Source organism: Vigna umbellata, chromosome 6 (assembly GCF_029865625.1).
Source record: "Vigna umbellata cultivar VRB3 chromosome 6, Vumbellata_1.0, whole genome shotgun sequence".
Classification (NCBI taxonomy): Eukaryota; Viridiplantae; Streptophyta; class Magnoliopsida; order Fabales; family Fabaceae; genus Vigna; species Vigna umbellata.
This window is the reverse complement of record NC_142170.1, coordinates 19,690,899-19,762,987: the sequence shown is the minus strand read 5'-3', so window position 1 is coordinate 19,762,987 and position 72,089 is coordinate 19,690,899. Positions and strand designations below refer to the sequence as shown.

Here is a 72,089-nt window from a genome sequence, read left to right as displayed (position 1 = left end):
TGAGCTTGGGGATGCAATCTTTTCAGTTGGCTAAACGGGAAGTTAGATGAGAAGTTTGAAGTGTAGGTTGTGCTTTTGGTCCTTTAGGTGAATAATTTTATTCTTCGCAAATCTATAATTTGTTGTATCATTATCTATGTAATGTTCATTTTAGTAGTTTCATATTACTAAATTGGGATGTTATATTAATGGTATCAGAGCAGATCGTCCTTAAGATGACTTGTGAGTTATGGGTTGTCGTGTCTTTCTTGTGGAAAGTTGAGTCTGAATGGTATGTTTTACCATTTCTTCCAAGTCTAGTTGGTGAAATTGTGTATCTAACTTGAAGTTTTGGGAACAGAAAATGTCTCTATAGAAGGAATGAGGATGCACACTCATGACTTTTACCAGAGATGATTTTCCTTTCTTAATTCTGAAGGTTTGGAGTAAGAAAGAGTTGGGGTTCCAGTGTTGTTTCCTGTAGTAATTTTTGTCTTGTTCTTGCCTTTGTGGTGGTGTACTGTGCTCTATAGTAGTAGAAGAATGCAGATTCAAGAACAACTTGACCTATATACCTTCTTTAGAATTGGTTTAAGCCTTTGAGTCAAATTCTTGCCTCGAAGACAAGGAGTTAGAAGACCAGAATTTAGGTTACAAGGGACGAGTGAATATATATTGGAGTTTAGAAGTAATGTTTTTGGGTGAAGAAGTTTTCAAGAACAGAGTCAGAAGATCAAATACCGTACAGTCCACAAGAAGAGTCGGGTTCGAAGGCTAGATTAAGAGGAGCTTTGGATAAGCATGGGTGTAGCAAGGTTTGAGAAATCAGTTTGGTTCAGTATATGAGTAACGTCAAAGGTCAGAAGAAAGGAAAGTGTGGGCGAGCAACGGAGTAGCACTGGGTGAGATTGGTAACATGGGTCGGTGTGTCATCGATGGTTGAGATCTGAATAAGAAAAGTGGTGGATGATTTGAAGCTTAAGTTAAGAAAGGAATAAGAATTCTGAAGTGGAATAAAGGGAATCAATGTTTAGAAAGGAATTAGAAGAAGAAGAGTTTGAGAAGTAGTTGTGCAAGACCTAGAGCATATTTAAGGGTGTGTAATAAAAGGTGGAATTTCCAAATTGAGAGAACGTGAAGTATTTGCGGAGAATTGAAGTATTGTAAGAGTTTTGAGTTAAGTGATAATTAAAAAGAGATGGATAGGTCTTATCAACAAGAAGATTTGGTATATTCAAGTCTAGAATGATTTTCAAAATTTGTGTTTCGTATAGAAGAAAGGTTCGTTCATTGGGTGTATGAGAGATTTCAAGTGTTGAAGGAAGGAGTACATCATAATGTCAGTTGGTAGGAAAGTACAAGGTTAGAATATTAAGAGCACAGTGGATGAAGAAAGGAGAAGAAAGGTTTTAGAATAGATGGCAAAGGGTGGTTACAGTATAAGTTGTGAAAGAGGGTATCGCAAATGATGAGAGAGTCTGGGTTGGTTGAGACGTTCAGAGTTATGAAGTTGCATGTTGTGGTAAAGTCAGTTTTCATCGGGTGTGATTTTATGGTGATGTCCAGTGATCGGCTGAGTATGATCAAGATAGAAGTGGATGCTGAATGATGGGTTGCAAAAGGCAATGAGTTGGTAAGTTCAGATAAGGTCAGAGGATAGATGTTGTTGGTTAAAGGTATCTTGAGATTTAGAGGATTCAAGATAGGGTTTGTATTTCTGAAGATTCTGAGTTGAAGAGAGCAATTCTTGAAGAAGAAGAAGATTTTAAGATAATTTGGTCGAAATGAGTGCCTAAAGAATTCTAAGTGATGTGGCGTTTGTGGAGTTAATCTAAGGGGCTCGGGTTTCAAGTTTATGTGGAGTGGTTTCTTGGTAGGGAAGGAAAGCGAGGGTGGTGCATCAAGTATAGTTGAACGAAAGATGGAAGCAAGTGTTATGGGAATTCAAGATGTTTGATAATTATAAGGGAAGAAGAGATGATGTTGTTCTTTCATAAATTTGAGGTGTGATCACAAGGGATGTTTGATTGTTTACAAATCGTTTCTGGGGTTGTGGCCTTCGAAAGAAGTATTGTTCTTTAAGAAGGGAACAAATGGTTGTGCATCAGAAATGGATCAAGTTATAATGTGAAGTCAAAGGGGTTATGAAAGTCAAAAGAGTTTAACGAGGATAAGCAAAGAAGAGAAGATGAGTCTTTGTGGTGTAAGGGTTTTGGTTGGTGTTTTACAACAAGTATGGGATTTGTTTATCTTGAAGAAGTGGTGTTCACTTTGGAGTGGTGTCTAAACAGAGTTGGTGTCAGTAATCTCTTTACGGGTGGTTCTTATTGAAGTTGTGCAGTGCAAGAGGAAGATGGAAGTTGGGTTAAAGCAGTAGTGTTTGGACTCAGTGTAATCATAGGGAAAACTACAAGGTTGAAGAATCTTAGAAGAGAAATAGAGGACAGGTTGGAACATTCAGGTATAAGTCTTAAGAATCAAGAGTGATTTCGGGCATGGTCGTTTTGTGGAGTAGAAAACAGTGTTTAAGAAATGGAATGACAAGGTTATTATGCAAGAGAAGAGTTATCAGGGTTTTTGCAGGGTCGTGGATGTTTTGAAGAAGGTTCTTCAAGGGTGATCATCTTCGGATTTCAATTGTCATGAAGGAAGTGTTCTTTCAATAAACTAGTGAGCAAGGGAGTTTGAGGATCAGAGTAGCGCAGCAGATGATGGTGAGCATGTTGTTCTCAGTAATCGGTATGTATGGAGAGCTTTTCATAATCATGGATTGGTGGTTTGTGAGGGATGAGTTTCTTTGAAACAATATTGGTGCTGTTATATGAGAATGAGTCGGGAGCCTTTGGTAATCCTCAAGAGTTAGAAGTGAGTTGGGTATGCAAGGAATAGGTATCAGGCAAAGAAGATAAATGAGCCTACGGTTTCAAGCTACAGGATCAACTTTAAAGTAAGGAAGTGTTAATGGATTTGGAACAGGAAGAGTGGGTCAGGGAACGAAGGAGATGATTTGGGCTATGGTTTTGAGTTATAGTGGCAATCTACAGGTAAGGAAATGTCAACTGATAGTTTGAACCGAGAGAAGATTCAGGTTCTTGGTTTGATAAGGATTAAGTAAGAGTTGGTTGAAGAATATGAAGATTGGGGTCTCTAGTGAAGTTGTAAAGTGATTTCATTAGTATGATTGAATGCTATAACTAGTGGGTTTCTCAAAATGGTTGAGAAAGCGCAGTCTGGACAATCCTAGTTTGAGATGTATCATAAGTTGACTTGATGTTGATCAAGCTAGTGATCCCAAGTCGAGGAGGTTGCAAATCTAAGTATGAATTACATGCTAGTGAGTCAAGGATTGCATATGGTTCAGGTCAGTGACATAACGAAGTGATGATAGAGTGCTCAAATTTGTTTTGTTGCTGCGACGGAGGAGAGTTTTAACATGGTAATGGAATAATATAATTGGAAACTATGCTACTCAAGAGTGGAGATCAGTAAAACAATGTGAAGTCCTCAGAAAGAGTGTGGTGGTAGGTGATCAAGAGCATAATAGTTGGTAGATAAATCAGAAGTGGTAGTGATCAAGTCAGTGGCATAGTGATTCTTAGAAGAAACAAGAGGAGGAAAAAGGGTATCAGTCAAGGGTTGACCTGAAGTGAAGGCTAGCAGAAGTTTTAGAAGATAATTTTTGAAAGTAGCGAATGATTGATGAATGGTTATCGGTGTGGCAGACACAATAGGGTTGGTTGTGCGAAAGAAAGATTGTCAATAACTGAAGTTTAGGGGTTCAGATTTGTTTTGAGATTAATGGCTAAACCAATCTACACTATTGAACATTACAGCATTTTAACACAGAGGCATGGTTTTTCATGTTAGTAAGGTCATTGGGAGTAGTATCTTAGTCAAAATAGTTGGTTGTACTAGAGAATGTCATGGGAGTAGGGTGTTCCTTCTATATGATCAGTGAATTTTCGAGGACGGAAATTTTTGTTGTTGGGGAGAATATAAGGATTGAGAAGGGTTAGCCTTGAGAGTGCACAAGTGGCAGCAAATAATGGGACTGAAAGTATAATAAGAAAATAAGATTATATATATATATATATATATATATATATATATATATATATATATATATATATATATATATATATATATGTGTGTGTGTGTATGTATATATATGCTCGATAAAGTTCCTTCATTATCTGAGAAACTTGCATCGCTCATCAAAGCCACTATCTTCCCTATCCTCTCTTCTCTGCCTTCTCTCTTCCATTCCTCCTCATTGAGTTGTTGGATTTCCGATCAGGAGGTGCCCAGACGTCCACGACGTAGAGGGCTCCATAACTGACCGATCATTTTCTTAGTTTTAGCCGGGTAAGTTGTTTTCCCTTTTCTCTGCATGTTCTTGAACTTGATCATGTCATTTCTACTGGTTGCATGTAACTAGTAGCGTTAGTCTTATACTTTCTGTCAAACACTAGCTCTAAGAGCTATTTATATCACCAATTTGGTGGTTTGTAGGATTTGGTTGAGTTCATTGTTGTGTGAGGTATTGTTGGGGCATTCCAGTGAGTTGTGTTGTGTGACCTTTGAGGTAAGGGGAGCTAGAATATTTCTTTAAATTGGTTGCATGAGTTGTATGCATACTGAATTCTGAATTGGTGTATTGTTTGGAGTTGTGTTTTACGTTTTTGAGTTTATTGTGTGGTATGTGTTGAAATGTGAAATCTGTGAACTGTGTTGTGATGTTATGAACTGAGTGGATGAGTTTAATTTACTGTAATTGATTAGGTTGGGAGTGATTTGGGGTGTGAAATCTGTTACAACATTGTTTAGATAGAAAGCATAGTGAATTGGTAGTATTTTAAGTTATTTTGGAGGAAGTGAGATAGTGAATTTGAGAGTTAGGAGTCTAGGGCTCTTGTAGTCTGTTGCGATAGTATAGGGTGGTTATTTGTGACTTGTTAGAGTCATCAAACTGGTCAAAAATAGGTGCAAAGTAGTAGAATTGGATTTGGGTCCCTAAGTTGTGGAAATTGGTGTTTTAGAGTTGAATTTGAGTCTTAATCACTCTAGATTTGTAGTAAGGAGGGTTGGGATAATCTAGATAAGTTTAATTAAGTATAAAACACAAATTAGGGGTGTTAAAAGTTGGGAAAAATTACTAGAAATGGTAAAGGGTGTGTGAGTGCATAATTATGCATAATTTGCGTTCTGCATAATTTGCGTTCTGCAGATTACGTAGACTCGCTGAGCAAATTGTTTCGCACAACGAGTCACCCTGGCGAGATGCTCTCTGTCAGGGCTGATAACAGTTGAAAAACCGTTATTTTTATACTTAATTTCGCTAATCAATCAACCCTTTTTAACTTAGAAACTTGCTTTAACTCATGTTTTTGTTTTTGTTTTGTGAATAAGAGAATTGAAGGTGAATTTAATGATTTTATGCTAGATTCTTTTGATTTTGTAGGTCATTGTAATGATTTGGAAGAAGAGTTAAAGTACCGAATGGTTGAAATGCAGAAAAGTCAACCAGAAACCAGAAAAGTCAACCAGTCAACTAGAAAAGTCAATCAGTCAACCAGAAAACTCAACCAATCAACCTGAATGCAGAAAAGTCAACCAAAGTGCAGAAAAAGTTGCGTTGAGCGGTAGTTACCGCTGAACGCCACTTTTCAGGTGTCGAAATCACCGCTCAAGGCCAAAACTGAAGTGTCGCACTTATCGCTGAGCGGTAAAAATCGCTGAGCGGCATTCTTATGGGCTTGGGCTCACTTTTCTGTAATATTTAGAAGTCTATATAAGGCCTTAGGCTTCCTAGGGTTAGTTTCTTTGGCTGGGACGAAGCAGAAACACTCCCTTTCACCCCTTGGAGGAGGATTTTGGATGCTACAACTTCGTTCTCACCTTTCTAGGGTTTTATCTTTCACTCTTTCATTGTATTTTTTCATCTAGTTTCACCATGAATATGGTGAAATAAACCTTTATTGTTGTTGGGGAATCAATGTAATCCTTTTGAAACTCTCATGTATGGATTGTTCTTCAAAATCTTCTTTAAGATACATGATTTCTTTCATTAATTGTTAGGGTTTTTTCTCTTTGTCCAAAGCATGCATTGTTTAACTCATTCGATGTCATGATCATTGATTTTGTCGATATGGACACATACGGGGAAATCTAGATCTAGGGAATCTCTCCCAATAGTATTATAAACCTAGACATAGGAGTATGATGGTTGGTTGTCTTTAAGCTTCTGTTTACTATAATGCATGATTAATTGCTAGGGAGACAAGACATTGTAAACTAGTTATTATGATTAGGCTTTCTTCGCCGAGACATCGGGTTTAAGGTAATTTAGAAAATGGCATTAATAATTAATGAAGAAAGATGAATTCTTGAATACATGAGAGTAGATAGGATGAAATTGATAAACCCCAACAACATAGTCATGTATATATTTCAATTCACGTGTTTTGTTTCTTCTTTCCATTGATCAATCCATGCATTCATATTTACTTTTGAGTATTTGCATTTAAATCTTAATCAATCAGTTTTGCAAGTCTTAGCTAATCAATAAACCACACAACTGTCTAGGTCGTGACTCCTTTGGGAGAATGATACTTGGTCTTACCAGGTTTATTACTTGATATGATTCGGTTACACTTGTCGAGGGTTTAACAAGTTTTTGGCGCCGTTGTCGGGGACTCGTGGTTTAACTAGTCTATTTGTGTGATTATTGATTAACTTTGACTTGATTTTTATCTTTTAATCTTTTTATTTATCTTTTTATCTTTTTGTTTATTTTTATCTTTTATTTTGATATATTTTGTTATCTTTTTAGTTTATCTTTTCAATCTTTCTACCTTCTTTATTTCTATGTTCCTATCTTTCTATCTTTTTAATTTTTCTTTTTATCTTATTAGGTTATCTTCTCTATCTTTTTCTGCTAACAAATGTTTTCTAGAGTTTTGTGCCTAATGCTTGCAGGATGCAATTCGAACAAGAATTTGATTATATGGGCACTCAATTCTACCAAGGTAATTCCAACCACTGGTGGGAACCTCACTCAAGCATAGATCAAAGCCAATTTTGGCAAGCTGCCGGACAATTTGAGAATCAACCACAACAACAATGGCAACAACAAAGCTCTCTATCAGAAAGAAGGACAAAGTTGGATGACGTCCTTCAACAATTTATGCAACAATCCATCTCTACTAAGAAAAGCATTGAAGCATCATGTAAGAGGATGGAGATGAACATTCATTACATTATTCAGAAGTTGCATGATTCTAGGGTTGATACTGAAGTTAACCCTAGGGAGGAAGGTCAAGCCATTGTCACCAAAAGTGACAAAAATTTTATGAGGAAAAGATAGAGAGATGAGGAAAAGATAGAGGAAAAAGAAACAGAAAGGTTGAGTGAGAAAGATAAAGATGAAGAGGAAGAAAAAGAAGTGGTTGAGAGATAAGAAAAAAAGAGAATGTGTGTGAAAATAAAAAAGTTTAGTGGAAAAGGAGAAGGGAAGAAAAAAATAAGAGAAAAGAAAAAGAGAAAATTGAGGGACAAGAAAAGTAAGAAAAAGAGGACGAGAGAAAAAAAGAAAGAATCATATGAAAAACCTCTTCCTCATCCAAAGAAGTATCATAGGAAGGAGAAGGAATTTGAGTGCTTCATGGAAATCTTCAAGAAATTGGAGATTAAAGTTCCTATGATTGAGACATGGCTACAGGTTCCTATTTTGATCAAATTTCTGAAGAAGTTCAATAGAAAGAAGAAAAAAAAGAAGATGGAACTTGAACTTTATCGGGTCAAGCTAGTGACATTAAAAACGCGTTTGTTGGGAGGCAACCCAGTGATTTAAGAACTTTTCATTTTTGGTTTGGTGATGTAATTTTGAATTGTTGGTATTTTTGTTTTGGTTATAAGTTTGTTTTAGGGTTTACATCTACTGATAGATGTTAGGTGGAAGAGTATCTACTAAAGAATACTATGTTTGTATACACCTACTGATGGGTGTTGGTAAGAAAGATTTGCATCTACTGAAGGGTGCTGGAGGATTTTGGGTCAGGCTCGTGACGTTAAACAAGCGCTACCTGGGAGGCAACCCAGTTGATTGAATTTATTTTTGTTTGTTTGTGTTGATTTTGTTCTAGTTGCATTATAGGGATTGAATGTTTGAGTAAGGTGAGAACCTAAATACATTGAGTGAGTGAGAGGCATTAGTATAAAGACACCTAGGGCAAGCTAGGAAGAAGGTGAGTTGATGCTGCAAGTGCCGCTCAACGGTAAAAACCACTGAGCGCGACTACTGCTGAGTTGAGTGGACTGGTTTTGGCTCATTTGGGCTCAACGGGATTTGGCTCATTAGGTCTTTTTCATACCATAGGGCACGTTTTGGTAGGCATTTTCTGATCTCCCTCTGCACACACATTCTCAAGCACTCTCCAAAGAGTTCTCTTCATTTTTCCCTTCTTCCCCCTTAATAAAACCTCTCTTTCATTCATTTTTGCATCAAGTTTCCATTCAAGTTTGGGGTTTGGTGAGAGCATTGCTATTAGGGGCTGAATTCTTCACATTCATATAGCATTCTTCATTATTATGCTTGCCGGTTTTGCTGCATAGATTGCACTAAAGGGTTTTTGATTGCTCTCAGCGATGAGAGGAATGGTTTTAGGGTGTTGTTTGTGGTTTACTAATGCTTAATTATGTGTATTGTGGTTTCGTGAATTGAGTTTGATGTAGGGATGGCCTCCTCATCGAGCAAGAGATTCAAGACTACAATATTGAAAAAGGAAGGAGAAGGAACCAAATCAACCCTATTCCATCAAGTTCCTTTCTTGTAAGCATGAGCAACACTTCCTCATTATCCAAGATAGCATGGCAAGAGAAGCAGGCACAAGCTAGAAGAGCTGGAGCAACTGAAGCTCTAGTTATGGAGGAAGATGATGAGGATGATGATTTTGAAGATGCTGAAGAAGGAGAGGAGGAAGACTCTGATGATAGCATTAGCTGATGAGGAGCTGAGATAGCATCTACTGATGGATGCTATCAGCACTAGAGCAGGATTTTTCTTATCTTTTGAATTTATTTGCTTTTGTTTTTAGTATAGGATTTAATGTACTTGGCTTAAAACTTTATCTGTGTGCAATGGTTTGTTGATGCTATGATGTTTGTGATGAGTATTGCTTCATGATGTTGATTATATTGATTGATGTTGAGATGATGCATGATGTTGATACACAGGTGGTTGCTCAAAATATTTTGAAACAGACGCATGATGAACTGTGATTATGATTATGACATTGAGCAGGATGTTTATCTAAATGTAGGTATTGATTTATCTTGTGTGAGGATTGAACTCCAGAGTTTTTGTGAGTAAGTGCTATTACGTTGAAAGCATGAATGACTTTTCCCAAGTTTTTTATGATTGAATCACTTGCTTGTATGTGTCATATGATCAAGGTCATTTCTTGTTAACTCTATTTAGCCCAAATGCATGAAATTTAGCCTACTAAAATATATCACTATGTGTTCTATCCTTTGAACCTTTAGCCTTGAACATGATTTGAAAACCCTTTTTGAAAATCTTTACCTTGAGTTGAGTTGAGAATATTTGATGGTATTGATAAAGGTTCAAGTGTGGGGTTGTTGGGAAGTCTAGAAAGGGAAAATAACAAGCATTGAGCTAAGAGCTAAGCACGTGAAAAGCAAAAGAAAAAGGAAAGAAAAGAAAGAAAAGAAAAGCTCAATGCAAGGGAAAGTTGGGAATAAGTAAGAATGGTTGTGTTTAAATGATGAAAGTATGAATGACTTTCTTAACTCAAGGATTTTGTGATCCAGAAAAACCAATTTTTCTTCTTAGCTCAGCCATATTACTAGCCATAGAAAATCCCTTGTGATGATAGTTGCTTGTGAGTATATTTAATTATGGTTAAATGAAAGACAAAGTTAATTCATGTTACATTCTGATAGTGGAGTAAATGAGTAACCTCTTATACACTTGTGTGTTTGAGTAAAACACTTTATCTGGTGAGGAAAGATTCCATGATTACATCTTTGCTTGGTTAATTGATCATTCATGAGCATAGCATCTGTTGAATATTATGTGATTATCTGAGCACCACAATGAGCTTAATTGAATCAAGGCATGTATTCATGTTGACTTATATTCTTTATGATAAACTTATTTGAGCAATTACTTCTCTTAATAGAAAAGGTTTTGAAATGTGTTGAATCATTGCATTGATTGGTTGAAAGCTAAGTTACATCTTGTTTGCTTGAGGACAAACAAAATTCTAAGTTTGGGGTTGTGATAACGGTTGAAAAACCGTTATTTTTATACTTAATTTCGATAATCAATCAACCCTTTTTAACTTAGAAACTTGCTTTAACTCATGTTTTTGTTTTTGTTTTGTGAATAAGAGAGTTGAAGGTGAATTTAATGGTTTTGTGCTAGATTCTTTTGATTTTGTAGGTTATTGGAATGATTTGAAAGAAGAGTTAAAGTACAATGGTTGGAATGCAGAAAAGTCAACCAGAAACCAGAAAAGTCAACCAGTCAACTAGAATGTAGAAAGGTCAACTAGAGTGCAGAAAAAGTTGCGTTGAGCGGTAATTACCGCTGAGCGCCACTTTTAAGGTGCCGAAATCTTCGCTGAGGGGCAAAAACAACAGCTGAGGGCCAAAGTTGAAGTGTCGCACTTACCGCTAAGCGGTAAAAACCGCTGAGCGACATTCTTATGGGCTTGGGCTCACTTTTGTGTAATATTTAGATGTCTATATAAGGCTTTAGTCTTCCTAGGGTTAGTATCTTTGGCTGGGACGAAGCAGAAACACACTCTTTCACCCCTCTAAGGAGGATTTTGGATGCTACAACTCTTTTCTCACCATTCTAGGGTTTTATCTTTCACTCTTTCATTGTATTTCATCTAGTTTCACCATGAATATGGTGAACTAAACCTTTATTGTTGTTAGGGAATCAATGTAATTCTTTTGAAACCCTCATTATAGAATTTGTTCTTCAAAATCTTCTTTAAGATACATGCTTTCTTTCATTAATTGTTAGGGTTTTTCCTCTTTGTTCAAAGCATGCATTGTTTAACTCATTCAATGTCATGATCATAGATTTTGTCGATATGGACACATACGGGGAAATCTAGATATAGGGAATCTCTCCCAATAGTAGTATAAACCTAGACATAGGAGTATGATGGTTGGTTGCCTTTAAGCTTCTGTTCACTATAATGCATGATTAATTGTTAGGGAGACAAGACATTGTAAACTAGTGATTATGATTAGGCTTTCTTCGCCGAGACATCGGGTTTAAGGTAATTTAGAAAGTGGCAATAACAATTAATGAAGAAAGATGAATTCCTGAATACATGAGAGTATATAGGATGAAATTGATAAACCCCAGCAACATAGTCATCCATATATTTCAATTCACGTGTTTTGTTTCTTCTTTCCATTGATCAATCCATGCATTCATATTTACTTTTGAGTATTTGCATTTAAATCTTAATCAATCGGTTTTGCAAGTCTTAGCTAATCAATAAACCACACAACTGTCTAGGCCGTGGGTCCTTTGGAAGAACGATACTTGGTCTTACCAGGTTTATTACTTGATACGATTCAGTTACACTTGCTGAGGGTTTAACAAGGGCATTCGCATAGTGGATTGGTGTGTTGTGCGAATGGCCAGAGAGGGTTTCTCTCTGTTTGGTGATTCGCATAGCGAATCTGGGCATTGTGCGAATGGTTGTTGCGTGGGAAAATGCTAGTTTAATTCGAATAGCGAATTTGGGGCGTTATGCGAAGGTTTAGGGTCTGATAATGTGTAGCAGAATTTTCAGTTTGGCTAAGCGCACAGACTTGATGCGTTGAGCGAATGGACTTTAGCTGAGCACACAGGCTTGGTGCGCTGAGCGAATGTGAGTGAGTAAAATCCACTGTTTCTGTTATTCGCACAGTGAGTTTGGTGCGCGGAGCGGCTTTCCCAGAACCTGCTTTTATTCTTTTTATTCCTGTTTTCTGATAACCTTGAACTATGTTTTGATTACTAGAATAGTGTAGAAGTATCTATGATAGTGTATGATCAGTGAGGTTATATGTTTGGATTCAATGTGATAGTATTATGGTATTTGGTTGTTTGTGTCTTGAGTTAAGTTTTAATGTGACAGTATGGTTGATGTTGAAAGTGGAAAGTATGGTTATTGGACGTAATTCCAAGATCCTCAAGGAAAGGATTTATTGTGGTGCCTTCAGTATGTTTAGAATGATTTGCAGGAAACTCAGTTTTGGGGGTTTTCCTGAAGCTCTAATAGTCTTTCTTGTCACTTAGAGAGGATTGATCTATGTCGTGAGGAGTATCAGGAGGTCTTAGTCTTGGAGGCTTCCAGTATGATCTAATTGTGGTAAAGACTAACCTCGTGAGTGTGTTGGGTGAAACTCATAGGCAATGCTTTGCAAAGTAGTAGAAGCCACCACGAGTGCATGATCCGCCATAGCTTGGCAATCATTCTAAGTCCGGACGAGTCAAGTTTAAAGTGTAACTAGTTATGATGTGTGATCCAGTTTACTTGACATAAGCATGTATGTTGTGTGTTATTGTAATAGTATGATTTCTTGCATATCTAGCTCACCCTTACTTCTGTGTTTGTCTGTTTGTGTATTGTTTTCTCTTTTACGATAATCACCTTAATGGTGTGAGCTTAGGAATGCAATCTTTTCAGTTGGCTAAACGGGAAGTTAGATGAGAAGTTTGAAGTGTAGGTTGTGCTTTTGGTCCTTTAGGTGAAGAATTTTATTCTTCGCAAATCTATAGTTTGTTGTATCATTACCTATGTAATGTTCATTTTAGTAGTTTCATATTACTAAATTGGGGTGTTACAATTTATGCTCTTTTCTTTAGGTTTGAGTGTTATGCATGTTTGAGTTTTTCTTATCAATCTGAACTCCGAGTCTTTCATAGGACTCTTTGTTGATTAATGGTACTGAGGATAATGTCCTGATCAAGTTTTTATGGCTTGTAGGAGCAAATAGAGCTTTTGAAGCCTGTAGGAGCGGTTATAGAGTTCTTAGAGTCATTTGATCATCAAACAGGTAAAGGGAGTTAGTTAGTCTAATTTTATTTTAATTGATGAGCCAGTTTCAATCTATATTTTTACGTTTGAATGATGATTGAATTTTGTGTTGTAGTTGTGAGATGATTTTTGACCTATTAAATTAGATTATAAATGTTGAAATAAGTATCTGAATTATATGCATATTGAATATTTAAAATAATTGAATCAACTATCTCGTGGTTGTATTGAATCTTATCCTTTGATTTATATAAGTTCGGAACTTTGTTATAAACTAAAATAATAAACATTATAATAATTATTAAAGTAGAAGTTGTTATAAAATAATAATTATAAAAAAGTATTTCTATTAAATTTTATAATATTATAATTTGATAGTACTTAAAAGTAATTATTAATTATTATATGAAATTATTTATAAAATAAAATCAATAAATATATTAATAAAGTAAAATCGATAAAAAAAACTATTTAAAAAATCATTGAAAAGTATGTCACGTCATTATAAATTATAGATATGTAACAATTTAATAAGAGATATTATACTAGTTTCTTCGGTTTCTACAATTTAATATTAAGCAATTCCTTGTCATATGATTAGAAGAAAATATATATAAACATACAATATTAGTGTAATTACAATTCTTCTAAAACAAATTCTTTCAAAAGTATATAAATTTCTAAAGATTTTCCATAATATATTTTTGAAGACAAATAATTACACCTTTCCATATATTATATATATTTTTTTTCTAAAACCAATTTTAAAAGCCTACTAGTTAGTCTCATTACCACCTCTCATCATGTTTTGCTCACACATTATAACAAAAAGGACACCACAACCAATACACAAAAGAGGCTAAACTAATGATAAAATTTTAGAAATTATAAGAATCAATTGAATTCACAATAATACTAAGTACACACTTTGCAGTTCAAATTTCATTCATAACAAATAACCTCTAGACTCAATTTATCTGAATCTATGCATTCACTCAAACTCTATAAGTTTTACTTTATCATGCAAAATTAAATCCTTACTGATACAGTTTCCAGTAGTGATATATGATTTTCTTCTCTCATGACAAAGTTCACTATAGCCTAAAAGAAATAGAGTCAACAACTACAAGACTAGCTATAGGAACATCCTTCCCTTATACTGAATGCATAACACACATCATACCATTCCTCTTTAGGAATGATACAACTACATAATTCTCATAAAAATAGAAATATCATATTCCTCTCACCATAAAAATTTTCCTTGAATTATTCCCAAACATCACATGAATTAGCTCCTTAAATAATTTAAATATAAATTTCATAGACTCACTCAATGACTACATACACTCGCTCAACGAGTAACCCCTGAAGGTTAGCTTATTCAGCGATTGAATGTCTTGCTTAGCGAGTCTAGCATGGGAACCAAAGTCTACTTAATTCGCTTAATGAGAAAAAGTCCCTCAATGAATCTCAATCCTCATGAGTTTAGCTAAAAATCAAATTCGAGATTTGCCTAGTGAGAGTCTGCATTATTGTAGGAATGAGACCTTCCAATAGAGCGGAGGCAAACTGATCAATGAGAAAAAGGCCCTACTCACTATAAACAAATACACCATAAGATCGAACTACACTCATGCCTCTCCTACGCTGCAAACAATCAAATTTGAACTAAACCTTATCGCTCTTCTTTCCTTGCGAGCAGGAAGCACACCAACAGCGTGCGTTGCGTGATTCTACTATGTTTTTTTGCACTTAACTGGGTGGACAATTGATCGAAAGAGAACTTTGATTTGCTCGACTAGTAGGAAGATGGTGTGCTTATCTTGTGTGACAACATTATAGAGCGAGTGACTCTTCTAAGCGGGTAGCTATGTGAAAACACCATAGAGAAAATGGTGTTTTCGTTTAAATACTATGGACTCAACGCCCTTACGAGATAGTGATAAGTTTCATGCCCTTATGAGGAAGATTAGCCACAATTTGAGCGGTACCACCCACCCTACCCTACCACGTATAAGTAGTCACCTATTATACAACCACCCGAAAAGGGACCACAATTAGACAATGATAGAGTGGACTCTCTTTCTCAATGAGCAAACTTTCTTTGACTCTCTCCCAACTTCATTTTTAGTTGTTTCCCAATTGGAATGGGATTTGCCCAACGAATCTACAAAATCTCAAACAATATTAACCTGAAATTTGACACTACTCAATACAACCTAAATATTTCTCACATCTTTGAAACCATTTTTCCAACATGCTAAAGACAATAAAAATTTCTAATTACAATCATAACAAGCCACAATAACAAATTATACAACATAGAATTCCAATTCTCACATAAACCAAAAATTTAACATTCCTTCATCTCATAAATTCAATTTACCCCAAATCAACATACTAATTCAATCATACAATTTCAGTTCATTCCCAAATCAATTTACATCAAATTCCCTCACCTTAAATGGAAACCTTAAGTTTCGCAACACCTTTCAACAACTTCAACCACCAAAAAAGACCTATCTACACTCACAAGAAGATCAAATAAATGATCTCGGGCCATGACTAGATTTACCAACACATAGAAAGTTTATGGGAGTAAAGAAAGTATTCACGTAGCTCAAAAAGCTTTAAGAAAATGGGAAATTACAAATTTTACTCCTAGAAATAAGGAAAAAGAGAGTTTATTCTATTCTTGATTTTGATTGGTGATATTTGTAGAGTTTATTGTATTTGATGGATTTTCTTAATAGGAAGCTTGTATGATTTTACCCATTATATTTAAAAACTTTAATTTTTTAAGGAATCTCACGTTATAAATGTAAATAACTATGAAAAAAAAGTTATATTTTGTAATTTATTTTACATCTTGTTTAGATTTTATTTTTAAATACTTTGACATATTTTTTTATTAAAACATTAATTTTATTATAACTTTTTTTTCTTACTATTATAATTGATTTTGTTTTCAATTTTATCATAATTTAAAAAATTTTAATTTGATCTCATTTTTTACTAAATAAATTAATGTAATCTTTTATTAAATTAATGATAAAATACTAATAATAATTTAACAGAAACAATCAATAGCACATCACTAATCAAAATTAATTTATTAATTGAATGGACATACTATATATATGAACAACAAAAATCACTTATTTAACAGTAACATCATCATAATGATCTAACAATATTCACATGTTTTAAATAAATACTAAAAAAATTAATATTTCAATGAAATTAAAAAATCATTGTAACATTGAAAAAAAAAACACTAGTAGATTTATTGATGACTTATTATGATGGGTCAATGCACTTGTCATAATAAGTTGATCGATAATATATTTGTAACAGAGGTTTAATTTATTACAAAGAATGTAGGTAGACTTATTATAATAACTTGATCGATGACATATTCGTAATAAAGGTTTAAACTTATTATGATTGGTGTAGGTGGACCTATCATAATAAATTGACAAATGACATTTTTGTAATAATGGTTAAACTTGTTATGATTAGTGAAGGTGAACCTATCATAATAAGTGGAGTGCATTGTTAATTATTATATTAGTTATTAGAAGACCTAACATAATATGTTTGAATCCTTTATTTCTCTGAGTCATTTCACTTTTACTCTTTGAGTTCCACTCAATCTTCCTCCATAAACTAGTTTCAATCTCTTCTTCCACTCATTCTTCCTAACCATTTTCCATTTTTTCATTTTCACTCAACAGTTCGCTTTATTGTGTCTTTTTGCATTCTTGTTGTCTTCCATTATGGCCTTCTTGCGTTCTTCCATTTAGGTAAGTTGAACTCGCGAACCCTAAAATGTAGGGAGTTGTTGGTGTCGTTCTTCCTTTCCTTCAAAAATCTAGAGGGCTTTGTCCCTTCTACACAAGCTCTACTAGGCGCCACCCAATGTTGTTGTCTATAATAGGAGTTGTCGTCAGTGCCTCTAGTGTCCCCTTTTTCTTCTTCTACGCGGGGGTGTTTTCTTCCTCCTCTTCTTTGACGTCTCTCAACCTCCATTATCATTGACTATCCCTACGGAGCCTTTGCTAGAGGTGTTGTCATCAATTGGAAGCACCACTGGAACTATTGCTTCTATGGTTGCTCGTTCCATTCACTCTGTATGGGGTATTCTTTGTTACCCTCCAAATCACGAACCCCGTGATGATGAAGGGTGGAACGAAGGGGTGATGAATGTTGAAAAATGAGATGAAGGTGAATGAGCATAGGATGGAATGAAAAAGGGAGGTTGGAAAGGAAGAAGATGGGAAAATATGTGAAGTGTTGTATGCAACTTATTATGTCTGGTCTACCAACACCTCTCATAGTAAGTTGAACTTACTATGTCAGGTATCTCAATATCTGTCATAGTAAGTCAACTTAGACCTATTAATGCATGACATAGTAAATTGAACTTATTATGAAAACTATTTGCATACCTAACAAGTTGAAACTTATGTTAGATTTTTTTGCGATATCATAAAAAACATATATTTTCTATGTTGTCTGTAACTATGATACTAAAATAACTATCATAGTATGTTTATGTGTTACTTAAGTTATTAAACCTCGCAACTAATATTTTATTATTAATATGGGTACACAAAATGCCCTAATGGTATTGTTTCGGGTAGGGGGTTGAGATACCTTACTTAAAGCACTCAAAGTTGTTCTGAAGACTAAATGAGCATTCTGATGGTCCTCCATTATCCAAGTTTTGATGTTCGCTCTTTCTCCTTCTGGTCCAAGCCATGTGAAAGGGTATTTGTCGAAGGCACTGTGACACTCAAGTAAGTGATTTTGGCGTAATAATATTGTAATAAAGATGAATCATCAGAATTAATTAGCTACCTCTATATTTAAATACTATATTGAGCTTACTATTAGGTGTGCTTCATTTATTACTAATAAATGACATCATTCTTATTAATTGTCAATCAATGATTATTATTCTCATTAACTGTCCATTAATAACATATTGTTCAAATTAATTATCAATTAATGACTGTTCCAAACCTATAGGTCATTTCCTCGCTGAATGATCGACCATCCGGTCCGGACAGTCATACTATACAAGTATGTTATAAGAAAATAATAATTTTAAAGTATTAGGTATTCCATATAAAAAGATATAAATGAATTTACATCGCTATGACATGAAGTTAAAGTTTTAGTGTGTACCGCATCATATTTATTTTTTATGATTTATATTTTTCATACATTAAATTGTTTTGCTTTTAGCAAAAAAGTAGATACTAAAATAATTGCAATATTTGTACTAATCAAAATAGCATCTCTCTTTGGATAGTGAGTGGCACACAAGACAAATTTAAAATTTTTTAATCCATAAAAAGAGAGACAAAAATGTTAGAGAAGATAAGGAAGTGAATGTCTGAATGTCACAATTGGAACTTTATTTTCACATTTAATTAGCCATGCCCTTAACATTAATCTTGACAAGGCCATGGATGATCACAACTGGGCTTGAATGGGAACAGAACTTTGAGTCACTGTTCCAACACCAATCCTTTGAAAGCTCCACCTCTCCCTTATCAACCAACAACCTCTTCCATTGAGATGCCATGTTAAGCTTTCAGTAGGTCTATAAATAGAAATCTTTTATATTTGATTTTGGGATTCACTTACACTTATAATCTATTTTTTAAGATGATTTTTAATTTTGTTTACCTTTATTTTTAATTTAGATTTTTTTTCTGATGTTATTAATCTATATTTTTTATAATAAATATCAACTTTGTATATTTTGGGTTGTATTATTTACTTTGTATTTCTTGAGTATGAGTTTGGTTTAGCTTCATACTTTTTACTTTTTAATAATAATAATATGTTTCATGCGATACTAAATAATAGATGAATTTTAAAACATTAATGAAATCAAAATTCAAAATAATGTTTAATATGCGATTCCATAAAAAAATTGTCAAAATTAATAAATTCATCATTATATTTTTATTAAAAATATTTAATCTGTGTCTATTAAAAATATAGCTAAAATAACTATATAAGTAAAAATACAAGAAAAAAAAACCTTTCAGATATTCAGTTTTTTTACCTTTACGTAAAACAATATATTACAAATTATAATTAAAAATATTATTAAATTATATTGTATATGCGAATGTAAATATATTTAAAATTAAAAGTAAGTGACATTAATATGTTTTTAACTCAAAAGACTTAATAAAAGAAAGTTAGGATAATATAGACTTTTTCTTCCCTTAGTGCAGAGTATACCATGATTGGAAATAATTAATCACTTTTTTCTTTTCTAAATGGGAGGACTCTTTTTCATAGATGTTCATGAGTATAGTAGGTAGGTGAAATTAACAGAAAAAATAATAACAAGGAAATCTATTCACTTAGGGGACTTTTTTAATTATATATATTTTTATCTATAAGACTCAAATTTAAGATATTAGATTAATTAAGGTAATAAAGTGTAGTTAAACTGTAAGATGTTACATAAGATTATTATTATTTTTGAATTGAAAAACAGATGGTCCAGAGGCAGAATTGGGATTTTGTAGCATGTGCTTGCATTTAATCAATGAATTGAATGGTAGGTTGCACAACCACATGCCCAAACCATCATCAGTGACACTCTGTATCACTGTAATTTTAATTCACATTCACAAACACTTAATAATATCACCTTCAATTCTATATTCTTATGTTTGTCTTAACCTTCTTTGTACTTTTCTTCCAACTTGTCATCTTTTTCTCTAACCCATTACAAGCAGCATCAGGACAACACACGAACAACAAGGAAAACCAAAACAAGTTATATTACCTTGGTTATGTAGAATCATTTTTTATTTTAACCTCTCAAAACTCTCTCATATCTTGCATCTATTTCACCACCTCTTTGATTTTCTCAACTTGATAAAATAATTGCTCCGGTCAAACATAATAATGAACTCTCATAGTTTTGAAGGTCTCACTTTGTGCTTTTTCATGTTTCCCTTCATAATTATACCCCACTAATCCCCAAATTTAGGGTAAGAACTACAAGTCACATCCAAGAGATCAAAATATTGAGAAAATAATAATAATAATAATAAGTGGGGCTAGCTAGATCCTAACCTTTCATGGTTTTGTGAATAAAAGTCACTTTATAGTGTAGTGATTATTTAACACACTATTATGGTTATTTGAGAACATATGATAATGATTTGAAGGTACATCACACATCTTATGCAATTTTAGTCAGAAAACTCCGTTATTTTCCCACACAATTTTGAAGAAAGAGAAATTCAAATGTTTAATGCGTACTTTGATTTAAGTTTACAGTCTCAAATTAAAATGAAGTTTATAATATGAGTCTCTAAAAAAGTCTTAATTTGGTTTGAAAACAAATATAGGTGTATAGATATATGCTTCCATATCAAAATATAGTCAAATCTGTTTAGAGAAACATAAATTCAAACAAGCTAACTGAAAAACTAAACATAGACCTCGTCTCTTTTCTTTCTTAATCCTTTTCTTTATACTAAATATTGCATTAACCTTTTTCCTAAAAAAAGAAAGACCTACTATAATATTATTGGTGGACATATGCTCTGGAAATTGCATGAATATTAGCTGTCTGTTTTCTTTTTTAAACCACTGTAATACAAATCAAATCAATTTATAGAGTCAAAGGACACGCCAGTAACAATTACATATAACTTATTTTATATATAGATATATATGCAGAGCTATGTCCTACATGTCATGATGTTTTAATCAAAAATATTAGAAGCGGCAAATATCAATTTAAACACGTTGATTAAGAGGTAATTGAAAACGAGTTGCAAACAAAAAGTTTGTACTTTTTGGTACATGTCGTTTAGCCTATTAAGCAAATAGCTAAAACAATGCTTAACATTGGTGTATGACGCACAAAGATTGCTTCTTCATATGGGTGAAAAAGTGCTTCAGAAGTAAAGGCACTTCGCATGTAAAAGCTGCAGACATGAAAGAGGAAAATCTCAGGCGTGTTGATAAGTTCACTGACACAGTATCATCATGCTTCATATTAATCAGTGTTTTGGTTGTTAGACATTATAGTCCAAATCTTAATTGCTACATTAATTAAATTTGGTGGGAAATTTTTTATAAATGTGTTGTACTGATTAGTCATCTTGTGTTAAGGTCATAAGAAATACTGTATGTTGGTTTTTTGTTTACCTGTCCTAAAACATGTTAAATCAGTGAAAAATTATTTAATGTATGAAATCAATTGTATTGAAAAGAAATTACTCATTTGTCTATGTATTAAGAATTTTATTATTATTAGTCATTTTATATATTGAAAAGAAAATAGATACACTAGCTTAATTGTTTATTCATGGTGAATAGATGAGAGTTAGGGACAAAATTTATATTCTTCTTTGTGTTAAACCCAATATTTAATTCCTCCAAAAAATACCTAATAATATTTAATTATTTATTTGTGGGTCATCCTTGTTAATTTCATGGTTTAGAGAGTATTCAAAGTTGGGAAAGTAAAATAAACACTTGAGTGGTCCTTCCTTTTGGAACTTGATGCATGTGGCATTATTTTGTGTTAGTCATCTTCCTCATAAAATAAAAGTTATCACTATGCATTCATGTGCTGACAGCATAGTCATAATATTAAAAGGGACACTTAATTTATTCCACAAAAACATAAAGCGCTTAATTATTTCCTGTATTGAATACCAAATTTGTGCTTTCCCTCACTTTTTTAGTGCACAAATTTGTTCTTAAAAGTAATATTTTAATATTGTGTATATTTTAAAACAATTAATCTCTTTAGAGTTATTTGTTTACTCCTCCCGTTTTCTTTATTTTCAACATTTCTCACTGTCTTCTTTCTTCTCATTAGTCTCACCATTAACTTGTACTTAAATATATTTATTTTACTAATATAAATAAATTTACTTGGGGCAATTTACTCTAGAATGATTTTAGCATGTCTGTTTAAATAACATAAATTAAACTCATCATTTTTTTTTTCTGTCATAAAATGTAAGAAGGAGGGTACAACTTGATTAACTCACATTTAATGGTGCCACAGTACCTAGTTTGTCCAAGTTAGTTGTCATGTTCCGATATCCCATATCCAAGGGCTAAAGATTCTTGTTATGTTTTTTCAAACGTCCTTGTTTTTAACTAATGCTGTTATTCATGTGTTTATCATCTTTGAATTTGAGTCCCTTTTGTCTTATTTGCTCTCTGATGGGGTCACGGACACCCTCCTATGCAACTGCCCTAACTCATTCTCTATGATGAATCAGAACTGCCCTCACCCTGCTCTCTTCATATGGTAACATCTGTACTTGAGAGTTTTCAAGGTGTTTGATAAAATACCTTGGTGTAGTCTTTTGAATTTTCTTCCTTTTTCATCTCTCTTGTGAAGCATGTTTTCCTCTTAGGTATTGTTGTTTTTAGCTGGGTTGAGTTTGTTTCTTGGAAAGTGAAGGGATCTTCTGGAAAGAAAAGAAGGGGTTGTTTGCTTTAAGCAGAAAGAAACTGAAGCTGTTGTCTTTTTGAGTATTTTCTCAGTTCTCTCAGCTTTCACTTGGGCAAAGGAAGAGAAAGGTGGAAAAGGGGGACATGGAGATAGAACCTTTTGAGAGTGAGCATTGTAAGGGAGTTAAGTTCAAAAGCACAGAAACTTAGGAGAGTCTAGTTGGAGTGTATGGAGAAGGAAGAAAAAAAGAAGATAAAGGGAAGCATTAAGGATAATATGCCAACAGTTTGGTTCTCTCTGAAGAAGTCTTTACACTGCAAATCTGAACCATCTGATGTTCATGACCCCAAAACAAGGAAGCATTTGAGCACAATCTTGACCAAGAGAGCAGGGAGGTCAGGGTGTTCCAGGTCCATAGCAAATCTCAAGGATGTAATCCATGGAAGCAAGAGGCACCTTGATAAGCCACCGAGTTGCAGTCCAAGATCCATAGGGAGCAGTGAGTTCCTTAACCCCATAACTCATGAGGTGATTTTAAGCAACTCAAGGTGTGAGCTGAAAATTACTGGGTATGGAGGCTTCCAAGAAGGAGTTGGCAGTGGTGGCAGCAATGCTGGTGGAGGTAGTGGTGGTTCAACTTTTGTGGGGACTCTGAGGCCAGGGACTCCTGGCCCTGGAGGGCACCCTACAATGCATTACTTTAATCCTTCTTTTAGGACCTCATCCACTCCTCCAAGGAAATCTCCTTTCCTCTTATCAGATAAAGAAGGGTTTGGTCCTCCTGGGCTTCAACCCAGTACTAGGTTGTCTCTTGAGACAGATTCTAACGGGTCCTCAACTGTGACTTGCCACAAATGTGGAGAGCAATTCAACAAATGGGATGCTGCTGAAGCTCATCATCTGTCTAAGCATGCTGGTAACAATTGTTTTCTCTTTTATTTTTCCTAACAAAATATTTATGTTAGTCTTGTTTGGTCTCATGGTTGGCTTCTATCTTCATGTTGAAGGTCCACACTCTATCCACCTACACAAATATAATGTGCTTGTAACCTTCACAACATCATTGGCTTTTCTTATTTTTCTTCAATTTTTATGTGACCCTCAAGTGATTATTCAAACATTCTTCTGACCACAAACTTTCTGGGAACTTCTATATCAGATCGACATAGATTTTTCTGTTGAGATGAGGAATAGTAATATTATAAATCAACATACTTTTTTAATTTGTTACAACAAAACTGACTTCACTTTTTCCATTACCTTTCCAATTTATAACTATGCTTAGGATTCCCCAGCAGCTTTCCCTTAAAAAATCAAAAGTGTCTAGGAGAAAAAAGTCTTTCCCTTTCGGCCCAACCCACATAATTCAAAATTGGTTTTGAAGTGTTTAATGACCTCCAAGTTTGTTACTGTATTTGTAGTCTCTTTTGATATTTTTATGGCATCATATTCGTATATTTCATTTTTAAGAACAATAAGTTTTGACTTGGCAGTGACTGAACTCGTGGAAGGAGATTCATCAAGGAAAATAGTGGAGATCATATGCAGGACTAGCTGGTTGAAGTCTGAAAACCAGTGTGGTAGAATTGAGCGAGTTTTGAAAGTGCACAACATGCAAAAGACTCTTGCAAGATTTGAAGAGTACAGGGAGATGGTGAAGATCAAAGCCAGCAAACTCCAGAAGAAGCATCCAAGATGTCTAGCTGATGGAAATGAACTTTTGAGGTTCTATGGCACTACTGTTGCATGCTCTCTAGGCCTTAATGGTTCTTCTAGTCTCTGCCTATCAGAAAAGTGCTGTGTTTGCAGAATCATAAGGAATGGCTTTTCAGCCAAGAAGGAGCTCAAGGGTGGGATTGGAGTCTTCACAACATCAACAAGTGGAAGAGCTTTTGAGTCCATAGAGATTTTTGGTGATGAACCATCACTGAGAAAAGCACTGATAGTGTGCAGAGTAATTGCTGGCAGGGTTCATAGGCCACTAGAAAACATTCAGGAAATGGCAGCACAAACAGGATTTGATTCATTGGCTGGGAAAGTTGGTTTATATTCAAACATTGAGGAGCTTTATTTGCTCAATCCTAGAGCTCTTCTTCCTTGCTTTGTGGTAATCTGCAAACCTTGAACCAAAGGGATAAAATCAAACTCAAAAAGCCTTACATGTTGTGTAGTTTTGTGGATTCCCTTATTTTGGCCTTGTGGATGCAGTTTGTAATCTTTTGAAGGATTTTGATTCTTTCCTCGAGTCAATTCTGCTTCTTCATGTTCATTGTGTGAACCTCTCATTCATACATTTGTAAGTTATTTTTTAAATGGTCATGAATATTTTTACATCTGCACATGGTAACCTTAGGTTCAAGAATCAGAAATAAATACAAGACTTGTGAGATTGTACTAAACCAGATTTAATAATTGTCCCTCCAACATTTCTTCAAGAATGCAGTGCCATGCAGGTTATCTGTCGGTGTTACATTAATTGAAAGTCTAAAGAACAGAGCCATTTAAATTGGTAATAACCTAGAAAACCTACTAACCAATTAAATACTTCATAGGCTAATTGAAAAATGCAAGAACCCTAGTTCCATTTGGTTTAATTTAATGCAACCAAAATGTTAGATTCCACAAGTGCCCGCTAAAAACTTTTGGTTTGGATTATATTTCTAATAATTAACAAATATATTAAAGATAATAAACTATTATTTTCTGGTTTATCTTCATAAAATAAGTAGCTAATTGTGTATAAAATAATAGTTTATTTATAAAATAATTAAGGTAAATAGTTACATATTTTATTTTACATCCTTAATCATTAAAATGATCCAATCAACATATAAATCTTGTGTGGGAGTGTTGTGGTTGACTTTTGTTAACCTTTTATTTGAGTTAAACAAGTTGTGTTCCTCAAAATGAGAAGCTCCAACTTAGTACATAAATGGCAAATTGTTCATTTTGTATTTAATGTAACACCAAATAAATGGCATGTGGTCATGGTTTTGGTTCTAGCTGGGAGAGAAGTGATTCTAAACTTAAGGACAAACATAAAATTGATTTTTAAAAGTGAGATATTCAGAGTTGAGGTTTATGTTTTGTCTGTTCTTCACTTTGTTCTTTGAAGGTCTTTTGTTAATATTTAATGGCCATTTTTGTCAGTTATGCATCCTTGAAGTTTATTGCATCATAATGTGAACAGTAACAGTTTAAGATAAGGTCTGGACCCATGTGTCATAACACAAAGACAGGTCTCTTTCTGATGTCTCTTTTTACAGGAATATATAAAATTATCAGATGACAATTACATGTCAATTTTGGAATTTTGTTTTGAAATAATATTTTTTTAAAATAAATCTATCTAATAAACCCACGTCCATGTATTTTTCTAAAGAATTAAGTTCCTCAAACAATGTAAGTTTTAGTTTTTCACAAGTTTTCCATTTTTTTTCTAAAATTATAAAATGAATAATTTAATAAATGATTAATAAAAAGAATAGATTAAATATTTATTTTTTCTTAGCTTTTAAATATTGAATTAAATTAAAATGATATTAATAATAAAATAAAAATTTTGATATATGGAACTATTAAAAAATGTTATTTTAAAATAAAAATTTAAAACAATTTGTAATAAAATTATTGAATGTTTAAATAATTTTTTCAGAGTAGTTTTAAAAATATAAAAATGTACTAATAAAAGAATATATTATTAAGGGTTTGCTAACTTACGTAATATACTAAAATCAAAGGTATTTGAATAATTTTTTATTTTTTTTTATTTTTTATTTTAAATTAAAATAAACATTATTAAAATACTCTATTGTTGAATAGTATATCTTTTATAATATACGAGGATATTTTTGTTAATTAAATTTTGATATATTTTAAAAGGTTATTTAAGTTAACAAACTCCTATTATTAATTGAAAATTTAAGAAGCAATGTTATATGATAAAAATAAAAAATATGTTTGACAAGTAAATACATCAATATTAATTTAAATTAATTAATATATTTTGTATTAATGATTATTAGTATAAATTTAAAAATTAAGTTAACGTACGACTAATAATATAATTTATGAATTTGAGTTTATCATGTTAATGTTCATGTTATTATTATCATAAATATTATTTATATATATATATATATATATATATATTTTTTTTTTTTTTTTGGATTAATAAATAAAGATTTAAGTAGTATGCAAGTAATCTCATAAATATAAAACTTATGTTTAAAAGTTGAAATAAATTGTATGTATTATAACAAGTAGTAAATTTAATTTCGATGAATACTACTAAGATTTACAAAACTTTACATTTAATTATCTTAATATGTTATTAAAATATTATATAAGTGAGTATCATATAATAATGTTATTTTTAACTTTTATTAATAATCATTAATATAAATAATATTAATTCATTTATAATTAATATTTATTTATTCTTCAAAATCATCTGTCATATTTATCACATGAAATTATTTATATTATTCTTATCTCTTCAATCAGGAAAACATTACTATTTTTATTAATATATTTTTAAAACTACTATAATTAATGTAAACATTTATTAATTTAATTTTAATATATGTTAGTTAAATTTCATGTTAAGTTGTTTTAGTTTGGTATTTAAATTGCTCAAAACCTAATAACAAAATAAAAATACGAATACAAATTATTTATTTTTATTACTACTGATTTATATTTTTTGTTAATTTTTATAAAAAATGGAAAACTTGGTCAGAATTTGATTTCCGACATGGAAAAATTAAATTCTTACCACAGAGTAAAATGCTTTAATTTAGTAACCAGAATAAGCCTGAATTTAGTTAGGTGATATTTGAGAAAAAAAAGATATTTAAGAAAATAATTTCTCAAACTTGGCAAGATGAACATTATTTTAGAAATTTGGTAAGATTATTTTCTTCTCCTCCTTATTTAATTTTACAATATCACAATCTTTTAAACGCATTAAAGGTATTCACAACTAAGTCATGTAGAAACAAATGTTTGATACGGTAAATTTATTGGTCACTTGAAAAGGGCATGAGTCCTCGGAGGTTGTACCTTAGTGTGGGTTGGTAGTGTCACTTAATTACTGTAACATCTGTACAGCTTTCATTTCTCACGGCACATGCACCTCATAAATATCTCTACTAACCCTCATTACTTTGGAATGGAGGTCATTCAATGAAACTCCTCCTATTTCAAATTTTGAAGTCTAGCATGCTTTGATAAGATTCAATTTGCAAAATGACCTAGCTTTGTGTTGTTGACTTACAATAAGAGTACAGAAACCATCATAAGCTGTTTTTGGCTAATTATCTAACAAGTTTATGAACCATTTTAAGGACTTTCCACTTTAATGTCTTTAATTTTTCAATTAGATGTTGATATTTGTTAAAAACTTAAGTGGGTTTAAATTTGATATAAGATCGCAAAAAGGACTAAATAGTGTCATTCTATTAACTCGGTCAAAAAAGACGAGTCTGGATATCATTTTCAATCTAGTCCGAACTAACTTGGTTCGTCAAGTTTGACAATTCAGTAAGTACTCAGTAGCTTGATTTCATTACACTAACACAATCTTATCTCCATATCAGTCCGACTTATCTTTTTTTCTTTTTGATTTTGTCATTGTCTGTGTTGAATTGAATAATCATGATTGTTTTTGGTGGCCCAACAGTCTCTAGTATCACATCAGCTCATTTTCAACTCGTTTTCATGTAAAAAAAAAATCAGTTTTTTACATGATAGAAAGAAAAAGAAGTAAACAAGTAGACTAGCTTGCTAGTCCAACAACTTGAGTTATAAAGTACAATCCATTTTTAATTGACAGGCCAGCCCGACCCGACCTGTTTTTATTAGGCCAATATCGGGTCAGGTTTGTCTCGTTTTGTTACTCCTAATTTCATATTAAATAAAAATTAAAAAAAGTTAAACATCTTAATATGGTTGAAGAATTATAAATTCATTGTTTTCAAATTTTTGGTTAGATGAATGGTCAATTATTTTGTCTAAGTTGAACTCGTATCTTATTGGTTATTATATCTTTCTAATAAATTAATAATATGATAATTCTACAATAAAAAAAGTAAGATGTTGTTAGGGCTTTTCTTGAAAATTATATTAAAATTGTGTATCTTAATTAAAAAATATCTTACTCATAAATTTATATAAAATATTGGTTTACATGTACCTAAAATTATATTAAAACAATGAAAGGGTAAGAGGTGAAAGTTACCAAATAGCTCAACCTCACCAAAAATGGCAAATAGTTTTGATATTACTAGACTTTGACCTTACTAACCTTTCTTACTATGATTACCCCTTTGGCTACGACTAGTTCTTAACGAATTTTTCTTCTTGTAAATGACTTTGGTCCCAATCTAGACCAAAGACCTATTCAGCAGGTTTGCCTCTATCAGCCTCTTGTCTTGCCTTCATTCACTCTACAAACTCAAAATAAGGAGTAGCCACTATTGAAGTAGTTGATTGAGATTAAGACAACTTTAAGTTCTTGGTGTTTTTCAACTCATCACAATCTTGGTCTAATTAGTTGTCATATATATCATGCTTGAAAGTTTTGGTGTCTGGCCTCTATTTCACTGATAATTAATGATGGCTAAGAAATGTTGTAGCCATTATGGTAAGAGAAAATAACATGCCCAAAATTCAAGGAAGTTGTTGGTTTGGAAGAGGAGTACATCATCTATTTGTGTGACAAACACCAAACTTCAGTTTTTCAAATCATGTTTAATGGTATGAAAAACTGCAACCTAAACAGGAGGTAAATAACTGTAGTCTAAGCAACATCTAACTGTTTGATAAATTATATCTTCAAGGCCATGCTTGTAGCTAAATCCCAAATCTTCTAGCTTCTTTGATGAGATGTTAGAGAGAACTTTGTCATAAACTTTTTCAACCTTCATGCAGATGTTAGAACATGAATACACTCTGGAAATAAGAGTGGTTAAGTTAGACAATGTACAACTTTGGCTGCTGCATATGTATCTCCCTTCTGCTTTGGCATGCTCCATCAGGAACATGTGAGCCCTGCATATATCTTCAATGTGAACTAAAGCTATTGATCCCATTCTTGCATTTACAGCAGATAATATTTTGAAATACTCAGTTTCACCTACATTTATAATCAATAGAGTCAAGTGATAATAACTCAAATATTTCTTTTATGTAGAATTTTGTGTACAATCTAATGTTGGATTGTTTGTACTTCATGATGCAGATAGAAGCACAGAACAGAGGTACATTTTCTTTGAAGAACTTGTCATAAAAGATGCTTAAGTTCACAAATGCAGGAATTGAATGAAAGTTATTGAAATAGATATTAATTTTAATACTTAAGGACATTTTTTCTGTTAGGCATACTTACAGTACTTTCTCATTAAAAATCACCTGTTAAAGGGGACAATAGAACTTTAACACTTTTTGGTACACTAGCAGTGAAGAATGGGCCTGCAACAGTGCTTGTGATTATTGACACAAGATCAATGCCATTATCTTTTGCAAATTGAAATGCTGCATCTTCTGTGAGAAGCTTTGAAAGTGCATAAACCTGTCACCATAGAGAAAGTTCTTAAGGAATGGAACCAATCTGGTGTAAATTACAAGTGAAAAAACATCACTTATTACCCATCCACTTGCTTGAGTATTCAACACATTTTTTGGTTGGATTTGGCAAGATTCATCCACCATTGGTTTCCAATTTCCATTGCTATCTCTGGCAGTGATTGTACTAATGGAAGATGTGAAGACAACCCTTTTCACAGAATTGGATTTCAAACAAGACTTGAGAAGGTTTATGGTTCCTTTGATAGCAGGGTCAATTATGTTTTCTTGAACAAAAAACTCTGCAAGTTCAATTCAAAGAATATTTATCTGTTACCATTATAGAAAGTTCAGAAGTGAAAAGTTTTTGTGGTGTATGTCAGGTTCTAACAATAAGCACTGAACATTCAATGCATTACCATTGTTTTCTTTCTCACTAACATTGAATTCCATTGAGGCAGCAACATGGAACACACCAACACACCCTTTTACAGCCTCATCGAAGCTTCCTTCTTCATTCAAATCCGCTTTGAAAAATCTCAATTGGTCACCACCCTTCCACAGAGACAGAAGATGCAATGACTTTGCTTTTACATAGCCACAAGAAAGTGAAGAATGAGTCATAAATAATTAAAATATAGAAATATTTGTAATCAACAAAATCAAGCATATAATAAGACATAATTTGATTTTGAGTTTCATTAGCCCATCAGACACTACAAAATTTGTTGATCCTGAATGTCTGTTATTTTTACCCTTTTATGTTTTCCTCTATAAATAGAATGTCCTTTGCATAAAAATATATTTTTTTTATTAAAGAAATCATCTCTTTATATGATAGGAAAATGAAACATCTTATTAGTATAAATCACAATATAAGTTTGAGTTATAATTAATTTTAGATGTATTAAACTTCCTGGATTAATTACTCATTAAGATTGGTATATACAAGATGGTGAGATTTCTATGAACATTTTAGTTTAACAGTAAAATGAAGCATTGGTAATAGACAACTTAATAATGGGTTCTAGGCTAGAGTCTAATAACAGAGTAGTTCAGCAAAAGAGATCAACAATGGGCTTATAGGATACCAGTAAGGAAATTACTTCTTGCACCCTATCATTTTCTTCTTACAACCTATTACTTCCTGAATTTATCTTTCAGAATACAATAAACACTTTTGGAATTTTTTTTTCCGGAATCAGTCACCCCTCCTTTTACGAAAAACATTTTCTGGAATGCTTGATGGGATGGGAGGTAAAATTTGAAAGGGTGCAGAAAACTTTAGTTACCTGTAATAATGATTATTTCTTCCTGCACCTTCATAAATTCTCTTTCTAAATTATATAATTTAAAATTAAAAAATAACTTTTAAATTTTAAATCTAGAAGAAAAAATGAATTCCAAATTATACAATATAGAAATTTTAATATGTAATCCGAAAGTCATCTCTACAGAAAATAAAATGGTCTTTTTAAAAATTTGAGGGTTGCAAGTAAAAGCCTCAGCAAAGAGACCAATAATGGGCTTCTAGGAGACCAATGCTAAATGGAACAAAAAAAAAGAGCAAAATGTGAAGTAAAAACAAATGTTTTATTTTCAAAGTCACGCTAAATGTGAAGTAAAAACAAAATGTGAAGTAAAAACAAAATAATGAAAAATTAAAAAAAATAAATTAAAGTCACGCTAATTTATTATATTATTTATTTTATTTTAAAATATTATTACATTAGAGAATACTTATTCAAATGAAAATTTAGTTGTCTCCACTTCCCTTCCAAAATTCAATTCTTACACATACTTGTAAATATTTACATAAATAGTTCGAATATAAATTCTTAAAAACACAAAAACACTTACGCGGTCTTCGTTTGAGCGGAAAGTACTGTTCACTCATATTTAAGGACGATGAATTGAGATGAATGTCGTGTTCACATGAGAAGAAATGCGTAGACATATTTGAAGGTAAAAGCGGGATGACCCTACTGTTCACTCACCCGCGAATGTGGTGAGATTTGGAGGGATTGTTTCGAAAAAGTCACAAGTGCCCCTGTATGTGAAACTAATTCCAGTTGCAATTCTACGTTGCTGCACTTGCATTGTGGACTCACGAGTGAGGAGTATTTGTTGTTTTCTCGTTGCAAGTTGGTGGTAGATGAAGAAGATAATGTTGATGGAAGATGAAGAAGAAAGTAGTTGATGAAGAGAAGGAGTGTTTGAAGCTGGAGAAGATGAAGATGAGCAAAGCGTATTCGGTTCCAAGGGGGATTTATTTCGTTCCAGCCCCATGAATATATTCGATTCCACTTGTATGAAGAAGGAGAACTGAAGGTGTATTCGGTTCCATGGCTTTGTATTCGGTTCTAGTGCTTTGAAGAAGAAGAAGGGAAGGTGTATTCGGTTAGCATGGGTTCGTATTCGGTTACCCGTTGTTGAGACAGAAGCCCTCCATTCACAAGCTGTGTATTCGGTTCGCATGGAGGAATTTCCTTACAAGCTTGGTCGTTATGGCGCCATTTTGACGAAGGTCTACGCATCATCACGGAGCTCGACAATGAAGCGTGGAAGCTGGTTCGAAGGTTGGTGGTGGAAGCCCTATGATTCGTGACGGTGGAGGATGCAGCGACTATCACATGCTCATTGCAGCACTAGAGGAAGTTGTCCTTGATGATGGAGGATGCAACGTCTTTGATGATGAAGACAAAGTTGTTCGTGATGAAGTCGAAGTCGGGTCTAATGTGTTCCAGTGATTGTACTGCATGTGTGGGAGGAAGCCATGCAGTGTCGAGACATCGTGGTGCCCGTGCATGGAGTGGTGGTTGAGGTCCTAGGAAGCGGGGAGGGGGATTCCGATGAATTGTTGGGTGTGAGAGGGCGGCGCGTGAGGGTTGAAGGAGTCGTTGTTGTTGGCGCCGACAACCGCCATAGGGTTGAGAAACACGAGATTTCTTGCCACATGTGAGGGCGAGGGACTGCGATGATGCACGTAGTGGATGTAGTCTATGTTGACGAGGACAAGAGTTTGGAGTCCGACTGAAAAGAGAGCACTACCACACTAGTGCAGAATTGGCCTTTAACGTCCCCCCATAAACGTCCGTCCACAAAAACCCCAACGTAAATAATTGACCGGTGGCATATTCGTAAATAAGTGAAACTCAAGACGTCTGTTTGGGGGGGAGACGGACGTCTATAATATTATAGACGTCCGTGGGAGGGGGACGGACGTTTACTACGCTGAACAACTGAACGTTTCAACTCCCCATGTCAGCCCCTTAAACGTCCACCTTGGTAAGGCGCGGACGTCTATAATATTATAGACGTTCGCCCCCTCCCAAACGGACGTTTAGGGTGCTGACAGGGTGGCTGGAGAATTAATTGTCTTCAACCCCTTAAACGTCCGCCCTGGGAGGGCGCGGACGTCTATAATATTATAGACGTCTGGGCCCTCCCCCACGGACGTTTAAGGTGCTGACAGGGTGGTTGGAGAATTCTCCAACCACCCTGTCAGCACCCTAAACGTCCGTGGGGTAGGGCCCTCCGCGCCCTCCCAGAGTGGACGTTTAAGGGGCTGACGTGGGGAGTTGAAACGCTCAGTTGTTCAGCCTAGTAAACGTTCGTCCCCCTCCCACGGACGTCTATAATATTATAGACGTCCGGACCCACCCAGAGCGGATGTTTAAGGGCTGACACGGGGAGTTGAAACGTTCAGTTTGTTCAGCCTAGTAAACGTCTGTCCCCCTCAGACGGACGTCTATAATATTATAGACGTCCGGCCCCTCCTAGGGCGGACGTTTAAGGGCTGACATGAGGAGTTGAAACGTTCAGTTGTTCAGCCTAGTAAACGTCCGTCCCCCACCCACGGACGTCTATAATATTATAGACGTCCGTGCCCCCCACCACGGACGTCTAAAACCCCCCGCGAATATCAATTTTAAATCCCCAAAGACGTCATATTAGTGACGTGTCGAACGTCTATACTATTATAGACGTCCGAGCCCCAGGGTGCCGGACGTCTCTGAGTATTAATATTGGAAACGCGAACCCGCGAGCAGTACGCTCACTGTTCATCGTCTTCCCCGCGAACGCTGTCTGCGCCATTGATTTTCCAGGTGTGTTTTCTCTCTTTTGGACCGTTTAAATTGACTTTCTATCCGATTACATTGCTCTATGATGAAATATCTTTGATTTGAACCGATTAAAAATTGTTTTCGGTCCGTTTTTGTGCAGTCTCTTGCGTGTTCTTGGGCGGCTTTTTTGACTGTTTTTGGGCTACATTTTAGGTCGTTCCCTCCTCGATTTCCCTCCCTTTCATTTCGAATCTACTTTTCAGGTTAGCTTGTTGTTATTGATAAATTTTTGTATGCATGTAATTGGGTTTTTTGTATATGCGTATGTTTTAATCTAAAGTGTGCATGTGTTATTGGCTTTTGAATATGCATGTATTAGTTGTGTTATTATAAGTATCAAATCATTGAATGACACTTAGTTCCCGTTTGAAATTTAACACAAACGATTAATCTTTTAATCGTTTGTGTTAAATTTTGAATTGTCCGATTGGACAGTTTGAGAAAATTAATTTTCATAATTTGCAATAACATGTCAATTGGAGTTTATGGATAAGATTGATAAAATTTCGGTTCAATACTTGTGTTGTTCTCCGGATGCATATTTGATTGTGGTCATCGTTAACTACTCTCATTTCGTGTATTTCGGAGACCAATGCGAAATGCTGCCGAAATCTTATCAATTTCATGATGTAGACTTTAATGCATGTGTCTGAGCAAATTATGAAAATTAATTTTTTTTGAATGGGTAGGGCCTAACCTTGTGAGAGTTAAAAAACTTGAACTGATGATTTTACGAACATAGTATGGATCGAAGCTGGATGAACGAACGTCGCATCAGTGAAGAATATGATAACGGTGTTTCGAAGTTCTTGTAATACGTTGAACAAAATGCTAAGTCTGTCAACGGGACATATTTTTGTCCTTGTTTCCGTTGTCTTAATCAAATACGGCAAGACTTAGGCAATGTGCGTGACCATCTATTCATGTACGGCATAATGAGGACTTATACCGTTTGGACTTGGCATGGAGAAGTACTGGAGCAGCCTACCACGTCACGAGGAACGGATTATGTGGAAGAATGGATGAGTGACCATTTAGAGGACATGATACGTGATGTCGGTGAAGATAATTTTGGAAGGGCTAATTTGTATGATTCTCTTATTAATGATTCAGAGCAACCGTTGTTCCCAGGATGCTCGAACTTTACACGTCTGTCTGCAACTTTAAAGTTGTTTAGTTTAAAAGCAAGGAATGGATGGACCGATAAAAGTTTCACCGAATTGTTGGAGTTGTTGAAGGAGATGCTTCCAGAAAATAATACTCTACCTATTCGTAATTACGTGGCCAAAAAAAATTTATGTCCAATGGGTCTTGAATATCAAAAGATACATGCTTGTCCTAATGATTGTGTTTTGTACACAAAGGAGTTTGCTTCGTTAAAGTATTGTCCAACATGTGGTTTATCCCGTTTTAAAAAGAAATCTGACAGAGTCACTGGTAATGAAGGTAATGATGGTGCACCTGCTAAGGTGATGTGATATTTGCCTATAATACCTAGGTTCAAACGTATGTTCTCTGTTAAAGAAGATGCAAAGAACCTTAAATGGCACTCTGACGAAAGAAAGTGCGATAATCGTTTTCGACACCCTGCTGATTCTCCACAATGGAAAAAGATTGATGACAAATTCCCTGAATTTGGTGCAGATCCAAGAAACTTAAGGCTTGCACTTGCAACTGATGGTATGAATCCTTATGGAAACTTAAGTAGCAAACACAGTTCGTGGCCAGTTATGTTGATGATTTACAATCTTTCTCCTTCGTTGTGCATGAAGAGAAAATATGTGATGTTGTCCATGATGATATTGGGTCATAGACAACCTGGAAATGACATTGATGTTTACTTAGCACCTTTAATTGATGATTTGAAATTGTTGTGGGAAGAAGGCATCGACGTGTTTGATTCACATGTTCAGGAACAGTTTCGTTTGCGTGCAATGTTGTTTTGCACTATAAATGATTTCCCAGCGTATGGAAACTTGAGCGGTTATAGTGTTAAAGGTCATTTTGCATGTCCCATATGTGAAGAAAACACTAGTTACCTTCAGTTGAAGCATGGTCAGAAGACGGTATATACAAGACATCGAAAATTTCTTCCTCGTAATCATCCTTATCGTAGATTGAAAAAAACATTTAATGGAAGTGCTGAGGATGAGGTTGTGTGCAGACCCCAGAATGGTGAAGAGGTGTACAATGAAGTCAAAAACATTGACATTGTGTTTGGAAAACATCATAAAAGTACCTCTGCAAAGAACATTTGGAAGAAACGATCGATATTTTTTAAGCTTCCATATTGGTGTGAACTTGATGTTAGACATTGTATTGATGTGATGCACGTTGAAAAAAATGTTTGTGGCAGTGTCATCGGAACTTTATTAAACGTCAAAGGGAAAAACAAAGACGGAATTAAAGCAAGACAGTGTCATCGGAACTTTATCCACAGGTATAATGTCTTTTTCCTTAGTATTTCTATGTTTATTCTTCAAATAATTGTTGATAACGCTGCTTTGACGTAAATTCTTATCTTCAGTTCACACGTCCTCAGAAGCAGCCAATTCATGATACAGTCATACATGAAGATGATGAGATGGTTGAAGCGGAGGATGATCCTCTATCAAAGTTAATGACAAAATTACCCAGATTGAAGAAAGCATCATTAGAACTATACTGGGATTTGAGAGTATTTGGTCTTCCCCCACATGTGCCAGTTTATATCACATTATCTGATGCATTGGAGGTGATTGGGGAGACAGGATGTTGAATATTTCCATCATTCAACTGTGGTGCATGTAAGATAGTCAATTTGGTCTTTCATATTACTTTTATTTACATTGTTATAGTTTCTAACAACTTAACTTTGTTGGTTTAGGTACATGTACACAATCGTTGTAGACCAAGGTCGGTCTTCCATGTACGGATTTGTTGAACCTCAGACCATTCAACCGTCTGGTAACACACTTCAAAACAGACAACATTATTTGCAAACATGGATGGATGAGTCAAAAAGAGACGTATACCTTGTGCCATACATTGAGGGGTAGGTGTTGTTATATGTGGTCAGTTCATTATTATAGTTTCCTTAATTAGTTGAATAATTATTTGTCCTTCGTGATAGGTCGCACTGGCAGCTGATGGTCATCATTCCCAAACAATGTAAAATTATATGGTTTTGTTCGTTGCACAGGAGGATGAAAAATGAGTTGAGAACCATGCTTCAAGGGTAAGTGTTTCTCCAAAAATGACTTTGAATTTGATGTTCACCTTCAACTTTTATGATAAAATAGTCATATTAATTATACTTTGTGTTTTCAATCTGTACAGAGTTATTGGTAAATCTCGTGGTCAATTGGTTCAAATTTTGTATCCAAAGGTTGTAAGTCATTTATAGTTTCTAATTCATTTTCTATGTTATTGAATGATCTAAATTCTTAACTATTTAGTTTGTGATTTTAGTGTAACCAACAGCTAGATTCATGGGAATGTGGCTTCTATGTGATGTGTTGGATTAAGACCATCATTCGAGCTATCATTACAGATGACTGGAATGAGGTAATGATGTATACCTTCAATACATTACAAATCAAATTCATCTTCAACATATATGAAACCATAATGAATCTTTCTTGAATTTTGCAGCGCTTCAAGAGTACATCGCCTATTCCAAAGGACACAATTAAACAGATAAGGCAGGAGTGGACCGCTTATCTTCTACAAAGATGGAGTTAGGAATAGTTTTATTTCTTGTTGAACATTGTTTAGTTTTAGTTTAAGTTTTATGTTGATAGTTTTGGTAGTGCATTGAACTCCACATTAAGTAGAACTTTGTTTATATGAAACACATATTTATATTATTGCAAAATTGTTCTGGGACAATTTTCTGCTTTTCAGGTGTGGTTTTATTGCAAAAATAAAATAATTTTTTAAAAAAATACGCCCAGTAGACGTCCGTTAGTGCACAGTCGGACGTCTATAGACGTCCGGCAGTGCACAAATGGACGTCCAACCCCCCAGCCCTACCACAAATAATTCAGCCAGGTAGACGTCCGGGGAAGAGGCGGCGGACGTCTATATAGACGTCCGTCCTAACACAGCGGACGTCTATATAGACGTCCGTCCTGACACAGCGGACGCCTATATAGACGTCCGGCCTTGCACAACGAACGTCTATATAGACGTCCGTCCTGACACAACGGACGTCTGAGCAACGTCACCCACAAAGACGTCGGGAGAACGTCGGGCGTCAAAAGGCCAAAAGAACGGACGTCTAAAGCCCTTTCTGCACTAGTGCCACCACGTTAGTTATGTGAGATAAACTTTCATGGCTCCCATGTGTTTTTTAATAATTGTAAAAGTAGAAAACTAGTTTGTTTGCACTTGCAAAGTCTTTTACGGCAGAAGCTTTTATACCTTGCAAGACTTTGGTGCACATGGTGATGCAAGCAACGTGTAAGATGGGTGGTGAAGTTTTGTTTTATGTGTGCAACTCACTTATAAAAGTGAAGTGAAGAAGTGGTTGTAAGAAACCACCATCGAGAAGAAAAAGAGCAAAGTGCAACAGCAGAGAGCTGTGAGTGTGTGGAAAAGAGAGGGAGAGAGCCACGGGAAAAATTGCTGTAGTGTGCACCACCGTGAAGAGAGAAAAATAGGGAGGGTCTGTGTTGTGTATTGGGTGTTTTAAGAGTGTATCTTTGAGAGTACAAGAGTGTTCTGTTTGTATACTCCTGTATTTCCAAGTTTTAAATAAAGAGATATTTTAGTAGATACACATTTAAAACTAAATTCAATTTACTACATTTAAAAATAAATTCATTTTACTAAATTATAATTTTTTACTTTTTAAAAATTAATTTTAATAATTATTTTTAATCTTTTACTCTTTATAAACATTTTTACAATTAAATATAACATTAACAAATAATATTTAATATTACTTTAATAATTAGGGATATTTTGATAATCTTTAATTTCTACCAATTAAACTAATTTTTTAAATCAGTCACATCAATCAAATTCTATCTTACAAACTTTACTTCCAAATCCACTCTTAGTTACCCACAAATCCTTTAAAAAAAACAACAAAAAAATTATCTTCAAATCCATTTAAATCATCTTCTCCAAATTCCTAAAAAAAGAACAAAGCCTTAAATTTGTGTAGCTAATTATTACTCAAAAGTACACATTATATTCTTTCTCCGATGTCCATATCTGACAATGACCTCAGAATTCGACAGAATTCATGTTAAAAGTTTCGAAAAAAGTAACTACTGATTTCTATATAATGATTTTAACGAAATTTTTTGTGCGTTTAAGGAACTTGTTAGCTAAACATTATGGTTGAAAATTTAATGATTTTCATATAACTTTTATAATAGAAAACACTTAAAAAAGTAATTTAAGTATTATTATTTTAAAAACTAGAAATAACAATTTAAAAAATAAAATTGTTGCATCATGAATAATGTTCTGAAATTGAATTTGTGGATTTTTTTTCCTACCAAAATCACCTTAAGACGGAACATGAATAATTCCAGAACATTGACCATTTGAATACGAGAACTCACTTCATTTCCATCATTTTGCTTACACCACCTTTCAAATTCAAAAAATTGTTAGTTCTGATTATCATGGTCTCTTCAACTAGCATTAAATTTAACCCTTTACTATAAAAATGGAGAAAAATCGATCACGAATAAAACTTTGTTTAAGAAAGAAAAAAAAAGCTATTAAACATATCCGTTACCATAATTTAACAATCTTTTATAAAAATAAAATGATCTTAATAAAATTGTTTTTTTTTTAAAAGCAAAAGACAGTGAAAATTTACAAAATCAAATTCTGCTATATAAATTCTCACAATGTCAAAATCAAATATTATACAAATTACAAAAAGAACAAAGTTGTAATATTCCATGTAATATTTCCAATTTTCCATCACATAACTTCTGTTTAAACCAATAATTTTCTATAATGATATATGATTGCTAGTTTTTCCTATTCTAGTTCAGCTTATCTGCTGAACTTTTTTAGTGTTATTCCTCTGTTTAGGATATGCTAATTTTAATATTAAAAGGGTTTTTAAAATATTTAAAATATTAATATATTTTGAAAATACAATAAATAAATAACATTAAAAATATAATAAAGAATCTAAATTACTCTATTATATTAGTATATTAGAGATTAATTAATACTAACCAGGATCTCTGACAGTGGCATGAACTGTGAAACCCCTTTGAAGAAGAGCTTCCACCAGCCATGAACCAATATACCCTGTGGAACCTGTCACACAGTATTTGCCTCTTTGAAGAACTTCTCCATTCTTCTTCACCAATTCCTCCATTTTCTTAGTTTTCAAACTCTTGCAAACTAAGCCAGCATGATCCAACCCTTTTATATATGAAAGATGGTAAGAGAAAGTGGTTGATTTATATTCTTTCTCTATTCAATAATATAACCTAATTTTTATATATTATATACTACATAGTAGGCAAGCACCAAGGACACAAGTAGGCAAGTGCTATAAAATAAATAAGACAAAATCATCTTTTTTTTAGTATTACTGATCATTCAAAAAAAAACCTTTTTCTATAACAAACTAAAGTTTTTTTTTTCACTGTCTAAAATTAGTTTCTGTGTATTCTGATTTATCGAAACAAGTGATTTTTAATTTACATATTAATTAATTTAGTTTATAGAAATGTTAGTTTATGTTGAAAAATATTTAAATGAGTGAGTTGGTCATGTTAATTTAAAGATAAAATGAAAAAGAAAATGAAAAACATGGTTAAGTTTAACGTTTTCTTACATCAAGTCTTTCTCACTATCAACCTTTTCATCATCAGATGCAGTGGCGTTTTCCATCTGTCAAATAGTCATGTGATTTGATATGTTTCTAGAAGAGGACGAAAGTCTGTTTTAAGTGAGAATGAAGTGATATTAATATATTTCTTTCTTCTTATTATTATTATAAAAAAAATTCTTCTGACTGTTATAAATTATTTTAATTTAGTTTCATTTTTTTAAAATTAATGTATTTAGTATCTTATTTAATTTGATTTTATTATTTTGAATATTCTTCAATTATTTATGTTTTCAATTCTTTTCGATGTTAAGTGGTACATAATGAAACAATTTTATCATAAATTATAAAAATTTCATGTATTTAACTTAAACACTTTCTGAACTTGTAACTACAATTTTTTTGTTATTATAAATTAGGTTAAATATTACTTTGTTTCTTATTTTCATCAAAATTTATTCAATATGTTTTTTTTCTTGTTCAATGAAATTCTAATTTTAATTAATTTCAGTTAATTTAGTTTGTTATGGTAACGATATTTAAATTAGAAGATGAATAATGTATATTACGTGATAATTTGTGATTCTTTTAAATTTTTTAATTTTAAAAAAGTTATTCACTTATCAAATTAACATGTTATTAACGAAGAGAAACAATGCAAAACGTGCCATCACAATACAACTCAAGATAACAAAAGCAGTTAAATATCAAATACATAAATTTGTCAATCACACAAGAAATGTATTAGAAAGTTCTAGCCGTTACAGGAAAAGAAAATTCAAGAACTCTATAGCGGATTTCTGAACTTCACAACTTTTCTATAAAGAAAAAAAAATACAATAAATATAATTTTATTCATAAAATTCAAAACAACATCAATAGTAATAATATTATTATTTGTTATTATTATTGTTATTATTAATATATATCAGTAGACTTTATAAGGAAAAATACGACAATAGTAGAAGAGAACTAAATCTGGAAAGAAGGGGAAATGAGATTCTTCTTAATTTTTATGATGATATCGAGTCATCATTTTCATATTTGGTGGAGAGAAACAGCGTGACGAAACTGAATTTCTAAATCTAGAGACAGAATAGAGGTTTATAATTAATATTTTAGTGTATGTTGGGTTTATAAACATATGTTATAACTGAAAAAAGGTAGAAAATGAATTGTATCTGAATTGAAAGTTTGATTACATATGCATTATCTAGGTGGATGCGCATGACTTTAGCAACGCTGATCCATTAATTATGGCACATAGGAATATTATTCCCCTTTTAAGGTTTATATCAATATCTTAGATCTGAAAACAAATGTAGAAAATGTTCAAAGCACCATGATAGTTCACAATATTTTCTTTTACTACCATCTAATGAATATTACTATTTTATTTTCAAATTTTGTTTACATTTATTTTTATTTATTAAATATAATAGTTTATTATAAAAAAATTTATAAATTGGAAGTAATATGGTTGTGAAATGATAAATTTTTCATGTTCAAATCCATATTGTTGGATACCATTGATATGTAAACTTTTATCTTATGGTGGGGGAGGAGAAGTATGTATAATTATAATAATTAACGGCATGTTGCTAACCCAATGATTATGTTAATATGGATTTTTGCCAAATAAATTATTTATGTATGTATGTTTACCACGTTGTGTTAGATAACTATTATTTATATTGAGAATTTGATGTATAATAGAATATTATAAGAATGTTAATTAACGTAATAATGATCTTAATGATAATAATAAAATGACGATGCTAAGAAAAAAAAATATAATATCTTCTAATTTAATTCTTTTTCTAGAAAAAAAAATACATCACATTACTAAAATGTTTTATTAGTACACTAAATATAACATTCCAAAATATATCATTAAACTATATAATAGTCATCACAGATTTAATATAATAGATTAGTTAAACACCATATTATAAAGTACAATTTACAGCTATCCAAAATAACAATAACTTAAACTTTATATACCAGATAACTAAACAAAACTATATACATGTAGTTGATTTACAGAAAACTAAACATCAGACATCCCTCTATCTAGAGCCTACTCCATAGATACCTCGTCGTCTCTACTCACACCCATCGGATGATCATAGCTAAATGAAGAAACACAGGAACATACAAACAAAAGGGTAAGCTAGATACAAAATAAGTCATATAACATTTAGAACATAGCATACATGAATCACATATAACATACATCAACTTAAACATCTTAACATGCAAGGAACTAGACTGACTATCCAGATTTAGAATGAATGTCGAGTTATGGCGGGTTTTGCACTTGTGGTAGCCTCTCTTGCTTTGCAAAATCATTGCCAACGGGTTTCACTCTACCAGACTCACAAGGTCAATTTGTACCGAGTCTTAAGTCATACTGGAAGTACCTAGACTAAGACCTCTTGCTACTCTCACCACATGTGTCAATCTTCTATACTTGAGAATGAATGACCATTAGAGTGTCAAGATAACTCTTAACACTGAGCTCCCTCCATTCATACTAATAATACTTGAAACCAATACCAAGAAGTCCTACCTTGGAACTCATTTTCACAACTTTGAAACCCTTGATATCACTTCACATTCACATAGTGTACCAATACATGAAACCATTAATCATACATTAAAGAACCAGAAACAACCTTACAAGTCATCAGAAATCACATGAAACCATTCCATATACATCAATACATAAGAAACAATCCAAGAAGAATCACTAAACAACACAAAAATCCGTTTAAACTCATACTTACAAAAGTAGTGCTTAGCCCTAGAAACTACTGCTCAGTGCTACAACCATTGGAAACCTGGCACTCAGCCCTTGAAACCTGACACTAAACTCCAACGACACTGGAAAGTGGTGCTCAAGCACCATGACAAAGGTGTTCAACGCCATATCAGAACTTGAAACTCTACTTCTATGACTTTGGGCACTTCCTACACCACTTCAACTAATCCCTAGGACCCTCTAAACACTGAGAAACCCCAAAAGACACACCTCTAGCTCTATTTGACCACTTGAAACCAAAAGCACTTCTCTAAGCTACCCAAACTCTTTTATACTTCTTTTAACACCAATTTCAGCAAACTAACAACACAAACAAGTCATAATACACTAGATAACATACCCTAACACCTTAGTTTACTCCAAACCTTTCTGTTTCAAGTTTTCAAAAGTTAAACCTCAAAGTTGAACTAAAATGTGCTAAGGAACTCACCCAATTATGCAATTATCGCTTCCACACCAAATTTCACTGATTTAAATGCCTAAACAAGTCATAATTTGTCTAATAACAAACTCTCAACTTCCCAAAATAGTCCACACCCTTACTTCAAAATCTTGCAACTTAAAACTCTAAATTTACACTTAAAATCCTCCAAAACACCAATAATGAACTACCTCTTTGTCCTAGATCAATTTTAAACAATTTCACACTTCTAAAAAGTCTCAAATGACTACATAACAGATCTAGAATAATTGTTTCCTCACCCCAACACCTACCTCTCAAAATCACCTATTAAAACTCCCTTTTAGACTTAAAAACCCAAAGATTTGATCAATCATCATCCAAATACTTTGCATTCAGTTTCAAACATCAATACAACTTCATATTACCAGTTCATGACAACATTAATATTCATATTTCACCACATCAGAATTAGATCATCCAATACTTAAACATACACATTTAATTAAACCAAAATAGCACAAATACTAAAAATTAGTACTCAATCAAGCTAATACACATACAACCCCTAAAAATTACTTGACAATTAAAGTTAAAGATTAACTTCTAGCTTCCCTTTATCTTACATCAAAGATACACAGCTCTAAGAACACACCTCTTTTACTTATCGTACAAGGAACTTCTAGAAACACCTACAAATCACCAAATTATGATAGAAAGGAGTCTTTAAGACCACAGATCGACAAAGAACCAAGAATAGAGTATAAATGACAGATGCAAAGAGGTTCCTAAGCATGATCATAAATAGAGAATAAAAGGAAAAGGAAGTAAAAACTTACTTGGGTTTAAAACAAGAACTGATTGGTTAAAAATGGAGGTCACTAAGTTATGGTCTCGTAGGAACTTCCTGATCGTCAAATAGATGATCAAGGAGTAAGATTTCTTAGAGAGAATGAAGAGAGAACTAAGAGGAAAAATTTTAGAGAAATGATTTGTGTTTTATGTAATGAGACGAGTTTAACAAATTCTATTTATATTTGTAAATTATTTTAATTTTAAAATACTCAGTTTCATTATTTTAAAACATCTATGAACTCTAATACTCTATTTTCTAGGTTCTCACACCAAACAATTAAATATTTATGATAAAAAATAAGTATAAGAATTAAATTATTGTAATATATAATTAATTGTATATACTCAATTATTATTACTTTTTTACGGATCAAAATAACTTTTTTTTAATTGTAAGTATAACAAATTTTAGCTATTTTTTTAAGCATGTAATATTTTTTTTTTCTTAAACAATTTACTTAGTGTAAAAATTTAACTTTATAGCTTAAGATATTTTTTCAAGACATTAATGTCTTGAATTTAATGTTTTTCACAAATATTAAAAATGTTCAGGAAGAGTCATCCTAAGAAAAAAAGTATAAATTTGAATATAATTATTGCTCCAAACATATTTTTTTATTTTAAAAACTTATTTTTTTAAACATATTTAAAAGTATTTGATAACAACTCTTGAATAAACCAAAAGATGAAAAAGAAAAAATGTATTTTACATTTTTTATTTTAAAATCAAATATTAAATTTAAAATATTTTGAATAAAAATATGTAAGATCCTACAAAATAGAGTATTAGAGGTAGTAGAATGTTTTAAATAATGATACTCCATTATTTAATTTCAAAAATATCAACACTATAAATTGATTTTTCTGATAAGGAGTTTCATGATCTAAGAAGTTTACTCTCTCTAAAACTTTTTTCTTAAAAATTTCATTATCCAATCTTATATGCTTCACTCGTTTAAATTTGTCAATAATGACTCCTAAAGTATATCTCAAAACACGTCAAACAAGCCTTTTATATTTGCTTCTTTTATAAGTCTCACTCATTTCAAACGACGTCTTTATCTTATTATGTTGGAGGACAATGACGTTGTGGATAGCATACCAACATGAACATAGGTCTCTGATACTGGTCCTCTATACTTTCTTCAGGCTCTAGTGCACAAACTCAACCTTGATACAAACGACATTAATAATATCATAATACATATAACATAAATAAGTAAAAAAATAACAATAACAATTACCTGTTTGTTGTTGTGTTGCCTAGATGCATAACTGATGGCAACCCCTTTAGGGACTTTCCATCTAAAGAAGTATCAACTTTACTCTAAGACCAAGAAAGGGAAGTTGAATAAAGGACTTAATATTTTCTTTCTAAGTCTTAGAATGTTTTCTTTAACTAAATACATTTACCTTGTTTTGTAGGTCACTAATAAGAGTGGAAAACCATAGCCAATCAACCAAAGAAGCTTGGTGAACTAAGGGAAGCAAAGGAGGTAAAGAAAGGAAGAAAGGAAGTGCTTTTTGGATTGGAAAAGCAAAGCTGATATACAACATACGGCCAACCAAGCAAACCAGCGTTTCCACTTTCTTTTAAAGCATGTTTTCAATGTTTACCGTATGGAACATATGGCCAGCTGTATAGCTTCTCCTGCACACTTCTTATAGAGCTTCATGTACATTGCTAATATGTTCAGTAGCTTGCTAGGCAAGTTTCTCTTCATCTATAAAAGAGAAGCCAAATCACTTGTAAAGGTAACTTGAGTTTGATAATGAAATGCTGCTGAAATCCAGCCATTCTCTCAAGTTCATTGCTTAAAGCTATTTTAGCTTGTCTCCCTCTAGCTCCCTTCCCCGTTGGAAGGCCATCTGAGTTAGAACTCTACCTCACACACACATCCAAACACTGTCATGCATTTTGACAAACACCTTGCATGTGCCGAACTCCTTCAAACCATTCTTCATTCCGCTACGTCATTCTGTCCAAGGAGTCGCTCCAGTCTTGAACGTGGAGGCTGCTTCCATCATTTGGCATCAAGAGCCAGTCGTTTCAGTCACGCTTCAAGAGCTAAGTGTCTCGTATCCATTCCTCTGTTTTTTTTTTCGTCTTGTGCTGTTCATATATGTCACTATTTCATTTTGTTTTTTCTGGTTTGATTCTGTGTTTGAGTGAATGTTTGATTCTATTCACTGTTCGTTAGTGTTTGTTTTCCATTTTAATCGGTGCAACTTCTTTAATTTTCGTTTGAATACAGCTTAATCATCATTTTCTGTTTTTGTCAGTCATGTGCAGAATTTACTGCAGTTTTAATTCTGTCTAGTCTTTGCTTCTGTTCCAGAATTATTTCTTTGTTGTTTAAGTGTGTCCAATGCATTTGCTAGCTATATGTTGATCATATAAGCAATGGCTTAATGTCCAGCTTTGATCATTGGAGCTACTAACAGTGCAAACATTGTTTCCAGTCTCAAAAATCTGCATCAAAATTCTTCACTGTTTCAAGTTGTGCTCACTGTTTCTGGTCATAATATGTGGTTTTGAACCTTGGTGCAAGTGTGTTTACTGTTGTTAAACATGTTTCTAGTAGTAGCAACTTTTATTAATCAATAAAATGCAAAATGCATACCTTAGTTGCCTACTTTCAGTAGCTTGTGCTGTCACTGTTTCACAATTCTGCATCAAAATTAAATTTCTGGTTTGATGTGGTCGATGCTGTTTCTGTCCAGAATTGTTGTCACTATAGCTCTGCACAAGTTTGTTTAATGATTCTAAACATGTCTCAAATGATAGCACCTCATGTTAATCACAGAATTGCCATATGCGTAGTTGAGTTGTTTTAAATCTGATTTTCCAGTCACTGTCACAGTTTTCTCAAGTTTTTTTTGCACCGTGCTTGTTGTCTTTGATGTGGCTTTGGTGTTTAAAGTTCCTCTAGCTGATAATCTACGGTTAGATCTAGTTGTTTAGGACCTTTCTTGCATGATTGTTGATCCATCCAGCTTTGACTCTGATGCATTTTAATTTCTGGTGCAGTTTTGTCCAATTTTCTACATATTTTGGCAACTATTAGAGTGATTTTGAGAATCTATGTGCCTCTGTGGTGTTGGATTGTTTGTGCAAGTATACTTGACCATTTCAAACTTGTTCTACTGTTCAAATGGTCATTAAGAAGCCTATATGCAGATTTCCTCTGTAAACCACCAAACTTTGCTGCATTTTTGGCTTCAGCTGCTGTGATTTTGTGAATCTGTCTCTGCAAGTGCATTTTCCAAGTGTATGCAAGTTTATTTCACCATTTCAAACCTGTTGTTACTGTGCAAATGGTCATTTTCCAGCCTTTGTATCAAATCACAATTTCAGTCATCAAATTTGGTTAAATTTGAAAGTAAACCAGTCAAATTTTGAGATGACCTTTACCTTTGCTGTTTAAGTGTTTGAACATATTCCATTTGATGATACAAACTTCTTTGAAGTGTCATTTGATCATTTTCATCACTGAAACTCATTTTGAATACTGCTGTTCCATTTTTCCAACCACAATTTTGGTGCAGCATGCATTTCTTTGCTGTTTTCTACACTTAAAAATTCTCAATTTGCAAATTGGATTGGCAAAAGCTGGGGATTTGGTTTCCAATTAATTACCAATGCTTACACAAGTGTAAAACAATCAGAAAAAGGCAAGTACACCCCTGCAATCCAGTTTTGATAGTCAAAATCCAGAAAACATAAAATCTGCATCTCTTTGTGGCATTTTGTCAAACACTTTGGAATTTCCATCAAACACTTACATTGCACACGATTCACTCACTGTTTTGAGTCTTTTCTTGCTTGTTTCATCTGTTCTAGACCCTATCTTAGGTTCCTTTTGAGTGTTATCTCTGTTTCCAGCCCCAAATTTATTAAAATTCAACTTTCTTGGCTTTCCATTGTGCTGTCAAGTTAATTTTCACTGAAAAATCTGGTGCACTGCAAGACTTTTGCTAACTTTTTGTTGCTGATTTGTTTGGCTTGGTGTGATGCTGTGGTGAAATTTCAAACTTCAAGATTGCTTCTCCAAAGGGTAGCATCTTAGGGAGTGGAAGACTTGTTAAAGTGGCCACAAGCTTGGACTCCAAGAGCACTTTATCCTTGCTGTTCCAGCACCATGGCAGTAGCAAAAACACACCATTTTTGACAGTCCAGCAATCTGAAACAGCAGTTACACTTAGTTTTTGTTCCATTTTTCCACAATTTTCAATTGTAAATTTGGATTGGTATCACGGAACCTTTGTCAATTCTTTCAATTTTGTGTTCATTTTCAACTTAAAGTGACTTGGAAAAATGCTTTTCAAGCAATTCCAAGTGCACCATCAAACATTGTAATAGGTTAGTTTCCACTTCTTAGTGTGAAAGTGTGTCAAGTGGCTCCAAGTGTCACTTGCACTTTCACTTAGGGCCGTGTTTCATTCATTTCCATTTGCTTTACTTTACATTGCTTGTTGACTTTTATGTTTTAAGTCTCCGTGATACATAGGAGCGCGTTTCATTTAGATAAACCTTCATTTGGTTTCTAGGTGCATAGCATTCTTGCATTTAAAAAGTTTTGACAGATTTCTACCTAGACACTAAGGTAAGAAACAACCAAAGACACTCTGGCTAGGAAGGACAAGGTTCTTAAGCTTGTCCATTTGTGACTCACCTCTCCTTTCTGGGAGCTATTTGGTTCATTTTACCTCTAGAATCTTTCTAGAAATCCTTCACAAAAATCAAAAAAAAAAAAGTTTTTGATGTCTTGTTATACTTCTTATCCGTCTTCTTGTTCATATAGGTCCTCTTGGTTTTCTAGTTTTGATCAATCCATTAGTTTCAAAGAAATTAAAAGAAAACTTGATGAAGCTAGAAGAAGGACTTGTTCCTTTCATGAATTTGTTCAGATTGAGGGTGAATTGTATAAACAAGCTAGGGCAAATATTCCATACTTTGGTGCGGATATTGGTGCATTAACATACCTAACTTGGGAAAAGGACATTAATGACATGCATCCATTTATTGCTAGAAAAAGTAAACCTGAATCCTATTTTCATTCTAGCAATAGTGAATCTTATGTCCTTAGTCTCTACACATCTAGATTTGAAATGCAAGTAAGAGAGTGGTGGGATGAGAGACAATATCATGTTAGGATAGGTAGAAAATCTCCCATTCATAATTGGTCTGAATTAAAATCTTGCATGAGAAAAGAGTTTGTACCTTCAACTATTAAGAGAAACCTCCAATTCTTGAGAGATTACATTGAAAAAGGAAAAATATTTCTTGAAAGCTTAAATGATAATGGTTTCCTTATTAGAGAACTAGAATTTAAGATTAACCTTAAGGAGGTGCAAGCTAAGCAAATAGAATTAAAGCTAAAAAGAGATGTTGAGAGACAAGAAAGAGAGAGAGAAGAAGAAGAGAGACAAGAAAGAGAGAAAGAAGAAGAAGAGAGTAAGGAAAGAGAGACAAGGAAAGAGGAAAAGAAAAGAGAAGAAGAAAAGAAGAAAGCAGAGGAAAGTAAAGAGAAGGAGCTCTTGCTAATGCTGGCAACTCCTACTCTTACCATCACCATGGAACCTAAAAGGGAAGGGTTCTCATTCTTTACTTCTTTTCCATTTATTGTGCACTCTTCCATTATTCATTTATCTTTTAAATCAATTGCCATCCCATATTCTGTACCATCCTTTTCAAAATATGGCAATTCAAACCTTGAGTTAATGTTACCTTTGTGTAAACAAGTAACTCAAGATAAAAATCCAATAACTTGGGACTATGGAATTTTCCATTTTTCCAAGCCTAAATTTCTGAAAATCTTTTTCAAAAATACAAGACTCTTCTTTTGTCTTCTTATCTTTGTTTACATCTTCTTCATCATACTCATTTTTTCAATCTTTTGTAGATATATTTTTGATCCCGGAGGAACATAAAAACCAAAGTTGTGCTTCTTTCTTTCTTCCCGATTTGAGGACAAATCGTTTTTAAAGAGGGAGGGAATGATGGCAACCCCTTTAGGGACTTTCCATCTAAAGAAGTATCAACTTTACTCTAAGACCAAGAAAGGGAAGTTGAATAAAGGACTTAATATTTTCTTTCTAAGTCTTAGAATGTTTTCTTTAACTAAATACATTTACCTTGTTTTGTAGGTCACTAATAAGAGTGGAAAACCATAGCCAATCAACCAAAGAAGCTTGGTGAACTAAGGGAAGCAAAGGAGGTAAAGAAAGGAAGAAAGGAAGTGCTTTTTGGATTGGAAAAGCAAAGCTGATATACAACATACGGCCAACCAAGCAAACCAGCGTTTCCACTTTCTTTTAAAGCATGTTTTCAATGTTTACCGTATGGAACATATGGCCAGCTGTATAGCTTCTCCTGCACACTTCTTATAGAGCTTCATGTACATTGCTAATATGTTCAGTAGCTTGCTAGGCAAGTTTCTCTTCATCTATAAAAGAGAAGCCAAATCACTTGTAAAGGTAACTTGAGTTTGATAATGAAATGCTGCTGAAATCCAGCCATTCTCTCAAGTTCATTGCTTAAAGCTATTTTAGCTTGTCTCCCTCTAGCTCCCTTCCCCGTTGGAAGGCCATCTGAGTTAGAACTCTACCTCACACACACATCCAAACACTGTCACGCATTTTGACAAACACCTTGCATGTGCCGAACTCCTTCAAACCATTCTTCATTCCGCTGCGTCATTCTGTCCAAGGAGTCGCTCCAGTCTTGAACGTGGAGGCTGCTTCCATCATTTGGCATGACATTCATCAAAGAAAGGTCTCTATCAATAATAATCACATGTGGTTCGCCCTTAGATGTATAAATAAACCTCTGAACCTTTTCATTGTCCAAGTGAAATTATTTTGGCGTTCACTTGATAACTATGCAAAGGCGGGTGAGAAGGTCAACCTTGTAAATGTGACGTCAACTATCTCAAGCAATGAGAGTCAATATGTATTTGTCTTATATGAGGTATTCATCAAGAAAAAAAATATTAAATACATTCAACAAGTTCACTACATCATGATGTGTCCACCAAAGGTCACTTACCACCTCATAATCATTCACACATCTACTTCATTGGATCTATTTATCTTGATCTAACATCATCATCAGTTGTTGCATTTCAATAATGACTGTTGAAAAACATTTAACTTGCCAGCAAAAGAATGACCAATTAAAGTCTCAGCCAGTTCATGGTTGTGATATCTGCATATTACTTTTAACACATAAATTAGAGGTTAATACGTGGCTATGTGAGGTTAATACGTGGCTATATTATTACAGATAACGTGGCAGTGGTGAATAAATTAGAGGTTAGGGTTTGGGTTTCTCCCAATTGGTCTTTGAGATAGGAATGGCTTGTTCCGAAGGGTGTTCGTCTGCTTCGAAAAGTTGGGGCAAAGGATCTTCTCGGTCATCCCATGGTTGTGGTGTGAGAGAATGTGGGATAATCCCTACTTGTTATTGTGGTGATATTGCTGTAACCAAAGTGGCGAGAACTACGAAGAATGTTGGGAGAAATTTTTGGGGCTGTCCACGTTACAAGGTTTGAAGTATACCCTTTTGAGTTAATGTTTTTTTGAATTGATGCATTTGTTGATAGATTCCCTAACTTGGTGAATAACAGGGTGGATCTTCAATTGGCAGCTCCTGTAACTTTTTCAAGTGGTGTCTTGAAGAGAACGTTGATGAAAAAGATTGCACAATGGTGAGGAGGATAAGTCAGCTGGAAAATGCAGTGAAGGATTTGCAGAAAATGATGAAGTTGTTAGTTGTAGCTTTGTGTGTGTGTATTGTGGTGGACCTTGTCATGTTCAGGTTCTGTTTAGGTTGATTTAGTTAGATTGTAACATCCTGTGTTGTGAAAGGTGTAAGATCAATTATGCAATTCAATGTATTACGTTCCATTGACCATTTTAATGAGTTAATTTCAGTGAAGAATGTTCAAATCAGTCCCCCTTATGGTTTAAAAATGTTGAAATCAGTCCCCCATTTGCTTTAAAAATGTTCACATAGGTGAACCCAATAATGCATATGATGATGACTAATGGCACATATTACCAGTTTCTGCAAAAATAAGAAATTTAAGTAGAAGTTTTGACCAAAACATCATCAAACCACTTTCATTGATTACCACACATAAAACAAAGACATAAAGAAATCAGTTTACTAATATACAGTACATAATACCCCCAGTTCATCTAACAAACAGTACATATTACACCACCATGTAAGTTAACTATCTAATAAACCAATTCATCTAAGTATGTTTTCTTCTGACTTTGCATTTTGTTGGACGGGATGATTGAGGACTTGGTGGCTGTGATGGTTGAGGGGTCGGGGAACTTGGAGGTGGTTGTGATGGTTGTGTTGTTTCTGCTGGTTGGAGCTTTAAAGGGCAGTTATTCTTATTGTGCCCCCTCTAACGACAAATACTACATTTTTTCCTATGCCCACCAACACGCATTTGAGCATCATCCTTAGTTAGCTCCCATGCTTCCAACCTCCTTTTTTTCTTTGGCCTCCCAGGCCTCTTCCTCATCACTGATGGTCGTACATCATTGAAATTTGTGGTTTCTCATAGTAGGTGGCCATTGAGTGGAAAAATTATGGACGCATACACCTTTTCATAGGTGGATCTTGTGAACAAAGTAGGGATAAAATTCTTTGGATCAACGTTGGAGTAGTTCATTGCTACAATTGCATGACAGCATGGGATGGCACTGATCATCCACTTTTTGCAGCTACACTCCTTTGTGTCCAGGTCTAGTGTGAACTTGTTCCCAACTGATGAAGTATGCCTAACCTCAAAAATATTTCGTGCAGACCAGCTGAAAGAAATGAAGCACATCAACAATGTAGATAAATAACAACATGTATATAAAATAAATTGATAATATTACCTTGGCACCCAAAATCTTGACAGATTACATTCCTTCTGAAGTCTCTTCTTTATCTTTGGGCATATGGTGAAGTCCATAGATGCCACCTTGGTTCTATTGGTGGCCCACCTTTTCATGAGATAAACTCTGATATCCTCCATCATGGTGATAATTGGTTTTCCTCTTGCATGAATAAGAACACTGTTGAAAGCTTCACTGATGTTGTTATCTAGTGTATCACTCATTGCTTGACCTGTGAAGCGAGATCTTGACCAAAACCTGTTGCGCAAAACATTTCTCAAATGGGTTACAATGCATCAGGGACACTAAATTGTATGTAATGGCTAATGGGTTACCTCGGGGGAATGCCTATGAGGTATTTATATGCTTCAATATTGACTTCTTTAATTTTCAGCATCTCTCTCTCCCAAGCTTGGGGATATGTGCTTGTGGCAGCTCTCCACATCAGATTTTTTAATATTTGACCACCAAACCTTTTCCTAAAGTTTGCATACAGGTGCCTCAGATAGAATCTTTGTTCTGCCCCAGGCAGAAGCTCTTGGATAGCTGGGACCAACCCCTGCACAATTAAATTTAGTCATAAAACAAGATCCTTTAACAAAGCATTAACTAAAACTGAATATAAGTAGTATATTTACCTTCTACTAGTCTGACATCCACGTGCACCCCTCACATACTTGACTACCCCCGAGGTCTTCAATTAATAATTGCAAAAACCATGTCCAGTTGTCTTTGTTCTCCACTTCTACTACTGCATAGGCAAGGGGTAGCATTTGATCGTTTGGGTCCCTACCAACAGCAGTGAGCAGCTCCCCCTTGTAATAACCTTTCAAAAACCATCCGTCTAAACATATAATGGGCCTACAGCTTATGAAATTATCTTTACAAGCTTTGAGACAAACATACATTCTTTGGAAGATTGGGTCACCATTATGAGACTCAACTTTAATCTGCACTGTTGAACCTAGGTTACACATCAACAGCTCATGTCCATAGTCGTATATCCTTTTATACTGTTCTTTGAAATCTCCTTCAACCTGTCTTGTGGCAATTAACTTTGCCCTTCGTGCCTTGGATATTGACACATTTGTATTCCATTTTCTTAATGCACAACTTAAAGGTTCACTTTTCCCAAATAATTAGCCACCTTCATCATGTTTATAGCTCCTTTATCATCATCAAGCTTATGTAAAACATCTTGGATATTGTAATATAATTCTTTTACTTCCATGTAACCCAGATCTTTAAGTGAACCTAATACTCCAAAATAACACCGTTTATCGGGATCTACGTCCCAATAAACTATCTCCCCGCCCATATACTTAAAGGAGACTTCTTTGATCAAGGTCCCACCGTGATGGACCACAACCTGAAACATGTCATCACACATCCCTACCCGAACCCTACAAATGCAAACGGGGACACTAATTTAAGTTAGGCTTAATACCTGTTTTTGTCCCTCTTTATAAGAGAAATATTGAATTTCGTCCTACCTTTTTCAAAAAGTTCAATATGGTCCCACATTGTGAAAAAAGTGTCCAATTTAATCCTTTTTGGTCACGGCGTTAAATATTTAACGATCTTGGGACAGCGTCGACTAATGTGTGCAACGTGGCTTTTTACCTTCGTAACGTGGCAGTGACAATGTTTTTCATTAACTGAGAACGTGACAGTGGGCAGTGATTAAAGAAAGGGCATGTTTTTGTAACTGCCTTCAGCCCTTTGATGATGATTATCGTAGCCATCATGGGTGCTTTCATCCTTGCAGAAAAAATATATCTTGGAGGGTAAGTACTCCTACTCATTCACAATTTCACATCCAGTCACTGTTCCCATTCCCACTGAACGGTTCATGCTTTTAGCCACAAAGAAACTTCGCTTTCATGCGGTTTCATCTCACAGCTTATAAGTTGGTCTTAACGGAGCCAGTTCACTTTATCATAAACTAAAAGCTATGTATTTATTACATGAAAGTCGAAACGTCGTAATCATTAAAGGCTCACACTTTGAAACAGTGGTGGACATGTTTTCGGTGTTAATCCAATAACTGATGTGGAATCATCTACTTGTGATTTCAGGGTCATGGGAGTTATTCTCATAGTAATGGGACTTTACGCAGTTCTGTGGGGAAAATACGAGGAGAACAAGGAGAAAGAAGCGGAGATAACCATTGAGGGGATGAAGTGTTGTTCATAAAATGGGAGGTTGGAGACTGTGGTGGAAGAAGCCGAAGCAAACAACGATATCGAGATGCAAAAGGGTGAAGAAACGTCGAGATTTGATTTGCGGAATTGGATTTCCTTTGCAGATTTCACCTTCAAGATCACCCAATTTGGATTTGCTGGTCCTCCAAAATGTTTATCCCCAAATCACGATTTCGAATTACCCAAACCAAACCCTAACACTCAGAATTTTAATCACTGCCCACTGCCACGTTCTCAGTTAATGAAAAACATTGTCACTGCCACGTTACGAAGGTAAAAAGCCACGTTGCACACATCAGTCCATGCTGTCACCAAGATTGTTAAATATTTAACGCCGTGACAAAAAAGGATTAAATTGGACACCTTTTTCACAACGTGGGACCATATTGAACTTTTTGAAAAAGGTAGGACGAAATTGAACATTTCCCTTATAAAGAGGGACAAAAACAGGTATTAAGCCTTTAAGTTAAACTAATATCTATGGGACCACTATCAACCATCAAAAGAAGACAATTTTTCACCCCTACTTAAACCCCTGTAAAGCGACAACAGTGATAATATATAGAACAACTACATTTCATAAAATTATCAAAGATAAACCCTAACCTGATTTGCGGTTTCCAATTCGCTTTGCAGATTTCAGCTTCAACAACACCCTTATTTCAAGACACTTCCTCCACAATGATAAATTCCAAATCGTAATTTCTCTGCAACCCAAACCCAAACCTCTGATTTATTCACCACTGCCACGTTATCTGTAATAATATAGCCACGTATTAACCTCACACAGTCACGTATTAATCTTCAGTACACCCTGTTAGCTGGCCCGTTAAAAACTGAACGCCGTTACCAAAAAAAATTTAATTGCATACGTTTTTCACAAGTTCAGACCACATTGAACGTTTTAAAAAACGTATGACTCAATTGAACATTTGTCCCCTTTCAAGGGACCAAAAGAGGTATTAAACCTTTTTTTATTTATTTAATGACTTAATAAAAACATAAGAAAAAAATTCAATAAATATTTATCAATTTATATTAATCTTATACGAAACTAAATAAAAAATAATTGAGAGATTAACATATAAAACACATTTCAATTTTAGTTTCTTATGCTTTTTTTCTTTATTTTATGACTTATTACTATACAATATTATTTTTTCAATCATTTTTTATGATGTAAAATTAATAGTATAAATTATTATAAATAAACTGAAAAAATTACCATAATATCAAATTCATCTATTTAAGTATTAATTACTGATGCCGTTTACAAAAATTTCACTAAACAATTTTTAATTGACTTTTAATGATAATTAAAATGTTATTTATCATGCATTAAAAAAATAATTTTCCAAAGACGCTTTTTTATTTTCCAACCCATTCAACTTCTCTGATTACCACCATTAAAATATTCTCAAATACTAATATTTTCTCAAAACCTCCTCTTCTCTTTCGAAACCTTTTCATAATGTCACTTCAATATTACTAAAAAAAATAAGGTTTAATTGCTTCCTTTGTCCCCAGTTTGGTTGAATTGTGTCAAATTCATCCTCATTTTTAAAAAAGTTTCATTGTCGTCCTCACGTGGTATAAAAGTGTCAATTGAATCCAAACATAGAAAAAATTTGTGTCAAAGTAGTCATTTTTCCTATATATCTGTGTCTTCCTTTCATATGTCACTTCTCTGGAGCTATGAAAAGCCTTAAATTGGATAAGGTAAAATGAATATCTGTACTTGATTGTATGAAAGGAAGACACAGAGATATAGGAAAAATGACTACTTTGACACAAATTTTTTCTATGTTTGGATTCAATTGACACTTTTACACCACGTGAGGACGACAATGAAACTTTTACACCACGTGAGGACGACAATGAAACTTTTTTAAAAATGAGGATGAATTTGACACAATTCAACCAAACTGGGGACAAAGGAAGCAATTAAACCAAAAAATAAATATAATACTTTTAATTTCTACAAAAAAATACTCATTTCCACCTAATATTTTATTGTTTTTTTCTTTATTTAAATACTTATTACCACAAATTAAGAAAAGATTGAAATAATTTTTACCATTTAAAATTAATATGATACCTAAATAATTTATAACAAAAAATGAGAAACATTATTAAATAATTTATCAATACTTTAATAAATTATTATTTTACATTATATAATAAGAAATAATGTTAAGCAAAATAATTAACGTAAAATAAATTTCTTTCAAATTTATTAAAAGAAGACCTGTATTGCACGAGTGTAAATACTGTTATATTATATATAAGAGAAATTATGAAATTGCATGGAGTTCCAACCATAATGATATCTGATAGGATTCTAAATTTACTTTGATAATTTCCTTAGGATTATGGAGTCCAGGAAAAATATATGGGGTTGCAAGAAGAAGGCCCTTGAATCACCAACTCAACCCTCCGACCCAAGCCCATTTTATCATTCCTAACGTGAGTTAGAATTAATAAAAAAAATCTTATTTAAATTTTCATAATGAGTATATAGATGACCTTTACATGAATTTAATAATTTTGTTTGCATAATTAATTATATTTCTCCTTATGGTTTTTAAAATAATTGCTATAGAAAAACTGAAAAATTTAATATAATTTGGGAAAAAATTATCTTTCTCTTCACTTCCATTAGTGAAAGTACTAGTTTACAAATTTGGGTGTATCATTTCTGCAAGACAATGCAAAGAAAAAAAAGATGGAACATCTACTCAACCGTATAGAAACCAAATCTACAACCATGTACATGCAAATCCAAAATCAAAAGGTGAAGTTAACTAAAAAAATGAGGTTACGATGAAACAACATTCTACTCATCGTACACCTCTGTCGCAGGATTATCCTTAGATTCTTCTCTCCGGTGGTCAGTGACTGAAATCATGGTCTCTAGCTGGTCAGGATCAATGAAAACTTCATCTGTTGCTGACAAGGAACTCTTGTGATGATTCCCATGGTGCCTTGATTTAAGGATCCTTGTTAACACTTGCACAATGTCCCTCATGGAAGGACGTTTATTTGGTGCACGGTTGATGCATTTGTAAGCTACTGTTGCAACTTCACTCAGTTCCTTCACATGGAAGTTTCCTTGAAGGTGAGAATCCACAATCTCTTCCCACCCAACTTTTCCCTCGATGTTCATTGCTGCCTAATCATCCATCAATCACATTGGTTAGCCCACAAAATGAATATGCATGATGTTTTATTTCTTCACCATGACACTTTCATTCAACCAAGATTTGACGTTTTCATCAGACAGAGTCATCAAGTGGCCATTCTTGAATGGAAGTTCTCTTATAATGTGTGTTTAATGCATATCTTATTAGGTAGATTATTGAAGTTAAATTTCAATTCCAACAGTAAAACAATATTAAAAGCATCTTAAGAACCGTATTGAATTGCCTTGACAAGATTAAATTGTTAGATAATTTAGTATCGAGTTCATAATCTCAATGGATCTTCATGAAATTATGATCTCATCCAATCAATCTGATGTAACATGTATTCAAAATTTTAATTTACAGAAAAAAAGAAACTAATAACATTTTTAGTTCATCACAAGCGATCAAGAGGGACCATGATGATTCCTAACCACCTAATAGTTTCTTCTTAACAAACTCTAATTATTGAATTAGAAAGTGAAAATATTTATTATAACAAAAATAAAAAATCATATATAAATTAGACACACCAATATCTTTAACCAATATATTGATGTGACCCTAATAGATTTCTTCAAAAATTGCAGCCTAATTTTGAATGTTATCTTTACATACATATATAAGGACTTAAGCACAAGAAGAGAACCTAATCATTAGAGAGAAGAAACTCTCAAAATTTAAGTACCACTTTAAGTAACTCATTCTACTACTCCTAAGAATATACCTATGATTATGATTGTAACCACTAACAGTTATTCTCAGTGTGCTGTGGAAGGAGAGAAAGAGGTCTTACAAGCTCAACATATTCCATAAGACCCTGCTGAGGATTTCTGCCAGCTATAATTTCAAAGAGCAATACTCCAAAACTGTATACATCACTTTTCTTGGTGAATGTTCCTGAAGATATATATTCAGGGTCAAGATAGCCAAAGGTACCCCTAATAGCTGCATGTTTGTCCACCATCTCTTCTCTTGAAAGTCCAAAATCAGCAACCTGCTTGATTCAACATTAACAATTAAACATTCAGAAGCATCTGACTCTGAACGAATTTGGATTCTTTGCTGAATTTTTGGTATTGTTCCTATGCTGTGCCTTTAAAATATATCGATTGACATTGATTTTAATATACCAACATTAGTGTATTTTCAAGAATCGACACAAGACAACACAAAAAAAAATGACTAGAGAATCTGGACTCGACTCTTGACAGCAACAACTGACAATGACAAGTTGCAATGCTACTGTATAGTGTGTGTGTTTCTTGCAATTTACAAGCTACTTTTTTAGTGATAAAGAAGATGGTGGATGAGTAACAAGGACATACCCTGGCTCGCATGGATTGATCCAACAGAATATTGGAAGATTTGATGTCTCTATGGATTACAGGGGGAACTGCCTGAAGGGAGAATACAAACAATTATAGCAATATATAAGTTATAGTTTGATTGGTTCAGATCACATGGAAACTTACCCCATCATGAAGATACTCCAAGCCTTTTGCCACATCTAAAGCTATGTTGACCCTCAAATCCCAGCACAGTGCTTCATTCACATCACCTGAATATAAAGACAAGAAAAGCATATTGTTCAATCTATTATTGCAATCCGTGAACACATTCAGGGACCAAAGTTTGTATAGAAGAACAGTGTACACATGTCATTCAAAAGGTGAGATAGATAACTTACTACCATACAAGTGGGATGCCAAGCTACCATTACTCATGTATACATATACAAGCATATGTTGCCCCTTTTCTGCACAATATCCAACCAAATTCACCAGATTTCTGTGGTGTAACCTTCCCAACAACATGACCTGAGAAAAAGTAGAACATTAAAAGTTGCAATTGGAAATTACCCTGGAGTGAAAAGAAAGGCGGTGCAGAAAATGAATGAATATGATAAGGACTGTAAAACTGCAATATCATCTGTTACTCCAAGAGTCCTTAACTTCATCTAAAAGTAACTGATTATCTGAAGTAGCACAGCAGAAACAACATAAACTTTTCTTATTTATGATATTGATGATGTGGCCAAGTAATGGAAAATGACAGTGCCAACCAACCTCTGTGTGAAATTCTTTCTCCCCTTGCTTAGAATTAGTTGCAAGAACTTTAACTGCAACAGTCTCACCAGTAGACATCTGAGCTTTATAAACAGGACCAAATGCACCTTGTCCTATGACCGTTGTAAAATTATGTGTTGCTTTCTGCAAATCCCTGAATTTTAAATAAAACATTCAATAGATAGAATGACAAACATAGTCAAACATTTTTAATTTCACTTGGTTACAATTTGTAGTCACTAAAAATTAAAAATATCCAACAAAACAGTTACTTTTGGCTTATCCTAAAAGACAGATATGATAGGTTAAAACTTATGTTTGCATATGCATTTATGTGGCAGATGCATATCAAGCATGAGTCCAAATGTTCATTCCTAAAGCCGAATCAAGCATCTATTTTAGTATGTACAATGCGTAGTGGTATTAAAACTAAGGCTCCAAACTGTTTCAACCTCATAACTTGAGTCTATTTCTGATTATAGTATACAGATCATGATGATTCAAGAAGCATGCATTGCAAGTTTAAGGGACCATTTTCATATTCCATTATGAGAAAATAAAGAGAAAATTATAGTTCTTAGACTCAAGCAGACTAAAATAGGCTCTTCCCAAAACAAAAAGAAAGGCAAATGAAGGCAAGTTCATATAAGAAACAAACTCTTACTTGTATGCATATTCAGGTAGGCCAGATGCTGGGAGCATGTTACCACTCTTCTTAAACCCTTCAAGCCAGAAGGGAAGGCCATACCTTCCAGACTTTATGGGTGACTCTGGACCTAAGGTTGAGTCTGATAGAATGGTGCAAGAATCAGCACCATGTGCGCGGATTGGAATGGTAGCAGCCCTTCTAGAACTGCTATTGCCTATCTGTGAACGCTTCCGATGATACCTGTGGCAGAAGAATGCAAAAATTGCCAAAACCAGTCCAATAACCACCCCTATGGAAACCCCAATAACTATCCCTATTGACTCCTCTCTCATTTCCTCTTCACTTCTTTGCTATTGTTCCCTGTTGATCTTCCAATCCATTCATAGGTCTGCCAAAAGATACATAAACAAACCACAAATCATACTTAATATTTAATAACATAGTAAATGTTAATCTTGAAACTTGATTTGTTAGGCTATTACTCCTGATTTCACTGCCCCCAATAAATTCTTTTCAATACATTGTTGAAAACCACAACACCGAACAAAAACTTAAAAGCTACAGCTTGGCAAAACTGTGTTGAATAACAGAGCAAATTGTAAAAAATACTAAATGAAAGATTTAAGATAACAACCCAGCTTGTAAATCCGAAAGGTCAATTAGTCAAAACAACAGTTATACAGAAATCAAGGAATGGCATCAAAGGCCAAAAAAGGTGAAGCAGCATAAGGGGGAAAAAATACGCAACGAAAATGGAGTTCAATTCAATATTTTCCCCAAGTGAAATATACATATTTTGCTTTTTCTGAATTCTTTCTACAAGAAAAATCTTACTGTGCCAAAAGAGAACACAAGAAAATTTTGAGATTTATGAAAAACGACTCAACTCTTTGATCAAATGACAACGCTAAAACAAAACACCGTTACAAACATTGCCCGACAGATGAAAAGCACCGACAGCAATAACGTTAGGCCAAAAAAAAATGTTCTAGAAAAACGCGTACCATGTTGGACCATAAACTCACCAGTTCATACAAGGTGAAAAAACAACAGAGGTAACCCTGAGACAGTCACAGGCTTTATTTAGCACAGAACTCCAAAAACAACAGTGTGGCAGTGAGAAGGATAAAAAAAGTGAAGCAAATGTGAGTGAGAATCCAAGAAGGAAGCTGAGAGAGAAGAATTGAAGAATCTGATGAAGGTGGAGCAGGAGCTGTTGTTACAACAACAAAAGCATAAAGTGCACACACACACACACGCACTTGCGAGGGATGTTTGAACTTTGAACAAGGTGGACATGTGGGACCCTCACTTTGTTGTAGATTCAAACTTGATCATTTGCTGAAGGACCCCTTCTGTTCATCCATTGCTTTTTCTCTCTTCTGCACAGCAATGATTGGTTCCACGCTGTGAACAAACCGCACCGAAATTTTTGTGAGTGTTGTATATGCATGTATGCTTGCAATGCCCACATCATCACGATATCATGTTTGATTCTTGCTTACTTGTTCTGGACATGATGTATGAAGTTCTCACTTCTGTTTCTTCATATTCATGCCACCTTGATTAGGTAAACTCGTGCCCCTTGGAAATTTTCCAGCGACCAATGCTAAACCTTTTCCAAGCATCTTTCTTCTTTAAAAGCGTCAACGAGTTTAATTAATGATTATCCTTTACGAAAATTCTTATTGGATAAAATGTTTTGTTATATCATAATATTTCTCTCCATTTTTTTTAAATCAATCGGTCATTTTTAATTACATATTAATTTGATTTTTATTATAAAGTTAAAGAGTATCCCTTCTTTTTATCTTTATTTTTATTTTTTTTAATTATAAAATAAAAATATTATTACTTATTAAATTAATATCGTGTCATATATGGAGTAGTAACACTAATAATGTTTCATGTTATTGTAATGTTAAGTTTCATTATTTTAGTCATAATTTGATTCATATATTTTTATTTTTTTTAAATTTAGTTCCAATATTTTTAAAATAATATAATTTTATTTTTGTAAATTGAAACGAAATTTAGTTTTTGTATACAAATAATTATATTAATATTGATATTTTTATTAAATATTTTTAATAATATTAAATTTATTTATATTTCTATTTTACATTAAATTTTATTTAAAATTGTTTTCAAAATTTAAATTTATTTGTTTTAAATTGTTATAAAATTGTTTAAAATTATTTTCAAAATTTTCTTTTGAATTTGTAAAATTATTATTTTTAAACTCATTCAAACATTTGTATAAAAATATTGAATTTTACACATTTTAAAAATATATAATTATAAATAGGGTTAAATATGTTTTTAGTCCCTAAACTATTAGCCGTTTCTGGTTTTCGTCCCTGTTTCAAAGTAAGGTACAATTTGGTCCTCATTCTTTTCGAAAACATTCGTTTTAGTCCTCGAAAACTAAACACTGTTTAAAAATTTGGTCCTCATTTAGCAACAAATGAGGACTAAAACCAAAATTCCGAGGACTAAAACGCACGTTTCGAAAAGAATGAGGACCAAATTGTACCTTACTTTGAAAGAGGGATGAAAACCAGAAACGGCAGGGACTAAAAACATATTTAACTCTTATAAAAATTATTGAAGTTTGCATATTTTAAAAGTATATAATTATTTTAAATAATTGAAAAAGTTTATAAGTTTATTTTATTTTATAAAATGTAATCGATAAACAAGTTTAGCTAATTAAAATTAATTTTGAATTTTTTTCTATTAAGATTTCTTTGTATTAATAACTTTAAAACAATTTTAAAGTATAAATTTAAATAAAAATATTTAATAAAATTTTAATAAAAATATTTATATAATATTTATACAAAATTAAATTTTGTTTTAACTTGAAAAAATACGAAATTGTTTAATTTTAAAAAGAATTATGACTGAGATAAAATAAAAATAACAAAATTGAAACTAAGGCAATATATTTAGTGTGATAATGACATGTAGCATTGTCACTATCATATCACAATGTTGTTGTCACATAGTATGTTGTGAGCTTAACACGTCACAATTTTTTATTTTCATGAAAATTAAAAAAATATAATTAAAAAGGTATTAAAAAATTAAATAAACAAATCACGAATTGACACATGACACTTTTTGCATATGATATCAAATTTTCCTAAACAGGAACTAAATTGAAACACATAAAAAAGAGGGTTGATTTGAGATTTCTCCCAAAAAATGAGGATGAGTCACGTGATCTAACCAATGTTTAGTCGAAGTTGAAATTTGTGTTTTCTTTTAAATTTTAATATATTTTGATTTTCAATTTTTAAAAATAATGAATATAGTCTTTTTAATCCAACAACATATGAATTGTTTACATAATTTATCATATTTCAACTCAAATATCAACATGAAATATCATTTAATATATAAAAAAGATCTAACACGATTAAACGAAAAGAATTACATATATTATTTTTTAAGTTTGAGATCAAAATGTATCACAGTGGATTCCAAAAACAAAACATGTGATTCTCCCTGAACCTCACTAAGTTCATTCTACACCTCCCAATTTTTTCTAATTTCAACTATACCCCTAACTCTACCTATGTGAGTGTCAGTGAGCATATTTTGGTTTTCTAAAGAAGTTGACCCATCCAATAATAAAATTGAAAGTTTTCTCTACCGCATCTCACCTTAAACTCGCATCTCACCTGAAACCTACACCCCTGGAGTCTTTCTTCTTTCTTCTTCGCGGTCCTCCCCTCCTCCCTCCTTTTTCACAATTTTTTGAACGTGTTGAGTGGTCTTCCTTCCCCCTTCTTCCATCGTTTGTTCAGTATTTTGTGTTGGTACCGTGGTTGCAGGGTATGTTCTTCTCACACACTTGACAAACATCAACTTTTTCTGGCGTCCAGGTTAGTGATTTTAATTTCTGATTGATCTTTAGTATATGTTGGTGGGAAAAAAATGCTTTGTTGTATGATAGAATATATGTTTGTACTTGGTTGATCTGCGCTTAGTATGTTTTTTCTCTAATGTGGGCTGGGGGAGAGTTGTAGGCCAAACCACACATGGAATTGTGGTTTATGACCGCCGCACTTAGAAGTGTGGATTAGGTTGTGCCGTAGTTGGATCTTTGGGGATGGTAACCGTAGGTGGATCTGCGATTGGTTTTTTGGAGGTGCATGGCCGAGGATCTGGGTTGTCCGCAGTTGGAACTGTGGCTCAGGCGAACCGTGGTTCGATCTGCGGTTGTTTCTCGCTCCAAACGGAGTTGCGCGGGTTAGGGTCTGTAGGTCTGGTTTGTTTATTAAGTTAGTATTTTTTTTATGTATATAATTTTAAATTTTTATATATTATTTATTATGTATATAATTTTATTTAATTTTTTAATTTTTCTTTATGAATTTAGATTTTTATTAAATCATTTATTTAATAATTTTTATTATCCGCAATTTTTTTCTTACTTATTATTTTTTTTGTTATTTGTAATTATTTAAGTAATTTTTTTGTTATTTTATTTAATTAATTATGATTTTATTATTAATTGTAAATTATTTTATTTCTTATTATTTTGTTTCAATATTTATTACTATATAATTATTTATTATACACAGTGAACTGCAGTTTGAAGTGCACCACTACTTAACCACACTTCGAAGTGTGGTTATGGTTTTTAAGATGCACAATAGAAACGTAGTTGGAAGTGCCCCACTGCTGAACCACAGATCGAAGTGTGGATAGGTTTTTAAAATGTGCGACAGTAATGAACCACAGTTCAAAGTGCGGTTAGGTGTTTAAATATTAAACTAACCTCTCGAAGAGCGACCACCTTCTTCCTCGTTCAATATCCACGGCACCACCAACACGCAGCACAACCACTACACTCTATAATCTCTCAACTCTCAACCCAAAAAACAATCAAACAGTGACAATGCTACTGTGATGCAAGTGAAAAAACTGCAAGAGAGAAAAGGGGTGCATGCATACTAGGATTTATACCATCAGGACAAAATTTGGTGGTTATGAGGATGGTTGATAGTTAGGACATCATTAAGTCATTATTAATTTTGTTTTGACTTTAATAAATGAAGAAAAAATATGTAAATTTGGGGGTGCAGGATGAAATAGGTGAGTTGCAGGAACATATTTAATTCTTTCTCTTATTATAGTATTAAAGAAAAAAAATATGCATTATTTTATTATTAAAAGATAGTTTAATAAGAGTTGAAGTGATCTAATAGGAAAAAAAAAATATTTCCAAATTAGAACATGTTTCATATTTGTGGAAATCACAAGTACTAATTTTTCACTAAGACTTGTTTGAATATGTGAGATAATAAGTTAAATTGAAATAGTAGTTGTTATTTCCGTAGTATAGTTCAAAATGCATTACACACTGTTTGTGTGCATGAATGACTAAGATATATAATAGTTTATGGCAATAAAATGAGAATAGAAGTTATGAAGCAACTCCAACTCTCAACCTAACACACCTAAATTACCAAATGTGATATGAAATAAAGAGAAGTGATGAATTGAAGGAGAGGAATTTAATTTGAGGATAAAAGAAAATGAAACCCACTTCTGACCTTCAAGAAAATGACTTTGGTCAATTCTTTAGACATTGATTAGTTAACTAAGATTTCGGGTCCATGCCTTGATTAATGAAAAATAAATTAGACTTCTCTCTTATGTCCTATTCTATTGTTTTTCTTGTGTGTTACCTATCTTTCTAGGGTTTATTTCAAGTTTTTAACATACCCTAATTCGTATACGTATTTTTATCACAATCATAACCATTTACAAATTAAAGTCATGGCATTTCATTGTGATAATAACCCATTAGGGTTTAAGAATTGGAACCTAAAAAAGTTGTGACTTTTCCCTCAAACATTGAGAGGACATTTCAATCAAACCCTCTTTATGTATTAACATTGACAGATTTTGTGAATATTCTTGGTGGTGCGCACGTCTTTATGTACATTATTTTGGCAGTTTTGCTCTTCAAATTTTCAAAGTATATAGAATATTATATAGTGTGGATCATGGTATCAAGGTGCTTTTCACGAAGAAAAAAATGGCTAATTCGAGGTTTGAGTGTTAGCATTCTAGACTACTTAGAAGACAAACAAAAAAGAATGAGATTTATTTTTTATATAATAAGTAGATGCTTGGATTTAATAAAGACCGTTTTTCAATTCAATGAAATTTTTATAATAGGAAATAAATTATTTTAACTAAAAACAAATTAAATTTTTAGGGAATTTTTGTATTTTAACTATAACCATCTATAAAGATTTTTAATTTAGACACGTTGAAATAATTCTAGAAATTGAAGAAAACCAAATTCATTGACACTAAAAACATTTTCCTTACTCTCTTTTTATGAAAAAACTTAATTTTTAAAATGCATCAAAATATAAACTTCACAAAATGTCTATTTTTGGAAGAAAAAGATAGTTAGTATATCTATCAAAAAAAATTGTTAATCCAAAGGTTGTCCATCCTTAATGTTAAAATTATAGGACTTATGTTACACCTCTTTGTTTTTTCTTTCTTTCATAAAGTTGATTTTTATATTAGTTTTTTTATAAATAACATTATTATAAAAATATAAAATCTTAAGTTGACACTTTAATTTTTCACTAAATATTTTTCTCGAAGAAAAATAAATTAAAAATAGAAAAAGAAAGACATAAAATAATGTCATCAATCACCAAAAAAGCACACAATATATTAATTACATAATAAAAGCTAATATTTTGAGTGCTTAAACCGGTTCCTAAAAAAAACTGAAAAATATAATTAGATATTTTATTATAACAGATATTGATCAATATATGAACACATCTTCTATAAATATATTAATTATTATTATATTTTACACTTGTAAAAGTCCCATTTGACACTATTTAATAGATGATAATAAATGCATATGTTCGCTAAACAAATTTTTAACTCATCATATATATTTTCTATGCTTTTTGAAAAAGTAAATAATCTCTTTTTCAATTAATTTGCAAATAATATCCACCTTAATATATAATTTTCATTTTTATGCATGATTTCTATTTTGATTGACGATTATTAAATTTCTATTATTTATAAAAATACAATAAAGAACTTAATTTCATTCTCGTACATTCTTGACAAAAAAACTTGGATATCATGGTTACCCATCAAATGTTGGATTTAGATCCTCTTATGTCCTTTCTCTCGAAGTACCTCTGATATTTTTGAGTTATTAGGGATTTGAATCATCTTATGTATAAAATAATTGTATTACTACCGATAAAACTGACACAACTTCCTTTCACTTCCCACATTGCATAATTTTATTAAGGTAATCATTTAATTTTTATTTTGGTCCAACAATATTAAGTTGGTTTTTTTAGTTTCAATTTGATTTAAATTTGTGAAAACTGATGCAATTTGGTCTTATTTTATGAACAACATTAAATCTTCATTTTAATGGCAGATTTTATTTTATTTTTGTATATGAACATCAATGGTAGACACTGACACATGTATATAACTTGAAGGCAAAGATAGCAACTATGACATTGCATGAGCTTGAAGGAACCAGAAAATTATACTTGTAGGGTCTCAGAGCTGTACCATGTGATTCACACATACATAGTCATGTACTATTGTTCTGTGCCTCCATTCATCCACTTCAATCTTCATCTTCATAAGTTTCTTTTCGTTGCTTAGAATATATATATATATATATATATATATATATATATATATATATATATATATATATATATATATATATATATACACTCTCCTTTCTCTCTCTTCTTACTTCTTATATGCATGATTCACATGATAAAGTTGTTTGGATGAACTTGTAAGTGTAAGAACCCAGAAAATAGCCTGTTAAGAGTAGATAGATGTATTAAAAAAATGAGACCAAACAATTTGTGTTAAAATAAACCAATAGTATAAATAGAAATTTCAAACACTCGATTCATTATCTAAATACTTTTCATCTCTCTAAAACACTATTTTCTACTCTTCCTCTCCCTTCTCTCTAGAAATTCTCATCGGTGGCTCATCTGTTCGACAATCAGGAGGTGCCTAGACGATCCTGGCGTCAAAAACAACAATATAGACCGATCAATTTCTTGATTTGAGTCGGTAAGTCATTTTTCCCCTTTCTCCTTACGTTTCTAACCTTGATCATGCAACAATTGTTGTTTGCATGTGTTTGGGTGCTTTCTTCTTCAATTTCTAGCTCAATTTAGGTTTTAAAAGTTGTTTTCTATCGCCAATCGGTGATTTGTAGGTGTTCCTAGAAATTCCTTGCATCCCAAGCAAGCTGTCGGGGTTTTGGTAGAACTGTCCATAATTATTCAAGGTAAGGGAAGCTAGATTTCTGTTTTTGATTAGTAATTTGGCATGTATGTGTGATGAAGTTTGTGATATAATAGTGATTGAACTGAATTTAGGTATTTGAGTAATATTGTGTTCTATGTAATTTGATTGCTTGATTTTGAACTTGTGAAGATGATGATTTTGAATTGAACTAAATGTGGTGCAAAGTTGTTTTGATCATAATGGATGAGGGTAATTTGTCATAAGGATAACTAGATAGAAGGTTAAGTGAATTATGCATGTTTTGAGTCATTTTGGAGGAAGTGAGGGAGTGAAAATGAGAAGTAGAGGTCAAGGACTCAATTAGTCTGTTGGGATAGTCTGGGTAAGTCATTTGTGACTTGTTTGAGTCATTCAAATGGTCAAAAACATGTGCAAAGTGGTAGATTTGAATTTGGGTCCTTAAGTTGATGAATTTGATGTTTTAGAATGGAAATTGGTTCATAAACACTTTAATTTGAGGTTAGGAAGGTTTAGAATCACTTAGACAAGTCTAAATAGGTATATAATACAATCTAGGAGTGTTAGAAGTTGGGAAAAATAGTTAAAATTGGTATTTTGTGGTTGAGTTGCATAATTATGCAGAATTTCGTTCTACAGATTATGCAGACTCGTTGAGCGAATGGATTCGCACAGCAAGTCACCCTAGCGAGATGCTCTCTGCCAGGACATTCACACAGCGAACTGGTGCAATGTGTGAATGATTGTAGAGAGTTTCTCTCTGCTTGGGCACTCACACAACGACTTGGTGCGCTTTGCGAGTGGTTGGAGAGGGTTGCTCTCTGTCTGGTGATTCGCGTGGCGAATCTAAGCACTGTGCGACTGGTGGTGGTTTGGGATAAATGCTAGTTTAATTCAAATAACGAATGAGTGCGCTTTGCGAGTGTTTGGTGAGTCTAAGTCACTGCTTAGGGGCTCTCGCATAACGAGTTTGGGTCGCTGTGTGAAAACCCTCTGGTTTCGCGCAATGATTGTGTGCGCTGTGAGACTAGTCTAGATTTAGTTTACTCTTTTCTTCCTCTGTTCTTGAGTGGTTGAATGATGTTTAATTCATTGAATGTTATGTATAAGATGTATGAAATCATATGAATATCTGATGTATAAATGGTGATTCAAAGTAAAGAAATGTATGATTCAATGTGGTGTAATTGAGTATCAAAGTAGGATCTCTTGGTGAGATACTTGTATTGTTTAGAATGAATGTAGGGAGCTCAGTCTTGGGGGTTATCCTAACACTCTAATGATCTTTCATTCTCATTTAGAGAGGATTGATGCATGTGGTGAGAGTAGTAGGAGATCCTAGTGTAGGCGCTACTTGAAGGCCTATTGCGCGGTAACGGACTAACCTTGTGTGTGGTAGGGTGAAGCCCATTGGGAATGGCTTTGCAAAGTAGTAGAGGTCACTACAAGTGCATAACCCGTCATAGCTCGGTATTCATTCTAAGTCCGGACAGTCGGTTTAGGTCTTTACATGTTAAGATGTTTGGATTGGATTAAATTTATACATGATTCTTATATGAAATGCTTTAAACTTATGATGTATTGTTTTCTATCCACCTTTTCAGTTGTTCTAGCTAGAGATGGGGAAAAAACAGATGATTCGTTAGATAGATCTACAGAAG

The 72,089-nt window shown here is 33.3% G+C and overlaps 4 protein-coding genes and 1 pseudogene across 4 annotated transcripts; 3 read left to right on the top strand and 2 right to left on the bottom strand.

The window, feature by feature from the left end:
* The first annotated feature begins 6,734 nt into the window (after positions 1–6,734).
* Positions 6,735–7,617, top strand: LOC148196920 (uncharacterized; annotated as a pseudogene).
* A 14,583-nt stretch (positions 7,618–22,200) lies between these two features.
* Positions 22,201–24,857, top strand: LOC124825326 (uncharacterized). The gene is made up of 2 exons (XM_088093395.1): positions 22,201–23,440; positions 24,018–24,857. Exons 1-2 carry the CDS (start codon positions 22,753–22,755, stop codon positions 24,647–24,649), a joined length of 1,320 nt encoding a protein of 439 aa, XP_087949521.1. The 5' UTR covers positions 22,201–22,752; the 3' UTR covers positions 24,650–24,857.
* Positions 24,858–28,956: 4,099 nt separating this feature from the next.
* Positions 28,957–40,620, bottom strand: LOC124825325 (putative anthocyanidin reductase). Its single transcript, XM_088092321.1, has 5 exons — positions 40,410–40,620; positions 30,510–30,677; positions 30,175–30,392; positions 29,938–30,097; positions 28,957–29,662 (listed from the first exon to the last, which is right to left on the bottom strand). The coding sequence occupies exons 1-5, from the start codon at positions 40,552–40,554 to the stop codon at positions 29,301–29,303; spliced, it is 1,053 nt and encodes a 350-aa protein (XP_087948447.1). The 5' UTR covers positions 40,555–40,620; the 3' UTR covers positions 28,957–29,300.
* Positions 34,830–38,963, top strand: LOC148196919 (uncharacterized). The gene is made up of 2 exons (XM_088092322.1): positions 34,830–37,251; positions 37,330–38,963. The coding sequence occupies exon 1, from the start codon at positions 35,726–35,728 to the stop codon at positions 36,728–36,730; it is 1,005 nt and encodes a 334-aa protein (XP_087948448.1). The 5' UTR covers positions 34,830–35,725; the 3' UTR covers positions 36,731–37,251; positions 37,330–38,963.
* Positions 40,621–58,825: 18,205 nt separating the features above from the next.
* Positions 58,826–63,703, bottom strand: LOC124822255 (calcium/calmodulin-regulated receptor-like kinase 1). Its single transcript, XM_047294250.2, has 8 exons — positions 63,129–63,703; positions 62,119–62,491; positions 61,455–61,608; positions 61,076–61,205; positions 60,861–60,946; positions 60,714–60,785; positions 60,182–60,382; positions 58,826–59,375 (listed from the first exon to the last, which is right to left on the bottom strand). The coding sequence occupies exons 2-8, from the start codon at positions 62,433–62,435 to the stop codon at positions 59,040–59,042; spliced, it is 1,296 nt and encodes a 431-aa protein (XP_047150206.1). The 5' UTR covers positions 62,436–62,491; positions 63,129–63,703; the 3' UTR covers positions 58,826–59,039.
* Between the last annotated feature and the right edge of the window lie 8,386 nt (positions 63,704–72,089).

Bases quoted from the DNA above. Each gene is read 5' to 3' on its own strand.
- LOC148196919 (XM_088092322.1), top strand. From the start codon at position 35,726: ATGTTCTCTGTTAAAGAAGATGCAAAGAACCTTAAATGGCACTCTGAC.
- LOC124825326 (XM_088093395.1), top strand. From the start codon at position 22,753: ATGGAGAAGGAAGAAAAAAAGAAGATAAAGGGAAGCATTAAGGATAAT. The intron at 23,441-24,017 runs GTAACAATTGTT...TTGACTTGGCAG, and splicing joins TCATCTGTCTAAGCATGCTG to TGACTGAACTCGTGGAAGGA.
- LOC124822255 (XM_047294250.2), bottom strand. From the start codon at position 62,435: ATGAGAGAGGAGTCAATAGGGATAGTTATTGGGGTTTCCATAGGGGTG. The intron at 61,609-62,118 runs GTAAGAGTTTGT...TTTAAAATTCAG, and splicing joins CTACCTGAATATGCATACAA to GGATTTGCAGAAAGCAACAC. The intron at 61,206-61,454 runs GTTGGTTGGCAC...ACTTTTTCTCAG, and splicing joins AGAAAGAATTTCACACAGAG to GTCATGTTGTTGGGAAGGTT.
- LOC124825325 (XM_088092321.1), bottom strand. From the start codon at position 40,554: ATGGAGGAATTGGTGAAGAAGAATGGAGAAGTTCTTCAAAGAGGCAAA. The intron at 30,678-40,409 runs GTTAGTATTAAT...GCTATGTAAAAG, and splicing joins TGCCACTGTCAGAGATCCTG to CAAAGTCATTGCATCTTCTG. The intron at 29,663-29,937 runs GTGATTTTTAAT...TTATAAATGTAG, and splicing joins TCTATTGTCCCCTTTAACAG to GTGAAACTGAGTATTTCAAA.